The sequence below is a fragment of the Nelumbo nucifera genome, chromosome 7, assembly GCF_055504915.1.
Source record: "Nelumbo nucifera cultivar China Antique chromosome 7, China Antique-T2T, whole genome shotgun sequence".
Taxonomy (NCBI): Eukaryota; Viridiplantae; Streptophyta; class Magnoliopsida; order Proteales; family Nelumbonaceae; genus Nelumbo; species Nelumbo nucifera.
The window spans coordinates 16811590-16883482 of record NC_142655.1 but is presented as its reverse complement, the minus strand read 5'-3'; the positions used below and the strand labels follow the sequence as shown (position 1 = coordinate 16883482).

General features: G+C 37.2%; 3 protein-coding genes and 1 pseudogene across 7 annotated transcripts; 2 read left to right on the top strand and 2 right to left on the bottom strand.

The window, feature by feature from the left end:
* Window positions 1–20361: 20361 nt before the first annotated feature.
* Window positions 20362–21077, bottom strand: LOC109115462 (putative glycosyltransferase At5g25310 pseudogene; annotated as a pseudogene).
* An 8228-nt stretch (window positions 21078–29305) lies between these two features.
* Window positions 29306–32913, top strand: LOC104607830 (serine carboxypeptidase-like 45). Of its 2 annotated transcripts, XM_010273567.3 has the most exons (10): window positions 29306–29687; window positions 29816–29917; window positions 30002–30097; window positions 30450–30542; window positions 30647–30726; window positions 31226–31507; window positions 31606–31730; window positions 31934–32026; window positions 32255–32372; window positions 32603–32913. In XM_010273567.3, the coding sequence occupies exons 1-10, from the start codon at window positions 29429–29431 to the stop codon at window positions 32750–32752; spliced, it is 1398 nt and encodes a 465-aa protein (XP_010271869.1). In that variant the 5' UTR covers window positions 29306–29428; the 3' UTR covers window positions 32753–32913. The 2 variants fall into 2 exon arrangements, with proteins under 2 accessions (XP_010271869.1, XP_088747656.1); XM_088891530.1 differs by lacking the exon at window positions 30450–30542.
* A 5082-nt stretch (window positions 32914–37995) lies between these two features.
* LOC104607828 (serine carboxypeptidase-like 45) lies at window positions 37996–41683 on the top strand. Of its 4 annotated transcripts, none has more exons than XM_010273563.3 (11): window positions 37996–38466; window positions 38621–38722; window positions 38808–38903; window positions 39042–39115; window positions 39273–39339; window positions 39417–39493; window positions 39660–39941; window positions 40032–40165; window positions 40279–40371; window positions 40692–40809; window positions 41319–41683. In XM_010273563.3, exons 1-11 carry the CDS (start codon window positions 38097–38099, stop codon window positions 41466–41468), a joined length of 1563 nt encoding a protein of 520 aa, XP_010271865.1. In that variant the 5' UTR covers window positions 37996–38096; the 3' UTR covers window positions 41469–41683. The 4 variants fall into 4 exon arrangements, with proteins under 4 accessions (XP_010271865.1, XP_010271866.1, XP_010271867.1 ...); XM_010273564.3 differs by having other exon boundaries at window positions 37997–38466; window positions 40035–40165; XM_010273565.3 differs by lacking the exon at window positions 39042–39115 and having other exon boundaries at window positions 37997–38466; window positions 39247–39339.
* A 3927-nt stretch (window positions 41684–45610) lies between these two features.
* Window positions 45611–48965, bottom strand: LOC104607827 (10 kDa chaperonin, mitochondrial). The gene is made up of 3 exons (XM_010273562.3): window positions 48790–48965; window positions 47494–47633; window positions 45611–45929 (listed from the first exon to the last, which is right to left on the bottom strand). Exons 1-3 carry the CDS (start codon window positions 48892–48894, stop codon window positions 45881–45883), a joined length of 294 nt encoding a protein of 97 aa, XP_010271864.1. The 5' UTR covers window positions 48895–48965; the 3' UTR covers window positions 45611–45880.
* Between the last annotated feature and the right edge of the window lie 22928 nt (window positions 48966–71893).

The following is a 71893-nucleotide window of genomic DNA, read 5'->3' as shown; positions in this document are numbered from 1 at the left end:
TGATAAATATACGATATTTTATATGTGCCCAAATGTTTTTTCTTGTAAAATTTATGTATTTTTCATTTTTGTGTGTTTATATTTTATTAATTTTTATTATTTAATTATGACATCAAAGGTTGACACATTTGGCCCAAAAGTTGAACTATTGATCTTCATCAAACAGGAAAATAATTTCATTTTGGTTAGTTTTAGATTATGCATTTCATTTTCATTATCAATAAAAATAATTATTGTTTATTATACTATTTTTTAAATTTGATTAATAAAAATATTTGTTTATATTTAAAATTTTGATAATTAAAAATATTTGTTTATATTTAAATGTTGACAAATTTGTAGTTTTTTATATTTGTTTATATTTAAAAAATTATTATCTTGGCATAGCTTCATGGGTTGACTAATTTGATTTGGATGGTTGGATTGCTTAGTCATCACTTGGATAAATAATGATTTTGTTTTCTAGCTAGTTTTAAAATATATGTTTCTATATTTTTAAAAGTATTGGACATAGATCTAATTAGTTGAAAATAACTTAAATATAGGATTTAATAAGAGATAATATGAGTTAATACCTTAATATGAGGCTTAATGAGAGGGGATTAAATGAGGTGAAAAATAATAATTAAAATTACATTTTCAACCCTCATAATTAGAGATGGATCAAATACACAAACATGGACATTTTAGTCAAGAAAAGTTCCACACCCTCATTCATACTTTTAATAATAGTATATATATATATATATATATATATATATATATATATATATATATATATATATATATATATGTTTTATATATAATAATAAATAATTTTTTGTATGTAAAATAAAAATTTATTTCTATATGTATGATTTTTATTTTTTAATAGGAGGCTTGGCTCATAGTCGAGCTTGAGCCTAGTTGAGGTTGAAGTTGTGAAATTTTGAGCCAAGCCAAATTCATTCTCAATTCGCTAACTCGAATCATGCTCGAGCTCAAGCTTAAGCTGAACATTTTTTTACAAGTTAAGCTCAAATAGCTAGGTATTCATCTTGACTCAATTCAAAATCCACTCTTATATACAAAGTAAAGGAGATGCTCCCCATGTATGATTGGGACGTGTTGTGAGGTTGGTGTGAAGAGCAAATCCGGACTCCAATGTTTGGAGAAAAAGTTCTCCAACGACTCCACATGCCACATCTCAACCGCACATCGGAAACATCACTTGTACTTGTGCATTATTATTTGAGATGTTTCCAACGACTTAACAGGGTAGGCATTGTGGCTCCAAAGTATTATGGTAAACATATTTACTCTTGATCGTTAGAGATGGAGGTGATAGTGTTCTTCCTAGGGAGCAAATTTGTTGTTAAATTTGGCTTTAATCCAGTTATTATCGAATGTGATGCTTTACAAGTAACAAATCTTTTTTTAGTGGAGTCTTTGATTCCACCTTGGCCCATTCATATGGTAATTGCAAGCTACAAGAGTCTTATAGCAAGCTTTTTTTGCTCATCTCGATCAACCATGTTAAGCGAACAGCAAATCAAGTGGCTCCCTCTTTGGCTCTATTTGTTGTGACTTCTTCCAAAGTTTGTTCCTAGGCAAGTAGCTCAGATTTCATTGTTAATGCTTTAGTTGTTGATATTTCAACGAGATAAATAAATTTGATGCTTTGGCACCAAAAAAAAAAAAAAAGAAAAATCATGTTTGGAGCGCTCTGTGAATTGTAAATCCAGATTCAATACGAACACACCATAATTTAAACTTGAATAGCAATTGATGTGATGCTAAGTAGGCATGTCTGCATTTCATTAATGGGTCTCAAAATACACAGGACTGTATTGAGAGTCGCAACTTGGTTTAGGTTAAGTAGTGTTTGATAATTCTGAAATCTGGAAGTATAAAAAGTGAAAAAGCTTTTTTTATAGTTGAATTTGAATCTGAAAAGTTGTAGAATACTTAATTTTCTACTTTTCAAAGCCTCTAAAAATCTATAAAGTGTTTGTGTTGGGGTGATTCTCTAATGTCTCATAATTAATAATTTTACCAATTTGTTTCCATTTTTGCAAAACCTTAGGCTCCGTTTGTTTGCGATACAAACGCCGAACCAGGGTATTTATGTACCCTAGTTTGCATTTGCAAGCGTTTGTTTGAAACTTAAAAAAGTAATGATTATCAGAGCAAAAATGTATTTTCTGACACTTTTATGCTTTGAAAATAGAGCGTTACTGTACTTATTTTTTAGATACAATTTTGTGTTCTTTTGATAATTAACTTTTTGACGAAAGTTAATGGATTGGAGCATAAGATATGTGGAGCATTTAATGATGGACACACACTTTTGCTCTTATTTCGAACAAACAAGATGAATACAAAAACGGTTTAAAATATGAACCGTATTTGCATTCATGAACCGAAAAATAGATAAATATGTAGTGTACATATTTGCATTTGCATTGCAACCAAACATAGCCTTAAGAAACAAACCCTTCCTATTAGAATTTCAACCAAGAAAAAATGTAATGACAATAACACTCATGAAGATGATAGAGCGGAAATATGATAATGATTTATAATTCTTGTTTATGAAGGGGAAATTGAAAACTACTTGGACTTTGAATTGAGAAAACCTATAGAATAATTACCGTCCAGTTACTCCAAACTCCTCGGAAATTTATAATAGAGAAAAAAAGATTCTTGAGTTGTTTGATATTTTTTGCTTCACAAACTATAAAGTCGTTGTTTTTGTCACTAACTTGCTATTGTAAGTCCCTTCTTTGTGGTCTTTTGGTTGCTGACTAACTGATCACAATGAAGCTCCTCTTCTTTAACTTTTGGTCATAGGAGGCTGAAATCAATAGATTAATCACTAGCTCGTTGGTCGTTGTTGTCAAAATTCAAGCCGCTCTCCTTTAACACCTTTTCATGAATCTGTTCAAGTAACTATGCTTATTGCAAGATTAATCCTAATCTTCATTGGAAAAATTCCATGTCTAATGTTTTCTGAACATGATTATTAGAAGAAAGTGACCCCTTTTATTGTGCAGGAGGCAACAGAAATTGGATTTTTTTTCTTATTTTTGATGAAACCAACTATGGAAGCAATAGGACACTGCTTTCCTGGCCAATGTATGAAAGCAATTAGCCGAGTTGGGATGAAACCAACTCAACGCTAAATTTGAGTAATTATTAGAAATAATAGTAGTAGAGGGTGAGAAGGTAGTTTAGTCCTTTCTCTTGATTATGTCAGGATTCTCCTACTCTATTTTATTATTAAACAGGGGTAAATATATAAATGTAATTTTATTGGTAACATATAAATACACAGAAGCTTCCCAAGTGGTACTAGTGTTTTACAAGCACAAGGTGCAGAAAAAGCGCAAAAAGATTTTTGCACTCAAGGCACAACGCAAGGCATGTGCCTTTTTTGAAGTATATGGCACAAAAATTAAAAAGCAAAGTTAAAATGTAAAAAATATAAAATATGTACAGAATTTAAAATAAATCAACATAAAAATAGTATTAATTAAAAATACAAACTTCAATTTTCAATAAAATGTTTTCAAAATTTGTTAGTTCAAATTAACATGTAAAACAGATTCAAAGTGAAAATGAGGAAAAATAATAATAAGACCAAACATAACATATAAAATGCATTAAAGCACTCAACAATTCAAGCATGCCAAACATAATATATATATATATATATATATATATATATATATATATAATTATAAATTTCACAATTGCATTCTGTTTTATTGCAAAATGCATTCAAGCATGTCAAACATAACATATACACATATATACATACATACATATATATACGTTTTGACAGAAGAAACTGAAAATCTAGAAATCGGTCATACAGCAAATTAATTAATTAAATAAGAACCTAAATCATCAATTAAAAAGTAATCCCAATTTAACTTATCAAATTAATTAAATAAGAAACGTAAATAAAATTTTCCACATAAGTATTAGTGAATCTCAAACCAATAAAATGGCCTATTAGATAAAATGGTGTGGACCCCATTCTTTTAGATAAAATGGACTATTAATTACAAATAAAACCCAATTTAATCTATTAAATCAATAAAAAGCTTGACCCGTACTAAGTACGATTATCAAACAAAATAGATCAAATTAATGACCCTAAACACGACTACTTATTAAGAAAAAGCATTCGCCTCAAAATATGTAGGCCCATAATCTTATAACATTAGACTTTTGAATGCTAACAAAACAAGCTAGATTTACAAGTGCCAATAAAACTTAAACAATTGAATTCCCGATCACACCATTCTAATCTGTTTAAAACATTAAAAAACTAAAGAACACAAATCTTAACCCAAAATTCACTGTTAAACTTGTTTGATCCCAATCTGATAACCATGATCGAATCCCACCTACACCATGACCATTAAATTAGACACAACCATATAACTTAGAACCTTGAAATACTCATTCAAATCAAAATTTGTCTCCAAAGTTTGAGATTTCACCCACCATCAACTAAAGATTTTTTGTGACCCAGATTAATCGATGCCTTTAAACCTTGAAAATCCTAAGTTGCCTTCCATCAATCACATCAAACCCCATCTTTAGGTCCAAACCCCTATGTCCAACTAACATACCAAATTTCATGGCAAAATTCCCCCATTTACCCTTTTATCAAACTAAGATTTTATTTCAAATCCTCTCATTAACTGAAACACCTACAACCCAGATTCCCAAGATCTCAACATCCCTGAGCCCACACTTGAGTGAAACTCTAGATATTCTAAAATACCTACCTATAAAGTTTCAATTCAAAACTCCTTCAATTACCCCCTATAACACATAAAGGTTCCATTCTAGATCCTCTCATTGGATGAAAAAACCTATAGTCCAAATTCAATTATCTTAGCCTCCTTGAACCCTTAGCCTCTTCCAGCCTCTCTTACAAAACCCTATTTGAAGCTTTTTGATACTACAACTTTGCCATTGCCTACCCTCAATCTCTTTGTGGAAGACAAAAAGCTATCTAGGACTCTCCCTCTCTCTCTCTCATAGAAGGCAAAAGCTAGGATCGAGAAACTAACCAAATGTTTTGGACCAAAACTCTAGAGTGTTTACTGAAAGATAGAGAGTAAAAGAACGTTTTGTAACAGTCAATTGTGGTTTCTTGGACTAAGACCCAAAAACAGAGCAAAATAACAACACCACAAGAGATGACATTGATGTTTGAGAGATTGAGAGTAACATAACAGTTGTTGTAGTCACTTGTTGTTGGTCGGGTCTGAGACCCCAAACAGAGCAAAGTAAGGACTATTGGTAGACCTCAAAACAGAGCAAAATAACAACTGTATGTGATTAACTGTTACCTGTACCCAAGGAAAATGGATTGTTAAAGAAGATGGCTTAATTTGAACGGGATAAGAGGCCCCAAAACAATTGTTTGGTCAATGTGAAACAAGGGCGCGTTTATTGGGAGCAAAGGCGGATGCTTAATCTGGAATAGAAGAGAAATCTTTGTGGGAAGAAGATTGTGAAAAGGGAAGAACATTATGAATCCTGCCGACATACGTTCTCTTCTTTCCATTCATATTACACTTATTCCATCTAAAATATAAGAGTTCACATCTGCGCCCCACAACGGGGTGCCCAACAACGTCTCACAGCATATCTCTGCCGTGTATTGAGAACATCTCATGATGATGTCATCATTGGGAGATGCTCTCAATACATGACGGGGATGTGCTGGGACGTTGTGGGGCACAGATCTGAACTTAAAATATGATTACACTGACTAAACAATTTCCATATATATATTGTGTTCTTCCTTAGGTATATACTTGCTAATCTCTAACATGCCATGTGGCCTAATGAGAAGGCTGGCTAGGAAAGAGAGGGTGTTGAATTGGTTGAATGTGAGTGGTGGTAAGGCAAAAGGGTAACCGATACTCTCTACTAGCAAATTCGCTTGCTGTGAAACCCATTCTAACAATATAAGAATGTGGGAAAGTTAATCAATTAATTACCTAATTGACCAACTTACCCCCACGAGGCCACGATGTAGATTATACATTATGTTTAGCAAAAGGTGATGTAGTACGGGATTTGGATCAACTAAGTAAACATTTACAAAGTTGGTTTTCGAAGACCCAGCTTAGTACATATAGGGAGAGGATGATGCAATACAGAAGGAAACAGATAAGTTCTATGTAAGTTGAGACCAATCCAAGACACATAAGAAGCATAAATGATGTCACCTGCCCATCTTAGTAAATATTTATCCATGTAGCATCATCATAGGAATTCTATCTTATTACGTTTTTACCAAATTGACACCATCTCAAAGTTTCCATCTTACTTCGTTTTTTCCAAAATAGTATTATTTCGAATTTATATTTAATTAGGACTTTCCTTTTGAAGGATTTTAATATGATTCTATTTTGGAGTGTTTTATTAGATTAGGATTTTATTTTTTAAGGAGTTTTAGTAGGATTCTATTATGGAGTATTTTTATATTAGGATTAGGAGACATAAGGGTGTATGCTTATATAAAGAGTGGCTAGGGGAAGGCTAAGGCAGTTCTTTCTTCCTAAAATTCGACTCTTACTCTTTTCTTTGAAGCTTTTCTCACGTAAGTTTCATGGAGGTTTTTCTATTTGGCAAGCAACCAAACTGATTGTATTTACAAGTGGTGAACAAAAGCGATGGGAAACAGATCTCAAATTTGACTTCCAGGAGTTCAATGAAGGTATATCCTCAAATGAATTCATGGATTGGAGTTCCATAGAAGAGTTATTAGTTTCAGAATCAAAAGGTAAAATCAAATCTTATGACTTTGTAGATTGTTTTAATATTGTTGAGGATTGTTATGAAAATCTTGCGTGGCCATTCTCCTCAACAACATCTATTGATGAACAACATTTTGATTGGAACAAACCTCCAATCTATGGCGAAGAACCCATTGCTCAAGAAAAATATGTTATTCTTCATCATGATTTTCAAGAAGATGGAGATAATATTTATCATTCTAGAGGCTTTGATATCATTGCCTTCATACAAGTCTATTAGGATCCATATTGACAATCGTTTTGGCAAAGTTTAGAATGGTCAGTAAAGGGAGAACTAAATTATTTGAAAATCAACAATTATGTTTCAAAAGATAAGAGATGTAATGAATACATTCCAATTTGTATTGGAGGATTACACCACCAATTGTCTCTTAGAAAGTTGGAAATAGAGAAACACAAACTAAGCACAACACATAATGTTGGAGGACTCTCACATGGTAGCATGAATCCGAGGACATATTCTCTCTAACCTAGGGAGGATAATGCAATACGGGATTCGGATCAATTGAGTAAACATTTACAAAGTTGGTTTTCGAAGACCCATCTTAGTACATATAGGGAGAGGATGATGCAACACAGAAGGAAGTTGATAAGTTCTATGCAAGTTGGGACCATTCCAAGACACATAAGAAATAGAAATGATGTCACTATCTAATCTTAGTAAATATTTATCGATATAGACATGGTTTTCAAAACCTGACTGGACCAGAAAAATCGGTAACCGGTCAGCCCCCCGGGTTCGGTTTTACTAAAAATCAGAAATTTCTAAAAACTGCTAAAAAGATCAGAAAATCGATAACCTAGGCAGTCAGACCGCTAAACCGTTTGACCCGGGCAGCAGTTCGCGGGTTAGTCTTTTTATTTTCAATGTTTTAAATAAAAAAAAAACAAAAAATAAAATACCTTCTATATTCCCAACCCAGTTTGAATGTTTAGTCCCTTTAGCTTTAGGGTTAGAACCCATTTTCATTCTAATCCTTCCTGAGTTCCCTCCTCTCAGCCCTCACACCCTATCGAGTATCGACCACCTGTGGTGGCCAGCACCTCCGGTGTCCGACGGCAACACACACCGAGCTACGACGACTAGCGACGGTGAGTTTATAGTATTTAGAGTTGTGGCGGCCAATACTTGCAGGCAGTAGTAAGAGTTGCGATGGCCAACACTTATAACGGTAGACAGCGAGCTTGCAGTGGCTGTCTGGTAAGTTTGCAGCAGCACTCAGCACTCGGCACTCGGCACTCGGCAGCGGCACTCGGCACTCAGCATTGGGCATTGGCGATTCTGCAAGTTGGAGCAGCACTTGCAACGGCAACTTGCCTGCGACCAAGCTTGAGCCCACCGGCGGCAAGCCCACTATCACACCACAATTACTGGCACTCAACAGTGAAACCCTGAAGGTATAAATTTTTTTTCTGAATTTTTTTGTGAGGTGAACAAGTTAAAATTCTTTGGAAACATTTACTAATAGTTGTAAGAAATGAGGATGCTGATTTTTTCATAATTGTTTAGTGAAGAATTCTTCTTCCTAAAATTTGACTTCTTCTCTTTTCTTTGAAGCTTTTCTCACATGTTTCTTTTTTGTTTTGCATCAAAAGGTCAAAGAGCCCAAATCAATTGTCAATCAAGAATTTGAAGAGCTGCCAGCTCATAAGTTATGTTTAGCAAAAGATCAAAGAGCCCAAATCAGCTATCAATCAATCATTTGAAGAGTTATTAGCTTCAGTCTCTTTAATAACTTATATGGGGGAGCTTCAAAGCAGTTGAATCAAGTTTATTGCAATGGATAGTGTAGCATAAAGGAAAGTAAAAAAATAAGAGAAGAAAATGTAAAAAAAACATGGTTAGAAGAGTCACGCCTCTCTTCCACCGATCACAAAAAAGGAGTATGGATCTACTGTTCCGGCAGCAAAACATGGTGTTGAATTGATTGAAATATTGAATGAGAGAGCATTTGTGCTCATCATAAAGTGTCCCATGCATATTTACGCCTACTAACACCTACTAATTTTAATTATCAAAATGCCCTAAAAATGCTGCCTCAAAATCAGCAGCATTTTCCGCATATCCCTAGGGTTACCCAGCCAACGTACCAACTGGCCACCACTCGGTGTAAATTCATACTCCACAAAGTGTCCCATATTTACAAATTCCATGTAATAAATCAAAATCATAACCTAACAATAACTTTGAATTTTTTTTTGGTTTATTCTTTGAATTTACTTTACATATATTTTGCCTTAAGCAATGCTTGGGAGTGCTTAAAAGTGAGTGCTTATTTGGGTGGGACCACACTATTAAGTACTTATTGGTGTTTGGGAAATAATCTTGAAATAAGTGTTTATTTTAAAAATAAGAATTTATCTTTTAAGCCCAAATTTTCATCTTTTTTTAAGTGTTTATACAATAAGCAATTATTCAAAACTTTCTCTCAAAATTGTCCTCGGAAAATTTTTAAAATACCAATTATATCCTTTTACAAAAGCACTTTTATAAAAGTAATGCTATGAAAAGTACTTTTACGAAAGCACTTTTACATGAAAGGACTTTTATGAAAGCACTTTTATACAAGAACTTTTGTGAAAGTACTTTTATGAAAGCACTTTTGTGAAAGTACTTTTACGAAAACACTTTTATAGAAGTACTTTTACAAAAGTACTTCTATGAAAGTACTTTTATAAAAGCACTTTTTTAAAAGCACTTTTGTAAAAACATACGAAAACACTTAAAAAAGTATTTTTATCCAAGTACTTTTATCAAAGTACTTTGGATTGAATATTTTGAAATTTTGAAAGAAAATGAAGCACAAAAGAGTCACAATTGCTTGCTTAAGTGCTTATTAGAGAAAAAGACCACCAAATGCCTAATATGAAATAAGTGCTTATTTTTTAAAATAAATACTTGAAAAAGCTGGGTGCCAAATACAAATAAATGTTAATTCGAATAAGCACTTGTTTTTAACATAAACTGATGGTGCGCAATCCGGCCGGTCCTAGTTGTCGATGACCTGGCCTCTGAACGGAGCTACAGGGAACCTGAAACCAAAGGGTGAGAATGCTCCGGGGGAGACCCGGTGTGGAGGCTCCGAAGCTCAAGTTAGAATCCTTCAAAGGCAAAATGAAACCAGATAGCGCAAAGTTTGCATACCTCCTTCTTAGGGGGTCGGGACCCTTTTATAACCACCTCGCGCACTCACTTCCAAGCTCTGTTAGATCGGGCATGACTACTTCTGAGTTCCTGCCAGTTCGGATGTCATTTCTCTTACTGGTCAGAACCGCCACTGCTCCTTCTGTCGAGGTCGTCTCTGCGACTGGTGATGATGGTGGCAGGTGGTGGTGGCAAGAGGTCGTTTGAAGTGCGGCTGTCAAGCGTCAGATCCCAAGCCAATCAGGTGCGCCGCCCCGGGATATGGACACCCCCGGTGTTAGGGGCGGTACGTTCGGTCAACCTGGTATCTGGGAGGTGAGGTGCAGGAGTGGCGAGGCAAGGTGAAGTCTTGAGTTCGGATTGGGGAGTGTCCCGAACTGCCATGAGGCGGTCCAGTTCGGGTCACTGCTTTGTGAGGCTCGGGGCCTAAGGGAGAGTTCGGGCTCCTTGCAGGGAGTTCAGGTCCTGAGTAGGGAGTTCGGGTCCTGAGTAGGGAGTTTGGGTCCTGAGCTCGGATTGCTGGTCCCTCCTTTTGGTGCTTGCGCCTTGGGCGCGATGTTGTTCCGAACTGTTTACTTTTGCCACGTGTTGAGTGATTGCGATGTCAGGCCAAATTTCCCTTCATCAATTGCCCCCCACTCCCTGCGCTAAGGGTCCTGCCTTGGCGCGGGGAGTTTGCAAGGTGGCAAGTGAATTTGCCCACGCTTTGAATTTTATTTGACTAATGGCGCGAGGTGTATTGTCAAGGTTCCTGTCTTGAATGCTAGTAGACGTGACGGCGCGTGCTTTAATTCGAATTTTCAAAAAAGCGTGCGGCTTGGGAGACGTGACGGCAGTCGCTTTCTCAAATTTCGGGAGTCGTGCTGCTGCCGCCTTTATTGTGAGGAGACGTGCGCTGACACCCTGTCAGTTTTGAAAAGACGCGCACGCCGACGCCCCGTCAGTTTCGAGAAGACGTGCGCCGGCACCGTCCGTTTCAGGAAGACGTGCGCTGGTCACATCTTGGTTTCGGAGGTCGTGCAGTCAACGTGACTGTGGTCCATCGGATCGGCTTTGATCTGGGCCATTGCTTTCCAGTCGTTGTGGATATAAATAGCGGGGGGGAGACCCCAGCCGCTGTTACTACTGTATCTCTCGAGCTCGCGTCCAGGCTTCAGGTCGCGTCCAGGCTTTTTAGTTCGTGCCTGGGCCTTTTTCAGTTCGCGTCCCAGGTTCCTTCTGCTCGTTCGAGCTCCCGTGGTCTACTCCAACTTCTTTCCGAGTGAGTACCTTTCCTGGAACCCATCTTCTACTCCCCGATGTCTAGCTCGGATAGCTCAGACAGTCCAAGCGGGTCTGATGCAGGTTCTACGAACCGAGTTGCATCCCCCGATAATTCTAGTGAGCTCGATGTAGATCTTGAGGAAGAGGTTGAACCCATAGGCCGAGGCGCCTCGGGTAGTTTGGCGTCCACCTCTCGTCGGGGTCGGGCTTTAGACAAGTTTGGCCCTTCGACCATGATGCCTGAGGGACTCCAATCCCTCATAAACTACTATAACTTGCCCGAGGAGTATGCCCACTTCATCCCTACGGGTAGCTTTCCTTGGGAACACGGTCCTGATGAGATCGTGATATTCCGGGAGCAGCTCGCTGCGGGGCTGCGACTGCCTTTCCATCCTCTCCTTGTCGAGGTTCTAAACCACTTCGGTGTGACGGTCGGCCAGCTCCACCCGAACTCCATTTGGAATTTAGTGGGGACGATCTCCCCATTCTGCGAAGAGAGCTTTCCTTTAGACTTGGAGATTTTTTCTTCCATTTTGATGCTTAAAAAGCAAGCGGGTCCCCTCCCCGGGCGTAGGCAGGCATACTACTTGTCTCCTCGCCCGGGCTTCAAGCTTTTACACGAACTCCCTAACAAGGTCCCAGCGTGGAAGCGGGACTATTTCAGGGTGCGAAGTGTGTTGGGGTGGCCGTTTCAGACCGGCTGGGGGATGGCCGCTCCCAACTCCGGCGTCACACTTGACAAAGAGACGGTGAAGGGCCTCCAGCAATGGGCGTGGCTTGGGCTGAAGTGTCAACAGTATCTGACGGAGGCCAAGCTTATTGCTGTCGGCCTGAGTTCGAGTAGGTTCTTCCCCTAGCGATTCTGTCTTGCTCTTCTTTTGCTTTTTTACTAATGCCGAACTTCTTTTCGCAGGTGTGATGGACTCTCGAGGGACCCGAGGTGGGCACTTGTTCCAGGGCATGAAGAGGAGGAAACGGGTTGCTAAGCGAACTCGCGCCGAGCTACCCCAGGGTACAGAGCCCGAGGTGCCGGATTATCCGGCGGAAGATCAGCCTAGGGAGCCTGAGATGGTTCCTCCTATGCAGGAGCCGGCGGGGGCCCCTTATGCTGAAACTACTCACACAGGGGCTCCCACCTACTCTGGTGCTCCTTACTCCGGGTCTGCCCACACGCGAGCTGGGTCGTCAGGCTCGGGGGCCCCCGGGGACTTTAGGAATGTGTTGTCGCCTACTCATGCTCTTCAAAGGAGTAAGGAGGCCATTTTCCCCGAGGAAGTCGCGGCGTGGACCGATCTCCCTCTACACCAAGTGGCCTGTCGTGTCGCTACCCATGCCATGGTGGTAAGTGATCTCCCTTTTTTAGAGCTCTTCGGCTTTTATTCTTCTATTGGTTCCTTTGATCACTTGTGTTTCCTTTTGGTAGGTGAACTCTTCTATTCACGCCTTGGCGGCCCAGGTGGAGAGGAGCTCGAGGCAGGCGCGAGCTGTCGAAGAGGCTCTTCGTGCTGCCGAGGAGACTGCTTGTGCTGCCGAAGAGGCTGCTCGTTTCGCGTGGTTTAGGCAGGCGAGGTTTCAGAGCGATGCTGAGGCCATGGGAGTGGTGGTAAAACATATGGCAGACTTGAGGTTGGATCTGCAGCATCAGGTCGAGTATCTTCAGGAGGACATCAGGGAGAGGACGCAGATCTTCTCTCAAGGTATCGAAGATGCGAAGAAGAAAGCTATTGATGGCTATATTGCTTCGCTGGGCTTCGATGACCTGATGGTGGATTCCTACTGGAGGGGTTTTAAACTAAGCCGGTGGATGATCTGGAATATGTACCCCGAGCTTGATATCAGCGTTATATCCACTTCGCGCATCACTCAGGAGATGGCCAACGCTGCGGATGGTGAACCAGACTCCGAAGGGGAGGCGGGGCCTTCGAGTATCATTGAAGTGCCTTCTGATAATGAAGAAGTAGCCCCGGGCTTGTAAAAATGAAATGGCTTCCTTTTTTTTCTTTTTTTTTTTTGAATGTACACTCCATCATTTGAAATTAAATGGCTTTTCTTTTGGTTAAGTGTTGGTTGTTCTATCTCCGAACTGAGCATTTTTGCCGAACTGACCATTCGTCCGGTCTTCCCTGCTAGCTCGTTTTTGTCTCTGCTTCGCCTTTGCCTTGTTAGCTCAGCATGTTCGGGGTACTCACCTTGTTGGTCTATAGGTAGTACCGCCTTAAGTTGACAATGTTCCATGTTCAAGGTACTCGCTTACCCTCCAAGGTTTCGAGCTCGTATGCCCCCCCCCCCCGAGCGCTCCCTTTACTTTGTAGGGCCCTTCCCAATTTGGTCCAAGTTTGCCCATGCCGGGCTCAGGTATCATGATTTTACGAAGAACCAGGTCGCCAACACGGAAGCTTCGCTTCTTTACACTAGCGTTGTAGTACCGAGCTACTTTTTGCTGGTAGGCTGCAGTTCGGATGTGCGCGAGGTCTCTTGCCTCATCCTGTAGGTCAAGATTGGTGCGTAATTCGTCTCTGTTTGCCTGATCGTCATACGCCTCTAGTCGTAACATAGGTATTTCAATTTCCGTTGGGATTACTGCTTCGGTGCCATAGGTGAGGTTAAAGGGGGTCTCTCCTGTGGCGTTTTTTTCCGTAGTTTGGTGAGCCCACAGAATGCTTGGTAGCTCGTCTGCCCACAACCCCTTAGCTCGGTCCAGTCGTGCTTTCAGTCCGCGGAGGATGGCTCTGTTCATTACTTCTGTTTGACCATTTGCTTGTGGGTGTGTGACCGATGTGAAGCTCTGACGAATTCCCATGTCTTGGCACCATTCTTGGAACTTGATATCCTCGAACTGCTTGTCGTTGTCAGAGATCAGTACCCAAGGTAGCCCGAAGCGACATACTATGTTCCTCCAAAAGAAGTTCTGTATGTTTCGGGCTGTGATCGTTGTCAGAGGTTCAGCCTCTATCCATTTTGTGAAGTAGTCTACTGCCACCACTAGGAACTTTCTTTCTCCTGTTGCTGGTGGAAAAGGCCCCAGGAGGTCAATGCCCCATTGCACAAAGGGCCATGGACTGGTGTGGTACTTGAGGTCGGCAGCAGGCTGATGGTGTATATTGGCGTGCCTCTGGCACTTGTCGCATTTCCTGACGAGCTCGATCGCTTCTGCCTTCATTGTTGGCCTATAGTATCCTTGTTGGAGTGCTTTTTGGGCGAGGGCTCTGCCCCCAGGTGTTCGCCGCACAGACCTTCATGGGTGTCACGTAGTACAAGTTCGACTTCGGTAGGTCGCAAGCAACGTAGGTAGGGGAGCGTGTAGGATCGCCGGTACAATCGCTCGTCTATTATGACGTATTTGGCTGCCTGGCGCTGCACCCTCTTGGCTGCATTGCGATCTGTAGGGAGGGATCCATCTAGCAAGAAGCTCACGAGTGGGTCGATCCAGCTCGGTTCTGCTTCAAGGATGGGAGCGACCTCCTCTGCCCCCGCGAGAATGCTAGGCCGAGGTAAGTTTTCTATGTACACGGTTCTCGTGGTGTTGTGACTCGTGCTGGCTAACCGTGATAGGGCATCGGCCTCAGTATTCTCTGACCTCGGGATTTGTCTGATGAAGTGTGAATGGAAGTTGAGCAGAGCCTTCTTTACTTTTGCTGAGTATGCGATCATAGCGAGCTCGCGTGCTTCATATTCGTCTGTAACCTGGTTGACCACGAGCTGAGAATCGCTGCAGATGACTATGTGCTTTGCTCTTATTTTTGCGCTAGGTTCAGCCTAGCTATCAGTGCCTCATACTCTACCTCGTTGTTGGATGCCACGAACTCAAAGCGTAGTGCGTATTCTAGTTTCGCGCCACCTGGTCCGCGCAGGACTATTCCAGCCCCACTGCCCAGCTGGTTCGAGGAGCCATCTATGTGAAGGATCCAGGGCTTCTCATCCTAGTTCGCGTTTGGCCTAACCAGGAGAGATGCCACACTAGCTGCTACTTCACAGGGTTCAAACTCTATTGGCTTGGGAGCTCCGGGCTCGCCCGAACTGGGGATCCCAGGCTCGGCCAGCCCAAGGGCTTCGAGGCTAAAAGTGCACTCGGCGATAAAATCTGCTAAGGCTTGGGCCTTAATAGCAGTTCGTGGCTTATACTGGAGGTCGTACTCGCTGAGCTCGATGGCCCACTTCGTTAGCCGACCGGAAACCTCGGGCTTAAGTAAGACTTGCCTCAGGGGTTGGTCGGTCAAGACCACGATGCTGTGGGCATGGAAATACGGGCGGAGTTTTCGAGCTGCAATTACTAGCGCGTACGCTAGCTTTTCTATCTGCGGGTACCTTGCCTCTGCTCCTTGCAGGATTTTACTAACATAATAGACGGGTCGCTGGACCTGACCTGTTTCTTTTACAAGTACCAAACTGACCACCTCGTCGCTTGCTGAGAGGTACAGTTCTAAGACTTCGCCTTCCTCAGGCCTGGCCAGGGTTGGTATAGTAGCGAGGTAATTTTTTAGCTGGTCGAATGCCAGCTGGCAGTCTTGGGTCCATTCAAACCCTCGCCTTTGATCGCCTTAAAGAAAGGTAGACAGCGGTCTGCTAATTTGGACATGAAGCGGCTCAGGGCGGCTATGCGGCCGTTTAGCCTCTGAACTTCTTTTACTTTTCGAGGTGGTCTCATGTCTAGGATGGCCTTTACTTTGTCTGGGTTGGCCTCAATACCGCGTCAGTTGACAATATACCCTAGGAACTTACCCGAGGTGACACCGAAGACACACTTGTTGGGGTTTAGTTTCATGCTAAATCGACGCACAATTTGGAAAACATAATCTAAGTCTTGTATTAACTCCCGCGAGAATTGCGTCTTGACGACCATGTCGTCTACATAACACTCTACTTTCGTGCCAATTAAGGGTCGAAACAGTTTATTTACAAGTCTTTGGAAGGTCGCCCCAGTGTTCTTCAGTCCGAAGGGCATGACCTTGTAACAGTATAGGCCGAACTCGGTTATGAAGCTAGTTTTTTCCTCATCAGACGGGTCCATCTTGATTTGGTTATAACTCGAGTAGGCGTCCAAGAAGCTTAGCAGCTCATGTCCCGAGGTCGCATCCACTAGGCGGTCGATCCTGGGGAGGGGGAAGCAGTCTTTTGAGCAAGCTCGGTTCAGGTCGGTGTAGTCGACGCACATGCGCCACCTGCCGTTTGCCTTTTTCACCAGCACTGGGTTGGCCACCCAGCTTGGGTAATGAACTCCTCTTATGAAGTCTGCTGCAAGGAGCTTCTCGACCTCCTCGTCGACCGCCCTCTAGTGCTCCGGGGCTAAGTTGCGTTTCTTCTGTCTAACGGGTCTGACTACAGGGTCAGTGTTAAGTTTGAGAGTTATAAGGCCAGGGTCAATACCGGGCATGTCGGCTGCGGACCATGCAAAAATATCTAAATTTTGGAGTAAGAAACTTACCAATTCAGTTCGTAGAGGTTCCTTGACAGAAGCATCGATCTGTATTGTTCGAGACGGAAGCGCCGCTACCACTGCCCGCAGAATATGCGTAAATGGCCGTCCTATTATGGCATTGTATGGGGAGGGGGTCGCGACTACCAGGAAATCATGGTTGAGTCTGACCGTACAAGGCCGTGTCTCGACTTCCACAGGTACTGTTATCTTCCCGAGGGGCCTGACTTCCTCTCCGCTGAAGCCTACTAGAGGGGTATTTGAGGGCTTCAGCTCGCGTCTCTACAACTGTAGTTGCTCAAATGCTGACTTGAAGAGGATGTTTGCCAAGTTTCCTGAATCCACAAGCACGCACTTGACCTCAAAGTCGCTGATTCTTAGCTTTATGACGAGCTCGTCATCGTGAGGGTAGTGGACACCTCGCGCATCGTCTTCCATGAAGAAGATCGGTTCTTCCGTCTTCGGCCTCTTTGGAGGGTTCTGTTCTTCTCGGGCTGCCTCGCGAACTGACGTCCAGGCTGCTGCCGATGTACATCCTGCCACCACCGAACCTCCCACTATCACAAGGATGGTCCCTCAGACTGGCCTTTCTTCCGGGGGCTGTCGTAGCGGCGCTTCGGCTGGTTTGCTACTGGATTTGGGGATATCCTTTCCATGCTCCCCTTGTCGACTTGCCTTATTGTTATCATACTGTACAAAATTTCTCAAGTATCTGTGACGGATGAGTCCCTCTATCTCGTCCCGGAGATTATTACACTGTTCGGTACTATGACCGTGATCTTTGTGAAAACTACAATATAAATTTTTATTCCTCTCGTTTGGATTCCCCTTCAGGCGAGGTGGCCACTTCACGTATGGGGCGTCCTTGATCGTCATCAAGATCTCAGTCCGCCTCGTGTTTAACGGCGTGTAATCCGTCCGACCTACTAGGGGAGCTCGGGATGGCTGGCTCGGCTTCGCCTCTTGGGCTGGGTTTCTCCTGTCACTTGGGTTGGTGGGCTCACCTTCTCTTTTCCTTTTCTCGACCCCGGCTTCGGTCCTTTGGTTGATTTCTTCCTTTGTTCTCATGAACTTGTCTGCGAATTTGAGGAATTTGGCCACGGTCGTGGGATAGCTAGCTATCATGTGCCATTTGAACTCTTTGTGCGTTACTCCTCTCTTGGCCGCAACGAGCTGAACTGCGGGGTCTAATCGCGGTATCTGCAAGCATGCTTCATTGAATCGCTTGATGTAGCCCCGGATGGACTCTCCTTCTCTCTAGACTACCCCAAAGATGCTTTCCTTCGTTCTGGGGCATCGCTTGCTGGTGACGAAGTGTGCCGTGAAGACCTGCATGAACTGGGTCCAGCTTCTTATTGACCCTGGGGCTAGGTTCCTGTACCAGGTGCGGGCCACCCCTGAAGGTGGTGGTGAAGGCTACGCACATGCATGATTCACTGACCCTAGCGAGGTGCATTTGGGACTGGAAAGCATCGACGTGGTCGTTGGGGTCAAAGGATCCATCATACTTGTCCAAAGGTGGGAGCTTAAAGTCTTTGGGCATGGGGACTGCCAGGAGTTCTGATGCGAGGGGAGAAGAAACAGAGAGAATTGGGGTAGCTCTTACCTCGTCTGAGCTCGTCTCTTCCTTTCCTCTGAGCTCGGGTAGAACGCGGGTGGCAGTTCGGTGACTTCGTCGGTGCCTTCGTTGAGTGGGCCTGGTACTGGTGCTGCTGGCCTCTATGTTGCCGAGCTCGACGGGCCCGGAATGCCGGTAGTCTGCTACTAGGGCACTGAACCGGTTCTCTGTGAGCGGGAACTCGGGTCTGGAGCGCCGAGGTGCTGACCTCGCGGGCGAGGTTCCTGTTCCGCCTGCGAGCTGCGAGGCGGGGGTGATTTTCCTTTCCCTTCGGCCTGGAGATGAGGCTTGACTGTTAGGGGGGTTCTGTAGCTGGGAGGTTTCTCCCCAGTGAGGGCGTCCGCCCTGAGGGGAGGCCTTAACCTGCTTCGGGGCTGGGTGCCTAGGTGGAAGCAACGACTGGTTCAAGGGTAGTTGGGGGAACTGCTGTCGATAATGATGTTGGGAGAGGTGGTGTAGCACTTGGTGCTGTTGGAGTTGATGTTGCTGGAATTGCTGCATTTGGGCCTACATTGCCTACATAGGTCGTCCAACTGGTTCGGGCAGGTCGCCAGGGGGACCAGGGGGATGGCGGTTGGTTCAGCAAAAGCTGTTTCGATAGGGTTCATGGGCGCCACTGTTTGAGGCGCATCCAAGCTGGGGATTCCATCCACAGGAAGGGGGATGGTGAACTGTCCGATGCATACTATGGGAGCTTGGGGTCGTTCCCCGATGGTGTTTGTTTCTGTGCCACGTCTGGCGTTACTGGAGGAAGCCATGAGTGTTGGTTTTTGGAGGAAGATGGGGTTGAGGGATTGAGAATTTTAAAGGGAGGCTTTTAGAAGCGATTTCCCACAGACGGTGCCAATTGATGGTGCGCAATCCGGCCGGTCCTAGTTGTCGATGACCTGCCTCTGAACGGAGCTACGGGGAACCTGAAACCGAAGGGTGAGAATGCTCTGGGGGAGACCCGGTGTGGAGGCTCCAAAGCTCAAGTTAGAATCCTTTAAAGGAAAAATGAAACCAGATAGCGCAAAGTTTGCATACCTCCTTCTTGGGGGGTCGGGAGCCTTTTATAACCACCTCGCGCACTCACTTCCAAGCTCTGTCAGATCGGGCATGATTACTTCTATGTTCCTACCAGTTCGGATGTCATTTCTTCTGACTGGTTAGAACCGCCACTGCTCCTTCTGTCGAGGTCATCTCTGCAACTGGTGATAATGGTGGCAGGTGGCGGTGGCAGGAGGCCGTTTGAAGTGCGGCTGTCAAGCGTTAGATCCCAAGCCAGTCAGGTGCGCTGCCCCCAGATACGGACACACCCGATGTCAGGGGCGGTACGTTCGGTCAGCCTGGTATCTGGGAGGTGAGGTGCAGGAGTGGCAAGGCGAGGTGAAGTCTTGAGTTCGGATTGGGGAGTGTCCCGAACTGCCCTGAGGCGGTCCAGTTCGGGTCACTGCTTTGTGAGGCTCGGGGCCTAAGGGAGAATTCGGGCTCCTTATAGGGAGTTCAAGTCCTGAGTAGGGAGTTCGGGTCCTGAGCTTGGATTGTTGGTTCCTCCTTTTGATGCTTGTGCCTTGGGTGCGGTGTTGTTCCGAGCTGTTTGCTTTTGCCACGTGTTGAGTGATTGCGAGGTCGAGCCAAATTTCCCTTCATCATAAACACTCCCAAACATGGCCCTAGTCTTACTTATCTTAAAAGACTTTTGATTCTAAAGTACCTTCCTATCATTCTAATATTTCAATTATAATTACAATATAGTAGGGGTCATGGGGTCGGGCCAGAATTAATATTTAGGCTATAGGCTCTAGTCCGGGCCAGGGACGACGCCGAGATAGTCCTGGTTTGGGGCCAAATGAGCACTTACGCTTTATACTTTAGGGCTTAAAGGTGTCTTAGCTTCACACTATAGTGTTTTTTAAAGCAAATATTACCTAACACTCCAAACACTTGTTTTTCAAACTCTAAACAACCCCATAAATAAGATCTAATCTCTTTGGACACACAACTTCAACAGAAAAGCTACTAAGTTGTTGGTCAAATAAGCCCAAGTAGTCAATTAACGTTTCTTCCACACTTCCTGACTACATACAGATACAAACAATTAAATCAGTCAACCACCTAGCTTCACGTCAAGTCTCCTAAGCCATACAGAGTGCAATATCATATGAAGCACATCAAACCACTTAGCTGGTTGGTTCAGAACGAAATGCCTCCTCACAGTCCTCACACCCTCCTTCAACTTCCTGTACTCTTCATCTGGAATTCCCTGCAACACCTTCTTCAACCTTGGCATATCCAACACCTCGACCTTGATGGAAAACGCTTTCCACCGTAATACATCGTTGAATGGCAAAACGTAATTATCCGATATGATGACTGGCACGCACTTGGCGTAGATGGCCTCGACGATTCTTGGGCTAGCAACCTAATTCCCACTCGGGTGTCGGGTGCAAGTAGAACTTCGGTTGGAGCATGAACGTATGGTAGTCAAGCTCCTTTGGTAGGTATTCATATACTTTGATGTCTTCATCTTGGCTCTTCCAGTGTTGGAGTATAGGTCGTATGGGGCCATGGAGACCGCTGGCAAAGAATGCAAGATATGGTCTTGGGATGTCGTCTGGTTGGGGTGAGAGAGAGGAGCTTGGGCGAGATGTTACCGTCGGAGAGCTTGATCTCCGGGAGGCTGACATCCTTCTGAGGGACAAACCATTCAGAGGCGCCATTGGCATTGCATAGGACCCGAATGGATGTGTTGTAGAGAAAAGGGTTGCCTCTAGAGACATGAGGACCCTGCGCAAAACTCAGAAATGCAGATTTTAATGGCATCCAAAAAAAATGAAAGAAAGATAGAGATAAAGAGAAGTAAACAGAGAGGATACAAAAATTTATGTGGTTTATAGCCTATGTCCACCAATGAAGGAGGAGTAGAAGTCTACTATGAAAACAACAATGGAGAAGAATACAGAGTTGTGTGTTCGAGTGGTACCCTAACTGGCCGAATTTGCCATGTGATCGCTTCTGTGGCCAACGTCTTCGGGCCATGGAAGTGTTTGTCCAAGCAGCTATGCCACTGAAGACTCTATAAGGAAGCAAAGTCCTACACGGGAAGGCGGAGTCTCTCGAGAATCTTGGTAGGCGGCCTCATCTCGATAACCCTACAAAGAACCTGTCTGACTACAATACGGGCACTCACCTATTTAAAGGCATCTCCCCCTCAAGATAAAGGACTTTCAACTCCCCTAATGATCTAGCTCCCTAACTACCTTACTTCAGCTCGGTCCAGCTCACCCTCTAAAGCTTGGCCCGACCGACTTCATCCTCCTGCTACTAACTTGAACATCGGAGTGCCTTTCAAGGGATCATTTCCTCGGGCTTCTAATTCATTTTGGGATTGCAGATCTCTTCGGTGCACGACTTATTCTTCCACCTCAGTCTCATCTAATTGGCAGGATTTTATCTACTACATATTCGGTTAATTCCACCTTGGATCATACAACATTAATGTGCATAAATGATAACCCAAATATATAAGAGAAAAACCCTCAAAATACATAACTTTTCGTATTCGATTCGAACCCTCTCTGTGTATACAAATAATTCATATTTATCTCAATAATTAGTAATACAACATTAAAAGGCAAAACCTGTCCTTCGTGTTAGAAACTTGAACCAATGATAAATCAATGCATCATATAAATGAATCTAAAGCCATTAATGTTAAGTAAACCTTCTGAAATGAAAAGTAAGTAAACTATGCAATGTCTTAATTGGTTAAATTTTTTATTTAATGTACCACAGATATCAAAATACACCATAGTTGGATTCATATTAGAGATGTATCCAAATCTTTTTATAAACGATTTTTTTTTTTTGTTTTATAATGTTTCCATTAGTTGATTGGTGCACTAATGGTGGATACATGATATATCTATCACGTGAAGTGCATCAATGCCAATGCAAATGTCTCAAAAGGAGGCAATAACTTTGATTTGCGTTGATCCACTTCTGTGATTGATGAGTCCATCTTCATATTTTCTTGCTGCATTATCCTACTCTCTCTTTCATGGAATCAGTTGTCTTAAAAAATGGTAGAATCAAATAAAATGAAAAATTGTTTAAATAGAAAGGGTATTATAGGTATACAAAAGTTAAACCAAAGGGAATGGGCGTGAAAACTGTATCTTTTATAAACACTCTTTTACTTCTTTTATATACTTGTGGCGTGGCATTGCATTGCAGGTGAAAAAAGAGAGAATAGTGGCATGTGCATTTGTACGAGTAAGAGGAGATACTGTAGAAAGAAAATAAATGGATCAAAGTATTGGGTGTAGTTTAATCATTGACTAAGAGGCTATTTGGCATCGTTGCCGTTTCTTGGAGCAACAGCGCCACATCGAAAAAAATGGTGTTCTGGGAAACGGGCATTTGTTTGGAACCATTTTTCCATAAAAAACGGTGTTTTAAGCCACACCTCGAAAATCGGGAAGCCATGACTTGGAGCAATGCCAAATTTGGCGTTTCCTGGAGCTGTAGCTCGTTGCTGCCAACTGGGTAGTGATGTGGCACTGGATAATGGGTACCAATGCTGAAAACGCTTTCTGGAGCAATGGTACTAAACAAAAAAAGTTGTTGCTCCAGGAAACGTCCTATCTGGAAGCAACGATTCCAAACAAAAATAAAGACACCATTTTCTGAAAAAAAAAACAGTGCTCCAAGCAACACATCAGAAAACGGTGCTGCAACTGCAGCATCGATGCCAAACATATACTAATGTTGTGAAGTGAACAAGAATTGAGGATAGAATCAGAAATTGTACAAATAACAAGGGTATTTTAGATATATAAAACTTTAAATCATTGGTTAAAATTGGGACATAAATAAGAAATTATATAAACAACAGAGATATTTTAAAAATAAAAATAAAAGTTTGAAGATACACCTATTAATGAACTAAACCAATGGCTAAAATTGAGACAAACAAAGAACAGAATAAAAGTTAGATAGGGAAAAAGGGTAGTTTATTTGAGATATATAAATATGGGAGATGTTCCCAATGCATGGTGGGATGTATATGTGAGGTTGGTGTGAGGCACGATGTGTGAGGAGCAGATCTGGTCTTGCCAAGAAGCATGGCTATGGTGCACACTGTGGACCTCAGACAAAGAGGGAGACGTGGCAAACATCAGGATTGACTTAACCTCCCCATGTGGGGAGCATAGAACCATCCCTATAACCTCGGTTGGGGATGACCCTAGACCGCACCATGTGTCCCACAAAGTGAGGACACAACGAAACTCCCCTACCAGTTCTCAGATTTCCTATTCACTTTTCCTATCCACTCTCTACGTATACCCGTTGTATAGAAGCCACACATCTCTCAATTCATAATAGAGATGTGTGGCTGGGTAGAGAGTGGGTAGGAAAAATGAGTAGGAAACCCCATTTGGTATATGAAGGCACGCCACAAGGTATTGTTTTTTTTTCTTTGGGATTCTCGCTTTCTAACTCTTTTTTTATAGGAAAAGTTGAAGGGGTACACAAGGGGTAGCCCTTTTGTAGGTGTAGGTACATAGTGCTCGCTAAGTCCCTCAAAGCACAGTAGACATTAGATTGATACCACATGGATGCTTGCGATTACCTAGTAGCTCAACTTTTATATGTGATGAACCCGCGGTTCACTACACACCTGCGATGAACCTATGCTTAGCGTAGGACCAAAACGAACTCATGATGAACCTGTGGTGAGGTTCACATGCACTCAATCCTGCAACAAACCCTCAATTGCTAGGACATCCCGATTCACTAAGAACCGAGCCTGGATGTTACCTACACGTGTGACTTTGAAGGGACGAACGTGACAAGGTGCCATGCAGGTCTAATAAGACGTTGTCCGCCAGACAGTGACGTCACTAATGCCATGCTAGTTAAGTAAGTCGCACAAAGGGCAGTAACACACATGGGTTATGAGGATCTCCGAGTGAAAGGAAAATCAATCTTTGAAAAGATCCCCATACGGACACGTGGCAAAACCCTAGTAGTATTCTTAATGATCAACAGCAAATCCAATATTCCCTTTCCTAGTAGAAAATGAACACCTCTAACTCCTTCCTTTTAGGATCTTGGGATCTCCCCCATAAATATATATCCTTCTCATAATGAAATTCATTCACTCAATCCTTGATTACCCTTATCATTGATCTTCCAGCTAAAAGCCATCTCATCACTCTCTCTTTCCCTAGCCTCCTGGTTAATTCCCAATTTCCGAGCTTCCTCTGTCCTTCAAAGAGAAAACCTCCCTAGCCACCACCTCACCCACACCAGGAATAAAAAAAAAAATCTGACTGAGATCATTTGGGACTGAACCTAAACTAGCTGGACGATAGGAAGGGGCATTGTGCGCTAGCCAATCAACCGCCTAGTTTGCTTCGCGATATGAATGTTGGAAGGAAATGCTTGAACTAAACTCAGACTTAAGGAAGAGACACTCATTGATGATGCTTTCCAATCTCCATGGGGGCTTTACTCTATCCTTGAGGCAGTCAACCATGAGCTTCAACTCTCCTTCAATAATGATAGGGGAATCCTTAAAATTCAAAGCAATGTTGATGGCCTCCCAAGCAACCCAAGCCTCAGCTTGATTAATTGAAGAGACCCCAATACAATAGGCTTTGAGGTTCAAAATAAAACCCATATAGTTCCCAGCAATGCATTCTATGGAGCACCAACTATCCGACTTGCAAGATGCATCAAAGTTAACTTTGATAGTTCTAGGATTGGGATTGTACCATCTTATAAAATTCCATTCTTTAAAAATCCCATTGTGACTAGAAGAAAAACAAGATTTGATATTTCCACAATAAGCAAATTCTCTTTCTACAATAATTTGGGGATGAGAAGATTTATTGTTAAAGTACTTGTCATTTCTATTCTTCCAAATAAACCAAACCAACACTGCCAATTTTTATTTAATAAATTGTTCACTAATAGAATCTTGGTTTCTCAAATTAATTAATTATAATAATGAATGAAGGTTAGAAATGGATGTACTTGATTTCATTTGTGAGATCAAATGAAGAACTTAGAAAAAAGGAAATTTTAATTGAATTGCCTAAGCCTAGACGGAAAGTTGCATAAATTGAAGTAAATCAACAAGCACAACAATTATTTATTATTTATTTCTAGTTAAGGTGATGTTTGGCATCAATCTTACCGATTTTTGAAAAATCGGTAAATTTTGTTATTTGGTATCATTTTTGCTATATAAGCCGATTTTTGAGAAATCAACTTTAAGTCTATTTGGTATTGATTCTCGAGGACCGATTATTTTTTGTATTAGAGTTATTACTTAATGCCATGTCATCCTTAAAAAATTATAATCAATTAGAAATTAAGAAATCATCGAAAATGATAATCCTGAAAAAGTGTTGATTTTTTGTCAATTTCCCGAAAATCACCAAAATCAGCCAACCAAATAGAAACTTCAGTATTGATTCCTCTAATGCTGATGTGGCTTCGACATGGTAGTGATTATTGGGAAATTGGCATCGATGCCAAATATCCCCTAAGCCAGTGAGTACTAGTAAGCTAATCACTCTTTCCCCACATATGTGGAATATTGTGTGGGACCCACCTTCATTAACGGTTAGAGAGTCACTCGAAATGGCACAACGATCGAATGTGTAGTACAAGAAGACAAATTTGTATACAAGCTTTTTTTTGGTAAAGAAATATTGATTGATCAAACACAGGCAGAAAAACAATAGACAAATCAAAGAGACAGAGAAAAGCAAAACATAAGAAAAACATGCAGAAGAGAACGACTACAGAAAAGACCTAAAACCATATGGGAGGCAATCCAAAATCAAAAGTGCTACTAGGTTAACATCACGAGGAACACAGGAGAACCTCACCGAACGACCTTCTTCACAAGGCTTTAGAATATCCTTGATTACCAACTTTTATAACATCTGATCTAGAATAATTTCCCCATCCCTAAGGCAATGTCTAGAATGTCTCCACTATCAACTTGTTGAAATCATTAATAATCAATCACAAAGGGATTAGAGTCAATGCTCTCAAAATAAAAAAGTGTCTTTCTATATCAACCATAAACAAATAGCCATCCTAGATGCAATATCAGGATCAAGCTTTCCATTTAAAGAGATGGAATCCAAGAACCATCTACCAAAATCATTACACAAACTCGCCATATGAGCCTTCAACCTTAGCCCAAATCCAAACCAAATGGATCTAGGCTTGATGCAATGAACAAGAAAATGGAGGGAGGATTCCTGATGGGATCAACTCCACATCTTAGGCACTCAGTTGATTGGATAACTTTCCTTTTTTGCTAAGTTTTCTCTCACAGGCAAACCATTAATGGGGATCCTCCAGATCAGGTTTCAAGCCTCCTTTAGAAGGCCTTGAAAGCTAAATTGTAGGCTCTCCTAGAGAGGAAGGCACTTTGATATCGGGAAATGACTTTTTTCATCATTAGCTTCAGCCTATTAGTTCAAATTTTTCCAATGATTTTATAGACAGAGTTACAAATTAAGACTAATGGACCGAGATTGAGAAGGAGATTCCGAGTGCTCAACTTTGGAAATTAAGGGTTTGATTTAATCTCCAATTCAGTTCAGGATACCTTTAGAAAACAAAGCTATCACATCCTCCTCTATTATTCGGTTAAGAATTAGGTAGCTATTCGAAGTCGGGGCTTTTTTGGGGCCATTTGGAAGAAAGCGGCTTCAATTTCTTCAATCTTCTTCACCAATATTTTTTTTAACATTACCCAAGGTAGTGTGTGTATATAGGTTGGGCAAGAGGAGGAATAAATATTCTCAAAATGATTAGTAAAGACTTTTTTTTTTTAAATGCTCCTGTCCTTTAACCCATTCTTCAAATTCTTTCTTAATTTTGAAAATACTACTTTTTTGTTTTACTTCTGATAGTTACATTGTGGAAGAATCTTATATTTCTATCTCCTAATCTTAGCTAGTTAATTCTAGATTTTTGAGTCCACAAAATTTCTTCAATTTTCAAATAAACATCCAACTCCTCTTCAAGATTTTTAACTTTAATAGCATCGAAGTCAAAGCCCTTTTTTGCTTTTTTTCCTCCACTAGCTCAGCCTTGACTTTTTTAATATAATATTGAACTTTGCCAAATTCTTCCTTATTCCGTTTTAATAGGGCTTGTTTCATATTTCCACATTTGGCACTAATATCCCTTCTAGAGCCATTACTTGGGACATTTCCCCATGACCTTTTAATAACTTCTTCACACCTTTTGTGGATCATCCACATTTCCTCAAATTGAAAGGGTTTTTTTTCTTTTTATTACTAATGGGGAATAGGTTAAAGCAAATGGCAAGATGTGGACAAGAAAAACACTTTGGCATTTGGAAAAGCCTCCTGCCAATCTATGCTGCTTAAACCCTTGTCCTGTTTAACTCTAACATTATCATTCCCATTTATGTTATTTGACCAGGTATATTCGGTTCCTCCTAATATAGCTCCACCAAGAGGGATTTCATCAAAATGGAAAATCATATTAAAATCCTAATCTAACTATTTTTATTTTTTTATTTTTGCATAAAATCTTAATTTGCAAATTTTGGCTCTCCATAAATAAACGAACATCACCAAACCAGCCCCTTGTCACCATAGATTTTAGTGTGAATAATATTTTTATCAATAATCAATATCTGAATTCCAAAATAAAGTCGAATCTTTTGTTGCTTGAACTGTCTTGAAGGACTCCAACCCTTTTGTATACAAGCATTGATCTCTATAAGAAAAGAAACCTAGTTAGCACTGTTTCAAAGGAGGTCTAATAGCAATTACTTCCTAATCCCTTCCTTGATGAGAAGATAGTATTTAAGATAAGGATTTATTCAGATTATTGTTCTATAAAGAATATTTGACTGAAGTGGAGGCTCTATCTGCCTATCTACTAAAACAAGGAGTGATACATTCAGCTTTCCTAATAAAAAAGAAACCGAGTTGCTTGTGGGTGAGTTTCAATAGTCACAGTTTTTATTTTTAATTCAGGGGGCATTCATTTTTTGGATTTTGAGAGGGGGAAAAGTTGGTGAATGGGGTGTTGGTTCGGACTCAAAATAAATCGAGCATATGTTTGAATAACTGCATGGTTAGACAAGGGGGCTGGACCCACCATTGAATGGTCTTTCGATAGGAGGGTCATTTTCACTTTTTTAGCATGATCCACTTTGTTTTGGGGGAAATTCCCGATCAGTACCATGTACTTTGGGCCTAGTGCCACTTTGGTCCTCAAACTTAAAACGTGACAATTCAGTACCTGTCGTTAACTAATCCGTTAACCAACAGTTAAGTGACATTTGAAAAGATACATATGCCCTTTGAGTGTTATCTAATTTTCTTTATCAACCATCCACATGTTGATAAAAATGAATGATCTTAAATCCTTGTTTCTTCTATTCAAAAAAGTTGGGGTTACATCTAAATGGGCATTTTGGTGATCCCAACTTTCTTGAAAAGAATTAAGAATTTAGGACTATTTTGTTTTATCAATGTTTAGATGGTTGATAAAGAGAATTAGATGACACTAAAAGGTTATTTGCATCTTTTCAAATGATTCTTAATGACTAATTAACAGGCTGATTAATGATAAGTACTAGATTGACATATTTTAAAAGTTCAGATACTGAATTGTCACCTTTTAAAGTTGGAAAACCAAAGTAACAATAGATCCACTAATCTGGAATTTTCCCTTTTTTTATAGAAAGCATGGTCCACTCATTTTCAGGCCTTCGCGGGACCGGGACGCATAGATAAGATGATTAGCTAGAAGTCTCATTTCTGATCTGATCATGCTTATTCTGAATATAAACAATCTCGATGTGGGACCAGTCTATATGGTTGGGTACATTATGATCCTTGATTATGCCATCCGTGGTGAGATATGGGGCCAGACCATGGATGAATCATGTGATCAAAGAAAGGAGAGGTGGGTGGAGAGCCGCTCCGGCGCTCCCTGATTTAAAAATGAAGAATATAGAGTTAGAAGTACACCACACTATACTACTACAAGGTTTACAAGCAAGCCAACAACCCCACCTTTGAAGTCTACGCTCAGTTCAACACAACCACCATTGAGACTCTTTCTCTCTCTCTCTCTCTCTCTCTCCTGAAAATATGCATTCTGTGTCATGGATGAATATGGCAGCAATTGCTGCTACCTTCCTTCAACTATGCTTATTAGTGGTAATGGCACAGAATACCTCTTCGGAGGCTGATAGAATCAACAAGTTGCCTGGTCAACCAGATGTTAATTTTCAGCAGTTCTCTGGATACATCACAGTCGATGAAAGCCAACAGAGAGCTCTTTTCTACTACTTTGTTGAAGCAGAGACAGACCCAGCTTCAAAGCCTCTTGTTCTCTGGTTAAATGGAGGTATTCTGAAATTCGGTTCTTGATTTAATCGTCTAAATAGAACTGAAAATTCATGGGTGAATTGAAATTAAAATATGAGAAGAAAAAAGAAATTATCTACTGATTTTGGGTTTGATATTCTTTCATAGGGCCTGGTTGTTCTTCCGTTGGAGTTGGAGCCTTTTCTGAGCATGGGCCTTTCAAACCAAGCGGAGACATTTTGGTCAGAAATGATTATAGCTGGAACAGAGGTACCGAAATCAGCTGTTTGGAGTAGAGTTTTTTTCAGACCCTGTTGCCTAAGCATCAGACAAATCTCACTCTCTAATTTGCAGAAGCAAACATGTTATACTTAGAGACACCAGCAGGAGTTGGGTTCTCTTATTCCACTAATTCCTCCTACTATTCAAACGTTAATGATGAAATGACTGGTAAGCATTAGTATTCATTTTTCTCTCAATTCAACTTGGGTTCTCTGTATTTTCTTCCTTGATGATAGATGTAGCTTCAGAATTTATAGATTGTGACTCTATGGTTTTCAATATTCCAAACAATTGTACTGATCAAGAATTGATTGAGAAAATAAATATAATTTTTCCAGACTAAATGTAAAATATCATCACTATGTTGAGATTTTTAAAAGAATGATTCATCTACTCACTGAATTTTATAGCACAGATCAGTGGGTTCCTTTTTTTATTTTCTTCAGGTAGTATCCAGGGTCATGGTGTCTCTATAAATTTCTTTTAGTTTTAAATCCTTGTTTGTCTTTGTTTTCTTAAGCCATGGACAATCTCATATTCCTTCAGCGGTGGTTCATTAAGTTCCCGCAGTACAGGGATAGGGATCTGTTCATCACAGGTGAAAGCTATGCAGGTATTGTTAAACAACTAGAATTCTTGATATCTCATCATAGGTAGAGAAAGAAAGGGAGGAGAGAGAGAGAGAGAAAGCATGATGAAAGTTGTTTTAATTTCCAGGTCATTATGTTCCACAGCTGGCACTACTCATGATTCAGTTCAACGAAAAAGAGAAACTGTTCAATCTCAAAGGAATAGCTGTGAGTACAAAATGAATACTTTCACAGTTATCAAATGATTTTCCAGAGGTGAATTTGTTCAAACCCAGTTTAACTGCGGTAATGAAATAATCAACTAATCGAAATTTTATGATAACTTGGTCATCCCATCAAAATGGTGTTGTTCACTTTTTTATTTTCCTGTGTTAGAGAATAAAAACCTATTTAGAGACCTCATCTCACAGCTTAAGCTTTTAGGTTGATTAGTTCCTGGAAATGGTATTGGAGCCTGTTTGACCAAATGGTTTGGCATTTGTTCCTCATCACCCCATCATAATTAAATTTCAGCACGAGATATGGGTGGGCCTGTGCCTGTCCATGCTTCAAGCCCAATTGGCTTTCGCGTGAGAGGCCTGTTAGAGAATAAAAAACTATTCAGGGACTTCACCTAACAGCTTAAGCTTTTATGTTGAATGGTTCCTTGGGACTCCATAATTCCAATTACCATTGATCTGTGTAAAACTTCTCTTTGTCACTACAGCTTGGAAATCCTCTTCTAGAGTTCGCAACTGACTTCAATGCAAGGGCAGAGTTTATGTGGTCACATGGGTTGATATCTGATCCAACATATGGAATCTTCACTTCATCTTGTAACTATTCTCAGTACAAGAGTGAATCCTATAGAGGTTCTGTTTCTCCTATCTGTTTGGGAGTGATCAGCCAGGTTGAAAAAGAAATTAGTAAATATGTTGATCAATATGATGTAACACTCGATATATGTTTATCATCCATTGTTCAACAGACGAAGTCTCTCACTCGACCAGTAGGTTTTACAATCGTTTTCTTTTGCCATCATATCCTTGATTCATCCCTGTCTTTTCTTTTAACTCTTTTTCTTTTATTATTTTGTTGAACCCACAGCAAATTGTAGAGAACATAGATGTATGTGTGGGTGATGAAACATTTGCCTATTTAAACCGGGCTGATGTACAGAAGGCTTTACATGCCCGTCTTCTGGGTGTCAAGGGTTGGGAAGTTTGCAGTGAGTAAGTATCTAATGACACTCTTATGGAAACTTATCAAGCTTTTAACTTATCCTTTATTTAGCAGAAAACATCTTCAGTGAAGTCCAATGTGTCTATCCCTTTTCCGAGTTTTCTTTATTGCTTTCGGATTTCTGGAGTTTAGTGCTTTCTTCAGTGTGGATCTTTCATTTTATACATTTAAAACATTCTACATTGGTGATCAGAGTCCTTAACTATGACATGCTTAACTTGGAGGTGCCTACAATTCATGTAGTAGGTTCAGTCATCAGGTCTGGTGTTAGAGTCTTAGTTTACAGGTAAATCATTAAGCTAAACCCTTACTTCTATTTTACGATTTGGGTGGTGTTTGGTTTCAGAATTCAATCTACTTACCTTCTTTCAAGAGACATAGATTGTCATTTTCTGTGCTCACTTGAGAGAAATAATGAAATAGATGTTGTTTCTTGATTTCTATCATGATTTCATTTGGAAAAGTAATTCAAACGCCCACTTCTAGCTAATTATTCATATATTGTCTACTGAAGTGGAGATCAAGATTCTGTTATTCCATTAACTGGGTCACGGATGCTGGTCCATAGATTGGCAAATGAGTTGGGGTTGAACACAACTATTGCCTACAGAGTTTGGTTTCAGGATAAACAGGTTAGTCACTTGGTGAAATTTGTAATAAATTCCATGGGTCTTATCATTTGTATACTTGGGTTGTCTTATGATTTATTCTCTTGAGGATTGTTCAGTAACTTAGCATCAGAAATGCTTTGGAGGTAGGTGCCATTGTAGATTTGTGGGGGATGTGGTTTTGAATGAAGTTCTGATTTAAGTCTTTGATTTTGTTCCATTGGTTAAAAAATTATGATGGGTGTTTTTTCCAGGTAGGGGGATGGACACAAGTGTACAGTGATATCCTCTCCTTTGCTACCATCAGAGGAGCTTCACATGAAGCTCCTTTCTCACAGCCAGAGAGGTCACTCCTGTTGTTCAAGGCATTTCTAGAAGACAAGCCACTACCAGAAGCATTCTGATAATTTGATTAAACAAGCATAAGAAGAAATTGACTGAATAAAATATTTTACCCTAATTTGATAAACAGAGCAGAAACCGGTATTACTTTTGTATGCTGTGAAATTCATCATCATGAAACTAAAAACTAGATGATAATAGAAAATATTATACTTGAATAGCCTATATCAGTTTTCTAAGATATAAATTTGATGATCAAAATAAAAAAAAAAAAAAAAAACATTAAGAAATTTAAATGCAAATAATGAGCATAAGAAAAGAAACAGAATCTTATTCATCCACTGTGTGACTATGTTTTTCTATATAGTCATTCACACGAGTCTGGATCTTCTATCACATAATCTATATCCTCACATCTCAGACATGATTGTTGTCTCAAAAGCAAGTATCAAAATATCTATGCATGATACCCAAAACTGGATGTTGGTGTGTATTGATATTTTTTATTTTATAAATTTAGAAGGTTGGAGCACACATCTCTATAAAATCAGATCTTATGAAAGGCCTATAGGTGTATCCATGCATATTTGGGTGCACTGATATGGATATACCCCATTATAGGTATGCCCCAATACGGATATCTAGATGTACCATATTGATATTTTAATCCTTTCTCAAAAGTATGACTCCATCAATGAATTCAAAACATGTTTGATATGTGTGGTTATAAATCCCGTTGGAATCTCTGTTGGTAGCAAATCTAGACTCCGTTTACGTAGCCTGGATTTAATTAGAAAGGAATGGCAAAACAGGATTAAGATTAAGATAGTTGATGATGATGAATTGAATACTCAGCCTGACATCAATCGAAATATCGATACATGTTCAGATGGCCATGGTTAATTCATCACTTTCAAAGAGACCCCTTTGATAGCATAGATTCTTGGGTTGATTTATTGTATTATTTAGATGGCCCAGATCAATTAAGATCTTGGTGCATCACTTGGATGCTTGAGATTAATCCACAGATGTTAAGCAACCACTTGATGCCCAAGATCTTTGGGTTCAATTTGGAATATCAATTACATGACCTTGATCTGGTACAACACTTTGAAGGACAAAATCATTTGACTAACGGCATTAGGACACCACACCACATTGGTGGGTCATATCTTTGGCTTCATCAGCCATTCCACTCCCGTGGTCTGGATTCGTTGAAACATTTATAAATCAAGAAAACGGCATTTTAGGGCTTTAGAGATATCTGAATGAAATATAGGCACATTCCACTCGTTTGTTCTAACAAAATGGTGATAGAGTGATGTGATTATTAGAGCTTTAGAAATATCTGACAAGGGATGTAGGCATGTTCTTTTCTTTTCTTTTTTCTAATGGTGACAGATTGGTTTATGTGATCTTTCTGTGAAAGTTTGGGAGAGGGAATCTCTCAAAAAAGAATTAGAGTAAAGTGACAGACTCCCCAAACTGGGGGTGTTTGGACTTTATCCTTAAGAAGTCATCACCTAATTTAGATTTATAAATAACGTTATTTACATTCATGCACAATAGATACATACATGAAATGTATAAGCATATACCTTATGTATGTATGTATCTATACTATATAAAGCAAATGCATGTCTTGGTCTCGGTACGTGCATGTCATAAAAGTTAAATTCAAATACTATAGTTCAATTTGAAAGGAGCACAAATATGTAGATCGTAGAGTGCAAAATCTTGTATTTAGTATAAGGGAAAATTCCCGATTAGTACTCTGTACTTTGGGCCTAGTGTCACTTTGGTCCCCGAACTTTAAAATGTGACAATTTAAAATCTAAGTTTTCAAAACATGACAATCTAATACCTACTGTTAACTAGTTGTTAAGTGTCATTTGAAAAAGATACAAATGCCCTTTGACTGTCATCTAATTTTCTTTATCAACCATCCAAATATTGACAAAAAATTAACAGTTTCAGATCCTTGCCTCTTTTATTCAAGAAAGTTGGGGTCACCAGAATACCCACACAAACGTGACCCTAACTTTCTTGAATGGAAAAGTCAAGGATTTGGGACTGTTATTTTTTTGTCAACATTTAGATGGTTGATAAAGAAAATTAAATAACAATTTAAGGGCATTTGTGTCTTTTTCAAATGCCATTTAATGACTGGTTAATAGCTAGTTAACGGTAGGTACTGGATTGTCACGTTTTAAAAGTTTGGGTACTGAATTATCGCATTTTAAAGTTCAAGGACCAAAGTGACACTAAACCCAAAGTGCAAGGTACTAATCGGGAATTTTCCCTTTATATAATTTTGTATCTATTTATATTGTACATATTTGTATTTGTACTCTTTCCAAATTGAGCCTATATAACATATATGGTTAGTTGGACCGAATTTGGTCCAATCTGATCCAGTCCAATACAAGTCCATTATAGATGGACCAGGTCCAATCCAATATGACGAATACTATGGACCATTTTGGACCAGTTCAATTCAATGTAATGTTTTAAAAAATGACCCAGAAACAGAACTGTTTTGGTCGTCGGTTTCCAGGTCAACGGTCTGACCGTTCGATTCGAATGGACGGCTCGTTCTGACGAGAATTTAAAAAAATAAAAAATAAAAAAAACGGTCAAAAACCATCGAACGGGTCGACAATTCAACGGTTCAACCACCCGGGTCAACATTTTGTTGACTTTTTCAATGGTTTTTTACTAGATTCCAGGTTTGGGTGAAGATTCTCTCCAAGAGAAAACTCTACACAAACTTGAAAGTATGGGAATCCAGTCGCACATAGGAAACATCTTCCATGAATTTAACATACATGTACATAAAATATTCACAATGTGTGGCGAGATGCTATATGAGCAGAGTTTTTGCTTGCAGGAAATTGGGCTCCATTTTTGGATTTCAACCCTAACCAAAATGTGAGATTGCATAAAGGAATAAAAAAAAAATGGTAAAGTCATTCCTCTCGTTTGCAGTTCCACAGGCAAGTTGTGAAAACCACCCCTACATGATAGGACATATGGCTGAAATGGACCCCTGAACATGGAAACCAATCCAGTGGTTCTCCAATCTCATGGATGGTTTAGATCAGCCTTATGATCCCTCAACCTGGCAGAAATAGATGGGCTTGTTTAGGGAAGTTCCCCACTAGTTCGGTCTTGTATTTGCATCGAGAACCAGAAAACAAGTCCCACCTTGCATGGGTTTGTCAAGACTCCTATTATGATATGTTTATCCTGGATTTAGGTTGCATTTGGCATTCCTTATTTTAAGGATTTATCTTGTTTTTATTGTTAAAAACTCAATGTTCATAGAAGCATTTTAATTTTAAAAAGGAGATAAATCCTTAAAATAAGAAATGTCAAATGCAGCCTTAGTCCGGTCCGGCCCAATAAATTGCCACCCCTATTCTTCTATCTCTACGTATGCATGTGCCAAGGTTCAAAATATCGATACATCCTAATATGCCAGACGATGTGTATCATGCTTTGACCACATGTGTGTTTATTTTTTTAAGTTTTTTTTTTCAAAAATTAGTCTGGGTAGGGGGTTGCTCTTAGGGGGCATTCTTTTTCTGGATTTTGAGAGGGGGAAAGTTGGTTAATGGGACTTTGATTCCCATTGACCAAGAATCTCATGTTCTTTTTTCAGATTTATGTGGAGACCAAAGAAAGTTTATTTTCCTAAGTAAGTGATACCCATCTCCTAGGTGGGTAAATAACTTTCCCACCTTGGGGGAAAGTTACCAACACTTGAATGGGACAAAAATGCCCATTGTAATAATGAATTTTTATGACTAAAATAGTTATTGTCTTGTTTGCATGGAAAATAAAAGAACATAGGTAAATGTACTTACCCGAATAAATAATTTACCAAAAAGCGAGCGAGGCCTTAATCATCTGATACAGACTGATAGATCGCGAAATTTTGATCCTTATGCCACATGGCTGATTCTTGCTACCTTTTCTAATATGAGATTTCGTTATCTATGAATTTGAGATGTAGAAGTTCGAAAACAAATTTAATATAAAAAGAAAAACAAATGTCATTACGCAATATTGATCCCAGGCTCCCAGCTATTTGGGGTCTTTGCGTCAAGTGTGCTCAGTACGATCTTAACCATTGGCATCTTTTGCACAGCTCCGCTTGACAGCCCGAGATTTTAGTATGCGTAAACCCCATGTGACAGAATTAAAATTTTCAGGTACCATACTTTTCGGCACCATAGAAATCGCCCAAACAAAAGAAGAATCAAGATCAAGATCATCCGAATCTGACCCATGGGCTTTATTTCCTTTCCAAAGCCTGAAGTTTCCCTGTACCTCATGGGCATGCTTCTTGTGTGGCCCACAGGGGTAGCCCATCCCCCAAAGGCCCAAAACCATAACACCCCCAATCCTGGTGAAGGAGGAATTCGATCTCAAGTCTCCATTACAATTTACAATCAACCAGAGACCTTACCCACTGAGCTATACGGCACCTTCTATCATGTAACAGCGGGATAGCGATCCGATTTAGTAGGCACAACAAAGTAAGCATGTTAAATGAGAATTTAATAAGTATTTTGACAACTGTCAAAAGTAAGTATTAATTTTTTCAAAGGTGGGGTGAGGGCATTTTAAGGAACAGGTGTCAAAAAAATTTCAAATGCTCATTCAACGTACTTACAACTTACTACAGCTGATATAACAAACTTAACCCATGTACCGGATATAGTGCCCATTTCATTTTTGCATGCTTGTCTTGAATTTCCAAATAGATGTTGAGTTGAGGCTGTCAAACTCTATGTTTGTCAATTGCCACTAGCCGAGCTATTAGGAGTTTAGGACTAATTTTAAATTTTCCTGTGGAAAGAAGAGACAAGAACATGTGAGTGCAGTTTGGCTGTTTGTAAACACAGGGCCCAAAACCTGTTTGGTCATAATCAACTCTGCCCCAGAAATACTTTTCTATCCAAACACATCTAGAAACAGTCAATCAGAGAAGGTATTAACTGCTACGTTTTGATTTACCCCGGAAAGGCCAAATGGATTGAACATTATAACTTTAGAAGTGATGAGCAAATCAACCTGAATTGAAATGCTTGAACGCCAGAACAAAGGTCATTAATATAGAATAAGGACTCTCTTGGTTGTATCTAGGGCTACCAGATCACTAACAGTGATTTGATCCAGGTCTCATGACTGCATTTTCAGAGGATCAGGACCCATTATTCGGTGGGTCCCACTTTGGAATATACCTAAACCAAAAATAAGAAAAACACAATTAACCTCCAATCTTGTTCTATGCTGATCTTCCTCCCACCTAATTCAGTGGTTGGTCTTCTATAGACATAGAGCAATTATAATAAACATTTTCACAGGTGACAAGGAATATTGGATCAGATATGACACATGAGAAGAGGTTTATCCAGGGAAGGAAATTTACAGAACAAGCATTTTACTCTCTTTCTCTGTTCCAGTAGTTTATCACTGAACTCCATCCTACCTCTTCCTTCTGAAGCCATGAATTCTCTATCCTGGATTACTGTTGCAGCACTTGCTACAACCTTCCTTCAACTATGCTCATCAGTAAAGATAACAAATACAGCAACCCAGGAGGCTGACAGAATCATCAAGTTGCCTGGACAACCAGAGGTCAATTTCCAGCAGTATAGTGGATACATAACTGTGGATGAAGAGCAACAAAGAGCTCTTTTCTACTACTTTGTTGAAGCAGAAACAAATCCAGCTTCAAAACCTCTTGTTCTCTGGGTAAATGGAGGTACAGTTAAAAAATTTTCACCTTATTTAATCAAGTACAGGTAGTTAACTCCAAAGAAGCTATTGATAAAGGCTATCAAGATTTGTTTCTTTTATGGGGTTTGAATTTTGAGTTTATGATGTACTATCCTGTTTCACTTGATTTTCCTTTGCAGGTCCCGGTTGTTCCTCCATTGGAACAGGAGCATTCTCTGAGCATGGGCCTTTTAGACCAAGTGGAAAAAATCTGGTCAGAAATGAGTATAGCTGGAATAAAGGTAATTCAATTGTGGTTTGCAGGTAGCAGTCATTAAAAGGATCAACCAAACAGTTTAAATATTATCTTGTTGAATTGATTTACAGAGGCCAACATGCTATACTTGGAGACTCCAGCAGGTGTTGGGTTCTCTTATTCCACCAATACCTCCTACTATTATGGTGTGAATGACGAGATGACTGGTATGTTCCATAACTCAAGTCCTAAATTTGTATTAATGAAATTCAACCCTGGTTTACCCTGAGCAATTAGCCAGGCAAATCTGATCAAATGTGGGATTTTGGAAGAACTAAATGGCAATAATTTCCAATTATGCTCAGGTCCTGGGAAGAATTATAGCATTGAAGCACAGAAGAGTTATAGTTACACATCATGGTTTCTAAGAACCTCTTCTGTAAAGTGTCTATATAGCAATATGCCTTCCTTTATACTTCCCATTTTGAGAACTGTGGAACTATGCCCTCTCTATGATTCGAATCAAATTGTTCTTTTGTTCTAAAATATTGTTCATTTTCTTCTTTTAAGCTAGAGATAATCTCGTCTTCATGCAGCGATGGCTTGACAAATTCCCAGAGCACAAGAACAAAGATCTTTTCATCACAGGAGAAAGCTATGCTGGTATGTAACTAAACTACTACCTACTACAGGGAGGGAGAGAGAGAGAGTATTCTGAAATTTTCCCTTTTCATTACCAGGTCATTATGTTCCACAACTTGCACAGCTCATGATTCAGTTCAACGACCAGAAATTGTTCAATCTAAAGGGAATAGCTGTAAGTTTTATATATTTTATCTTAGCCTCAATATAACACCTGGGCCTTGGCATATCTATCAAAATGGACTGGTCTCTATTATTGTTTCCCTATCATGATAAAAATTACTTAAGTTTTCTGTAGTTTACCCGCTTGATCTGAAAGTGGAGAGTTTTTTCTATTTCAGCTGGGGAACCCTCTTTTAGAATTCACCACCGACTTCAATTCAAGAGCTGAATTTTTGTGGTCACATGGACTGATATCAGATTCAACCTATGGTTTCTTCACTTCTGATTGCAACTACTCTCGGTTCTTAAGTAAGTATTATAGAGGCTCTGTCTCTTCTGTTTGTTTAAGAGTTGTAAGCCTGGTCAACAGAGAAATTAGTAGATTCATAGATGAATACGATGTCACACTCAGCGTCTGTGTATCGTCCATTCTTTCACAATCCAAGGCTCTGACTCCCCAGGTATGTTTTACACCTGATCATTTGTTCTTTTTCCACTGCTTCTGTTGCAGAATTGAGTTTGAACTTGGTGGTTTGATGGGTTTGAATCAGCAGAAAGTTGTAGAAAGTACAGACGTCTGTGTTGAAGATGAAACATATAATTATTTGAACCGGGATGATGTACAGAAGTCTCTCCATGCCCATCTTGTAGGAGTCAGCGGCTGGATTGCTTGCACTAACTATAGGTATCTCTTCAATATGATAGGTGTCCTATTTTTCTGTCAGAGTTTGGATTTAATTGGCCTTAACTTCTTTATTATTGCAGCTCATTCTGAGTCTTCTATTTTGTTGTTCTTAGAGTCATCAAATATGATATGCTTAATTTAGAGGTGTCAACAATTCCTGTCTTGAGCTCACTTAGCAGGTCTGGCATTAAGATCTTGGTTTACAGGTAAATTGACAAACCAGGAAATGATGGATTCTTTTAAGCATTGTTGCAGAAGCTTTTTTGTTTCCATTGAGTTATACTGATCACCATCTTTTTCTTTTGCACCATGGTGATGCATAACCAAATTTTTGGATGCAATAAAATTTTGAAAAGAAAATTAATTAATAGATATATTCTGGGAACACTGAGAAAGAAAAACAGAACATTATAGTAGCTGAAAAAAGACAACTTAGTAAGGAAATTCTGGACAAGCATGAATTGATTTCATTATGAGACCATTGATTCTTGTTTGCATATAACCATGTCTGGATTGGCTATTGCAGTGGAGACCAAGATTCTATCATCCCACTGACTGGGACTCGGACACTAGTCCACAGGTTGGCAAATGAGTTGGGATTGAACACAACTGTGCCTTACAGAGTTTGGTTCGAGGGAAAACAGGTTTGCATCTAGATTGAATCTGTAATTAAAGTATTTTATGGGTCTTCTGCTCCATTCCACTTTCATTAGATTTGCTTCTTTGAGTAAATTAATTCATTGCAAGAGATTACTTAAATAATGACATTAGAAGCTAGGCATCATGGTTATCAGAACCATACAAGATGTTGGGTTGCCAATTAGTGAACCAAGGTAATTCAAAGGCATCTTTATATAGGAAATTTGGTCCAAGCTTGCCAAAAAAACTAGGCCAACAAAATGGTTCTTGTACAAAATTTCCAAATCAGCCAATTCATTTCAGTTTTCACTAAGATAAAGTGACCAAGGTAACCTGAACTTCTCCCCCTGGTTGTTATCTTGAAGCGAAATTTTCGACCAACAAAAATAGTCTAGATTTCACAGACCAGACTACCATTAGGAGGTGGATGAACTTCTCCCCCTGGTTGTTATTTTGAAAACATGGGTTTTCTTTTTTCATTCCATTTATTAAAGGATTTTAATGGATTTTCCAGGTTGGTGGATGGACACAAGTGTATGGTGATATCCTGACTTTTGCTACCATAAGAGGAGGTTCTCATGAAGCTCCATTTTCTCAACCACAGAGATCACTTGTATTGTTCAATTCATTTCTGAAAGGAAAGCCATTGCCAGAGGCATTCTGATCAACTGATTAATCGATCGGGAGTAGAAATTATTTAACTGAACGATGCATCCATATGTAATAAACAAAAGAAGAAAATAATCTATGTAGTTTTATCTTCAATTGTTAGCAATGTCATGAAACTTGAAGCTAGACAGTCTTCAACAAGATACTGAGTCCAATAAAGAGAACACTCTCAATTCTCTTATGAATCAGAGAGAGAGAGGAATTCATCCATCTGTAACCATCCATTGCATGATTACAAATCATGAAGCAGGATCAATGCATTACACAATTGAATCCATTAATGGGCTTTCACCATACGAGAAGTGGAATCTATCAAAATTCATTTTCTTTCTCTGAGCCCACCATAATCTTGAGAGCAAGCACACCATGATAACCACCTGACGATTATGTTCGGACGATAAACAAATAGCTAGGTTCCAAATATTACTAATTTAAAGAGTATCTTAAAGGCAATTTTAAGTTTTGTATGGGACATGGTTGGCAAACATATAGATATAATGGAATGATTATAAATCCTACAACACATCAAATCGAGTACCCAATACAACCCCTGTAGGGGCATATCGGGAAGCCATCGGCACGATACATATCGGTCGATACTTTGAACCTTGTATAGGATGAATAATTCTTCAAATCGAGTACCCAATTTGCACCCCTTAACCCTTGGACGAGCTTTTTTTTGGGGGGCTTCCAGCATTAGCCTGATACCCATACCCCGCCCCCCCCCCCCCAAAAAAAAAAAAAAAAAAAAAAACAGTAAAACTGATGACAACAGTGGGAATTTACCCCAAATTTTAAGTCTTGACAACAACCAACGAGAGACCTTACCAACTGAGTTGGTTGGAAGAAGATACTGTGGTTTCTCTACTTAATTGTATTCAAAAGAAGATTTTTAGGCTGCTTTTGGGAACGATACAAATGGAGTGTAAATCCCAGTTTAGGGTAAATTTGCACTCTGGTTTACTTTTGCCTATGTTTTGGCAGCATTACATTTATGCATTGACAAATGACAGACCAATGCATATTTACATTTATAATAAGATGTAAGGTTCAAAGTATCGACCCGTATCGGCCGATACGTATTGTTCCGGGACCCCTCCAATACGCCCCTACAGTGGGTGTATAGGAGGTTTGACCGGTTCAGGGGGTAGAGGAGACCTAAACCAGCCCCCCTGAACCAGTTGCGAAAAATTAAAAAAAAAAAAAGGGACCAAAATGTGTATCGATTCGCCCGATACGCCCTTATTGACGTATCGGGCGTATCGATATTTTGAACCTTGATAAGATGTAAAAATACATCAATAAAGAAGAAGTAAATTTGCATTCAAGTGGGCCTTTGGTAAAAGTATGTTTACCAAAAAGCATATTCTTTATTGGAATTCATGTTTGTATCCATTATAGCTAAAAGTATGTTTGGTAAAAAGGTAAATTTGTTAGTGCAAAAGTAACCCGATTTTACATTTTATATGAACCATTTTACACTCTACATATTTGCATTGGCACTTATTTGCATCGTTTCCAAATACAGCCTTAAGGGATGGTTGGGATGGTGACGAGTTAAGCCAATATAACTTTGGGAGGTGGGAATGGTGAAACTTTTCCATGGAGTTGTATGGTCAGCCCACATTCATACAATGAATGTTTTTTTTTGTGTGTGTATAGTTAAACAAGACTAATCATTTTTTTGGTGATAGTCGAAGAAAAGACTTAATATATATATATATATATATATATATATATATATATGTATGTATGCATATCTTTGTTAATTATTTACTTTACAAAAAAAAAAAAAAAAAAAATCTTCAGGTGCTAATTAAATGTTTAGTTGATGTAAGAATATTTATCAAAAAATGTGTAAATCGAAGAAAAAGTATTGAGAAATGAAAGCATTTCATCAAATTATTGGAGGCGTTAACTTCCGGGTGCACATTAGCGCTACACTAATGCTCAATTCATTGCTTGTTGCAAGATCTCTTGCCACAAAAACTCTGTTCTGTTCATGTCTACCTACATAACATAGTAGCCACATATAAAAAACATCTCATTCTCCTATATAGTATCATGTACGGGGAGATATTTTCAATGCACAGGAAAGTATATTATAGGTAGACATGGATAAAATCGTTGTGGGCAAAAAATCCGAAGTCACTAAACTGCCCCTATTAATAGGATGATAATGCTTAATCGGTTGTTTGTTGCCAAGAGTTCATGAGTTATGGCCCTGGTTGGTTTGTTTGGTTGCAAGTTGCTAGGCGGGTGCAAGGCTTTAGTGAAAAAGGCGAAATCCAAATGAAGCCTTATTTCATTAATTATATTTGAAAATAACGAAACAACAGTATATTTTACTTTAAGCTCCCATTTATTTGTCAATCTCTAATGGATAATTGACCAAAACGGATTTCATCTACAACGAATATTTTAGAGTATCAATTACCTAAATAATTAATACTCTCCTAGTGAAAGTTGCTTACCGACCACCAAAAACATTAATCCTCTCCCACCTCCATTTTTTCCCAAATGAAAGCACGATCAAACATTGACACCAAAAGTTACTTAGTGAACAACTTTTGCCTAGTTATATATGCATTACCCAAGCACCAATAAACAAACCAAGCTTAAAAGGAAATGGCACCAAGCTCCAGCCCGTGGTAATAGAGGTAGGAATATGATTTATGGTCTCAATTCGAATTGCTTGTGTTATTTATATTTTGGGCTCAGCTTAGGAGTATACATATTGTACAAATACAAACAAAATAATATATAATAGAAGGTTTTGCACTCGATATATTTACATTTGTACTCCTTTCAAATGGAGCCTTAGGTGATTAGCCTAATGGGCAGTAATTCCAATGTTAACCGTTTTTGTATATATTTTGCACACTCAACATATATACAAATTTTCGAAGACTATAACTTAGGACTCCAATATCCAATTGAGATTATCTTTTTTCTAATTTTAGATAATTTTTCAAAATCTATACATCCCAAGGTGCCATAGCATATAATTATAATGACTTTTTTGTTGATGCATCAAACAATGGGCAAATATCGAAATCTCTTTAAATTTAATTTCACATAATAAAACCCATGCATTGCACAGATCCACTAGCATATTATATATAAAACATAATTATACACTATTTGTTGATAATATATATATATATATATATATATATAATGCTTATGGGGATTTTTAAACATTCATCCAAACCAAATCAAACCCTGCAATAAAAAAAGAAAAGCCAAAAATGTGTTCTTGAACTTTTAATTTGAAAAGAATATTTCTAAATGAAGTTTAGTTTTCATGTAGTCATGTTCCATATAAATTATATACTATAAAATTCGTTTTTATTTTAAATACTATCATTTTAATTCAAAAACACAAATGGTTTTCTGAAATAAAACCACCATCACCTACCACTAAAGAAAGACAATCGGTGCTTACTGTGTAAATCCCAAACTATAGTGAAAATGAGCAACCAGCAAATCAGGACCAGGAATGGTCCAACATTTAGGTAAAACCCAAAATAGAACTTTACTCAAACTTCAGTGCTTTCAAAAATAAGGATGGAAATAAAAAACTATAAAACATCTCTTATATTGCATACATCATAAGTGAAGAATCAAAAACAGTGAAAATAACCCTACTTCTAGAGGATAGAGGTTTGTTGGTCTGATTTTTTTCAAGGAATTGGTTTCAGTTCCATTGGAATTGGAGCATTACATAAGCATTGACTTATCAGACCGAGTGGATAAGTGTTGCATGACTCAATTTCCCCCTCAGTAAAGAATAGATAGACCTAGGATGAAACCAACCCTAACCTAAATAAAGAAAGGCCAATCTGCACAAGCCCACACCAATTCTAAAGTTTAACCTGATCGGCTTTAGCCAACTCAGTTGGGAACTCTTGGAGTGGCTAATAAGCTTAGAGTTTCTGAAATTGCAGTTCATAATTGTTTTGAACTTTATCTGACAATTCTTAAATGAATATGATGCAAATACAGTAAATGGGTAAGCAGTGCTTGCAGAGAAAAGCGCTGAATAAGAATTTATCCAGTTTGTAAAATTTAAAGATGATGCCAAAAGAAAAACAAATAAAAGAAAGAACATGAAAAGGGTAACAAGTTACCAAGTGAAAATAACTAACCCGTATAAGATAGATATTATATAAGCATAATAAGCAGAAGCAAGACAAGGAAATGACTAAATTCCATAAGATCTTTGTGTTGTGTCCAATAAAGACAACCTATGAGTTCCCAATCTAATTCAAGGCACCAAATAGAAGCAGAATGTTTAGCTGCAGTCTCACAGCCTAACTCTTCAATTACACATTAAAAGCTGCCTCAATCCTACAGGATCGTTATAAAAATTTTTTTATAACCTCACAATAGGAGTGAACTTCATCAATCATGCAGTGTTCCCAGTATATCGTCATCTCTATATAGATGATACCTGAAAAAGTTACAACAAAGTTAAAAAAATATTCATTTTCTATATAAAATGGAAAAAAAAAGAGAATAAAATCAAAAACAATGATCATGGCAACTTAAGAATCAGAGTAACTGATAAATGTGAAAAATCCCCCTCCCCAAAAATAAAAAGAACATAAGAGGAAGAGGGAATTCTAGATCCCAAAGAAATGCATACAAATATATATAAACAATAACATATTAGGCAAGAAATTTAGATATCATATATATAATCGCAAAATGGTTCCAAGAGAAATAGCTCAGATCTTATTCTTATTCACACAGGAAGTTTCTAGATAAGTCACCTACAATCAGAAAGTTGGGTAAAAATTAAATGGCAAAAAATGATAGACCTTGCTGAGATGGGCCAAAGTACAGCACCAGTTCATGAGAGCTCCTTCTGATTGTTTCCAGAACCAGTGGAGCTCCATCAGTTTTTGAACATGCTGTATATGTCATGTGGATATTATAGTCATACTTTTTTGTAAATTCTGAGGATTCCTCACCCTCTTTACAGTACTACAATAATTTTTTTCTGTTTACTAAAAAAATGTCATCTAGTAATGCAGCAAAAGCTCTAGTCTGTTCTTAAAATCAAGATAATAAAAGATGTAATCTTCCCATACTAATACCACTCGATCCCTCTATAAGTGCAATAGTAACCCTAAATTAGGAAGTCAAAAAACTACTCTGTAGACCATCCACAAGTGCAATGGTGAGTTGGTAACCCCAAGACTGGGAAATCAGGAACCAGCCCACAACAAGACTCTTTATCATGATGATTAAGGCCATTTAAACAGTGTATAGTTTGATTTATGACCAATGAAAGAGAATTAAAAAGGCTAAGTAATAGAAGAATACCCTAAATTACAGCATGGTTAAAGCACTTTTAGTCACCACAATAAAATGATTCTTTATCATCGTTCTGATTATTCAGCAAATGCTCTTTGTTAGACAAATATAATTCATTTTCAGGTTATGAATTTTCTTAAAGTAAAGTTTAAATGGAGACAATATTTTGATAATCTGTCAATCAATGCACAATATCTTAGAGGTTCAAGCCAGAAACCAAACCTGGACCACTGACCTAGGAAAGGCCCTCATGACAGTAATAAATAAATAACCACCTGTAAGAGAATTCTATTTACATTGGCGCACCAACTTCACCAACCAAAAGAAAAGGGGAGTGGTAAAGAGAGCAGTGCAAATTTCTAAAATCTATGAAAAACAGACAAAACAGAAAGCATCACTTATTGGCATTCAATCCAATTACTATCAATCAAGCACCTCACACATCAGTGAAGTTTATCTTCATGTCTGACAATTCTCCAACTCACAAGTGTTCAGTGCTCACAGGCAGCTCCTTTCTAAAGAAGTTATAGTTTAAATCCTAAAGCCAGTTGAATCTATTTTCTACCATAACAACTTAACATGCATTCAGAAGTGACCACTAAACCTAAACCCAACATTGAATGTCTAAACAGATACTTAGAATGAAAAGATAGACAAACCAAATACAGAAAGTGGAGAAGGAATCCAATACTTACTCTTTGTCACCAAGTTTTACTTCAGTTCCTCCATATTCAGGTAAAAGCACAGTGTCTCCTTCTTTTACACTAACAGGAACAAGTTGTCCATCTCTGTTACGAGCTCCAGGACCCACAGCAACAACTTTACCGGAGTTTAGCTAAATAAAAGACAGAAAAGTTCAAATAAGCAAACTAAGGGTAAAAAAGATCTATATCTTCCATTTACATGCCTGCAGCAAATGAGTGAATTATCCTATTCACAATAAAGGATATTATAAGAAATTGACCTTATATTTGCCCACTCCACCCCCCCAAACCCAAACACACACAGTAAGAATTTGAGATATTCACAACGGACTATCGTAAAAAATTGATCTAATGCTGCCTACTCCTCTAGCAGAGTAGTACCCCCGACCTAGAACTATTAGGTATTGTCAGGTCCTAAAGATGAAGGCAACTCCATTAGAGTGGAGAAAGCATCTCTTCCATAGTTCTACATAGACCGAAATGTGCATCATCTTTAAATACTTTGAGACTATTAAGTGGAAGGAGACTCATAGGTAGTCCATGGGTGAATGAGGCGTGGCGCAGACCACCCTTAGGTCTCCAGACATCAATTCAGATAAGCTAGCTCTGTGGCCTGTGTCTTGAACACCTCATTCATATGGATCAGAAGATCAGCTAATGTCATTGCTGATTCCCAAGAAATGAAGTGGATCAGTAAGACCTGCCCAAGCAGAGCAGGGTATGGGAAAAGGGATAGTGTAAGGGGAAAGGGAAGCTGCAGGTCCATTTATGGATGTGTATTCCAATGTGGAGCATTGTGATGTGTAGTTTCTCATTTATTCTGATTAATAAAAGATTTATTGAATCTGATAATGATAAAAAAGAGAATTATCTTAGACAAAAATATTAAAAACTTAAAGCGTCAACCAAGAAAAGGGGAAAACATAAAACTTTCACAAGGGAAACTACAAAATTACTAAATCAACTTTCACAGGAGACGGCAAGTGAAGAACAAGAACAAACAATAGCAAAGATTAAAGTTACTGAATTAGAAGAAAACCCAAAATAAGAATCATTGTTCATAGCTATCAAGCATAGAAACTAATTGCAGAGAGTAAAGAACCGAAGCTATACTGGCGTGCTTTCCTCTCAACCAGTCCACCAAATCAATGAACAAAAGGTGAAATGTTAGAGACCCACATAAAATTTCCCCAAAAAAACCATATCCCTCGAGAAAAAACATCAAAACCTAAGGGAATACGAGGGGAACGAGTAGTTGCAGAGTTCAAAAGAGAGCTAGCATTGCACCTGTGCGGTCTTCTCGGGAAGTAAGATTCCTGCACTGGTTTTGGACGGAGGAACAATTTTCTCGACCAAGACACGATTCAACAATGGAGCTAATCGCTTCGCCATGATGAAGAAAGCACAGACGGCAACCAATCGACTAGAACCTTCCACTCGCTATGTTTTGGCGAGTAGGGTAAATGCCTAATGGGGTTTAAGAGAGGGTTTTGGCTTTTCTGGCCTTCTGGGTGTGTCAAATTACATGAAATGCCCCTTTTAATTAGGGTATTTACTCTTGTTGTGTGCAACTCGGGTCATTCTCGGTTTAAAGTCTAAGCACGTCAAAGGTTGATCCCGACCAGATGGATATAGTTGTCACATAAGTGGCATTCGATAAATCTAAAATATAAACTCTCAAAAGAGAAAAAAAAAAACAAAAAACAAAAAAACTTAGATGACAAAACTTTGAAAGCTTTCAATGAAAAATTTACTTTTACATGTTTGCAAACATCTTAATGAAGTTGTTCAGTAATATGAATGTTATGATAAATCTAAAATGTAAATTTTATAAATTTACCTTTTAAATTGTTATTTAAATAATAATGAATGAAAATTATTATATAAAATATTAAAAATTATTAAAAAAGAAAAATAATAAAAAGACTAATAAATAATAACAAAATATTAATATTATAAAATAATAAAACATTATAATATTAATAAAAAGATTAATCAATAATATTGTAAATTTTCTTTATGTAAGAACTCAATTACATCCATGTCAATCAATTGACTGGTTCCACTAAGTTTAGTATATAAACTACCAACCTTTATTGAAGAAATTAAAAAGGAAAAACATTTGAGAATACCCTTATTAAGAATAAGAATTTTCAATAAGAAATTCTTAAATACAAATAGCATAATAAGCAACCTATTGTTTTATCCATGGAAAATCAGTTGTAGTGAAACAAATAGATAAAATCCTCACCCATCATGAAATATTTAGATCAAAATGTGAGATCCAAGTGGTTGCAAAATAGTAACAAAGCCAAATTATGGATTTAAAAAATAGTAACATAGTAATGGACTTTCTCTTTTGTGAGATCAAAATAGTAACATAGTAGGTGGATTTAAAAAAATATATATAATAATAAAGAGGATAAAAAAGCCTAAGTTCTACTTTCTCTGAGGCATACAAATTTCAAGCATGAAGTACCTTTAGATTATCAAACTAAATGGAAAAGATAACTCCAAATGTAAAACGGGCTTTCTCTTTACAACTTGGATTATCAAACTATAAGTTAGCTTTGCACCACTAACTTATAGTCCTACTAAATAGAAGTATGGAAGCTCAGGCCGAATACAAAAGGACAATATTCAACAAATATCCAAAAAATGAAAATAATTACAGAGTAGAGGGGAAAGCAAACAAATGCAAACACAAGTAAAGAGGGGAAAGTAAGACCTAAAAACTCAAAAAAATAAGAAGGAAATCATATTTTAAAGGTTCTCCCTAAAATAAAAAATGCATCATTGTTCTCAAATCATGAGAAAATACGCAAAAAATCTTAGGAAGGCATGAAAAAAAAATAAATTGAAACAAAGAAATGCAAATATAGTTACATAAAGGAAAAGAGAACATGAAAAGTGCAAAAAGATAGAGGTGTAAAGTGGGTCGTGTCGGGCCAGCACTGTGGACCATGCTGTACTGGCCCGTGGGCCGTTACGGGCAATGCATCGGAACAAAGCTATTTATTTAAAAAAAAGGACAACAAACTTAAAATTTTAATTTTATATGAATTTTTGTGTACACAATTGCTTATATATACAATAATTAAATAAATTAGTGTAATAAAATTAAAAAAATATATTTATTTTATTAATATATATACTATATGTTTTTATATAATTATAATATATAATATTATATAAATATATATAATATAACATATATGGGTCGTGCCGACCCGTGGACCTAAAACCCCAGCCCCAGCACGGCCCACATGATCGTGCTAGGCCTGGCATGGCCCACGGACCGTTGTGCCGGGCCGATCTAAGTTCGTGTCGGGCCGTGGGCGACACGACATGATTTACACCTCTACAAAAAGATTATGAAACAAGAATTAGTAGAAGGTAGTTCAAGTAAAAGAAAAAACATTTTGCAGCATGTAATACAGGTTAGAAAAGACAATAAACACTTAGAACTCAAAAGAAAAAAAAAAGAGTTTTGCATCATTGCTCCCAGGTAATAAAAATAAAATAAAATAACACAACCAAAAGTGAAATGAAATAAAAGAAAACAAAAAAACAAGAACAAATACCTGTAGTAAATAGGCCAAAAAGAAGAAAAGGGAATGTTGTCCATTTTCTTGAATGGTGTAAACTCCAAATTATCATGGTTTTGGTAGTCAGAATACGAAACTTAAATATCTTTGTTACTTTTCTATTTCTTTTTATGAATACCTAGAATTTATTAGAAAAAAGAAGAAAAAAATAATCTATAAAAAAAATCTAGAAAAAAAGAACATGTTAGAGGTTAAAACCAAAGATGCCTCAAAGACACAAAAGGAATCAATAAGCCTAATGCAAAATGAGGTGATCAAACATCAGCGTATATCTGTATGAAACCAAGTCACCAACCTCACATAGCTGAGATTCAAGTGCCCAAATGTTTTTGTCACGATCACCCACTTCCAGGTAAAATCTCTTTTGAAGTTATTCATTAATATCATATGTCATTGATTTCAGAATTCCTGAGGTTTGATAGCTTTAAGAGAGAAACCTAACCTGATAGGTTTACCATTTTGTTTTTTTTTTCTTAATTCTAGACTTCTCTTAAGATTTCTATTCTCTATTTTTACAAGATAAATAATCATTTAGAATACATAGTTCATATCAAGTTTAGACATGCTTTTAAATCTTAAATAGTTGGAAGAATACACAATTCAACCAATGTCTGAATTTACAGAGGTCCAATGAAACTGAAATAGCAAGTGGGTTTAAAAAAATAGAGAGGATAAAAAAATCCTAAGTTCTACTTTCTCCAGTGCATACAAATCTCAAGCAAGAAGTACCTTTAGATTATCAAACTAAATGGGAAAGATAACTCCAAATGTAAAACTAACTTTCTTTGTACAACTTGGACTATCAAACTATAAGTTAACTTTGCATTACTAACTTATAGTCCTAGTAAATAAAAGTATGGGAGCTTAGGTTGAATACAAAAGGATAATATTCAACAAGTATCCAAAAAATGAAAATAATTACAAAGTAGAGAGGAAAAAAACAAATGCAAACACAAATAAAGAGGGGAAAGTAAGACCCAAAAAACTCATAAAAAAATAAGAAGGAAATCATATTTTAAATGTTCTCCCTAAAATAAAAAATGCATCATTGTTCCCAAATTATGAGAAAATATGCAAAAAAAAAAAAACTTAAGAAGAAGTGAAAAAAAAAAGTAAACTGAAACAAAAAGAATGCAAATATAGTTACATGAAGGAAAAGAGAACATGAAAAGTGCAAAAAGATTATGAAACAAGAATTAATAGAAGGTAGTTCAAGTAAAAGAAAAAAAACATTTTGTAGCATGTAATACAAGTTAAAAAAGACAATACACACTTAGAACTCAAAAGAAAAAGAGTTTTGCATCATTGCTCCCATGTAATAAAAAATAAAATAAAATAAAACACAACCAAAAATAAAATAAAAGACAACAAAAAAAGTAACAAATACAAGAAATAAATGCATTAACAATTACCAATATTAAAGAAAAAACATTAAACATATGGAAGTAAAGGCTATTGTAAGTGTAATAACAACACCAAGAGAAAACCTATGTATACCAAAAACCAATAATTCTACAAAGTGTTAACACTACAAATGAAATAAATGCATTAACAACTACCATCATTAAAGAAAAGACATTAAACACATGAAAGTAATGGTTATTGTAAGAGTAATAACAACACCAAGAGAAAACCTGTGTATACCAAAAACCAATAATTCTACAAAATGTTAGCACTACAAATAGCATAAGGAAATCAGGATATACCTTTACAAAGTGTTTATGACATAGCAACAGAGAGGAGAGTTGAAGAAGTGGAAGCAGAAGGAAAGAAGAAATTAGAGCATGCATTCAAAATAACTGAAGAGGATGACTAGGAGTGGGAAAAAAACCTCTAAGGCCAACGAAAGCTAGAGGTGGCAGAAAAAGGTTCAGTGGAGATGGTTGTGGTTTTGGATAAAGAGGTTTAGGTGGATTAGGTTTTTTAAAATCAATAAGGCTTTGCTTATGGAGCATGTAGTTTAACATGAAGCTCAAATCGAAAAAAAAAATCTGTTAGACTTCTCTTGGGATGAAGAGTTTGCCAACTCTATTTTCAGAGTAGTGGAGATAGAGAGGAAGAAAATCCTAGTAGGTGGAAGTATCAACAGTTAGAGATTATTAAATAGTGAAAATTAGAAATGATTAAAACAACACTTAAAACTACCGGCTCTCACTGGTAGATGTTATAAATGGAGAAAAGAAAATGAAGCTATCATTGGCAACCCATGAAGCAAAAATCCTATAAATGGGCTATGCAAATTAGTGGTTATAGATTAGAAATTTACTAATTTCATTACTATCTAAGCTAAAAACCAAGAAAATAAAGGAAGCCATTGGAAAACTTGTAAGCTCAAGCCAGAAATAGCTATAATCCAACCACACCCAGTAAGCACAAGTCCTGCAAAAGAGGGAAAAATCCTAGCTAAAAAGTAAGAAAAAATCCTACAAAAAATGAAAAGAAATCAGTAAAAGTATAAACTCGAGCTTAAAGAAGAAAGAAGCTCAAAAAATAGCATGGAGAATGGTTCTTAATAGCCATGAAAAATGGCCAAGAAACCAAGCACTAACTGAAAGTTACACAACTATGAGAAATGCAAAGTCCTCTAAAAAAAACCCTCTCTATGTTGGAGGAGGGAGAGAGTGGGAGATGCTTAACCAAAATCCTAAAGTCAACTGCCACAAAAAATAAATAAAAGAACATTAGTAATAGGAAGGCACTCTAAAAACCAATCGAAAACCTATATGACTACAATACATCTATAAAATAAATAGCAATAAATCAATAGCGTCTCCAGTACATCAGAAAAGGAAATTGAAGAAACCCGATGTTCGGAGATACTTCTTATGTCTTGTTCCACATTAAAAATAATGAATATTTAGCATTCATAAGAGAAACATTTGCATCTGCTTTGTTTCACATCCAAAATACTTAAGGCTCTAAATGGAACATTACTAGGAACCCAAAGCTAAACCAAGAGGACTTGCAATAAATGGAACGTAACTTGAAATTGAGAACCTAGACGAACCCTACAAGACAAAACTTAGTAAGAACAAAGCTAAAAACCAAGAGGGCAAATAATAAATGGAATATTATTTGGAATTCAGATCAAACAACAAGAAAAAAATTCATGAATATAACAAATTCTCTTCAGAATTGGGTTTCACCATCATTGTCACTATCGCTAGAAGGGGGGTTTCACCATCACTATCACTCCTGTCGAAAGGAGAAAACCAAAATTGTGAGAAAGGGGAGAAGGAGAGAGAGAATTCGAGAGAGGCGAAATCGGGGCTCACGTCTTTGTGTTTGTTAGAGACTATGTCTGTCAGACACAATGCTAAATCGGGGCTTGCGGGGGGAGGAAGGAAGCCATTCTAAAAGGGGCGATTGCTGTGATTCAATGCTGTGTCCGTCGTAACTTGTGAAAAAATGTTGGGGTTTTTACACATCTCGAGGCCCTGCTTGTTTCATTTGAATTGTGAACGGAAACAAGTTGAAGGCTTATTTCTTTTGAATTAAGATTTGTTGTGTGCTACGAAGGGGAAGGTAGCCAAATGCTACATGTGTTGAGCACAAGGGGTTACCATATACCCACCAAATGCTTTAAATATAAAAGTTAGATATTTTTCTCAATGAATATTATAACATTTAGTTAGGGTTTTTAAGGTTTAATTAGCTTGTGCTTAGTATGAACCCCTTTGCTAATATTTTCATTATTCTAAATGTAATGAACCCTTTAAAGATTTCTTAGTATTAACCCATTAGTTTGTGTAATATACTATGTAACATCACATCATATCATTCTCTAGAATTATTTTGTATTATATACAAAATAAATCTATTAATAGTATTTTATGATTTAGGGATTGTTTTATAATGTGGTTAAGAAATTAATGGGTATGGATTACTCCACACCACACCCTATGGTAATGACCAATCTATACCACACAACTATTTATAATTGTTTTAAACAACGAACAAAAATGTATAGACTGGAACTGTCCACACCCCCAAGGGGCGTTTTGTAGGTGTGGTGTAGAAGAAAACTTGTTAAATTAAATATTTTTTTTCATATAAGACACTAATGAAAAACATAAAAAAAATAAATATAAAGGTAAATATACATTTGAAATAAAAGAGCATGTATTATGAATAGAAATAAAAGGTGTTAAATGGAACAAATATTGAAGACAAAAACACATCTTTTGGTTGAAAACGATGAAGTGAAGATGAAATAAAAAAATGATAATAGAAGAAATAGAGGAAGAGAATGATATTTGTTGTAATCAATTTTATTGCCAAAATGGATCATAGAGACAAAGCTATGCATGGTAGTTGATTTGTGTAACGATGAAAATAAATAGTAATTGGGGATTTTAGGGTTTCAAATGGTACAAACGTGATTGAGGTAGTGTATGCGTTATACCGAATCGTAACTATGGGTTGTTCACACCATAAAATGGTTCAATTACAATATTTTGTTGTATAGACCATTCCCACTCACGATATTTTGTAGATGAGGGCCATGTATAGTAAAATGAATATATGATTATAACATTCATAAGATAATTACAGAATCAAACATCTTACTGTGAATTGATTTATAATATAAAGCGGATCAATCCATGTTAAGGTACAATCAAACGCTTGAAACATATGTGGCGTAGATCAAAGTAATCCATTTACAAGATATTTGTAATTTCAAACATTACCTTAATTAAATATTTTTAATTACATTTATGTATTTTTCAATAGTAAAATTTCTAATAATATTTATTCAACATATAAAACTTTGCATTATTTAAAAAAAACTAAGGGGAAAAATAAATATATGGTCATCAAACTAGACATGGGAAAACATATTATATGATGGAATGAGTTGTTTTGAATAAGGTGCTTGAAAATATTAGTTTTAACAATACTTAGGTCTAATTTATTTATTAGTAAGTAGGGGTGGCAACGAACCGAGCTTTTCACGAGCTGCTCGAGCTCGGCTCAGCTTGGTTTCTACTGAGCATGAGCCTACTAGAGCTCGGCTCGTGAGGCTCGCAAACCGGCTCGAATATATATATATATATATATATATATAATAAAAATATTATAATTATTAATTATTATAATTCTTAATTTTTTAAATATCAAATAAAAAATATTTTTATATGTAACTTTTTATTTTTATAACATTCTTTCTCAAAATCGAGCTCGAGCTCGAGCTCAAGGTTTTGGCTTAAATCGAGCTCGAGCTCAAGCTCAAGGTTTTGGCTTAAATCGAGCTCGAGCCTCGCATTATTTGGTTCGGCTCAGCTCGGCTCGAATCCACCCCTATCAGTGAGTTAAAGAAAAAGTTGGTTAATAGGAATCTTGCATTTATTTGAAAATTCATGTGGGTTCTACTTTTGTTTAAATTAACTTTGTAGTCAAATTTTTAGAAAAAACTTATCATCTTTCCTAAATGAATAAATTATTTTCCTAGTATGAAAATTTTCATAATTAATTAATTAAAATGTCCTAATAAAAATACATGTAAATTATTGAGACAACCGTAAAAATGTAATAGAGAAAAAATATACTAACAAAAGAATATGGGTAAGTGCATTTATCTAAAGAAATGATCATATTCCTAGATAAGTGTATTTATTAGTATTCTTTTATTTCCTAAGTAAAACTAAATAATATATATTTACTTATAAAGTGTTATTATTAGAAAGATAATATTATTTCATCATGTATTAATAATTTAAATATAGGCAGAAAAGTAATGAGTATCGTGTAACATGGATAAAAATTGGAAGGTGTGGTTCACATCACACCTTTTGATTACTTATATCTTACATACAATTTGTTAGATAATCTACATATTTGATTATGAATGATTTTTTTTTATATTTTATAGATAAAATAAGTTAAAAAAATAATATAAAATAACAATAGATAAAATAAATATTAATTTGATTTTATACATCTCACACACATATTAGTTATAAAAAGGTGTCTTATTTTTTTATTATGGTTAAAATTCTGGAATTAGGATACGTATATGATGTATTAAATATAAAAGTTGTTTGGCCAATTATGTATAGACAATGTTAAGTAAATGAAATATTGTGGATGGAGACACTCCACATTAAGTCAAATACATCGTTCTCTCGTAGGATGTAATAAAATAGTTTTCTTTCATAAGATATATATGAAAATAAACTACACCTTATTACTCAAGTGGCTAAAGGGTAATATTTACTTAAATAATAGATACACTCGAGAATTTTTGTTTTCTTTGGAACCTACTAATACTAAAAAATGAACATAGGTTAGTTGGTCAACTCTCATGCCAATAAATTTATCTACCTTTTTTATTAAAAACGTGAATAGGGCATAAATAAATGTGGCCTTATATGAATTGATTTTTTCAATGTATTAACAATATCTTATAAAATATTGGCAAATGACTTGTATAACGTAATAATGTATTCTTTATAAAGATTAAGATAGTACAACCCATTCTCTCAATTTCTTTTTTCTTTTCTGTTAAAAAGCCATTTAATCTCAAATATATAATTATTAAAAAGAAAAGAGAATTTTAAGAATAAAAATCAATCATTAAAATGCAATTATTTTTTATATGTTTTTTGTATATGATATTTATATTTGTTTTCACTAATGAGTGTAAAATGATCATGAATTCCTTATGGATTTATGGAAAAGTTCTTGGTTAAAAGATTGAATTACAATATTCTAAAGTTAAATTTACCAAGGACATTTCTAACAATATATATGTTTAGTATTGTAGTTGTTTTACACATAAATGTTGTCACATTAATGCCATTTAGATGTTTTGGTTTTTATTAAAATAATTTTTTTGACTAATTTAAATAAAGTGATTATAATTCCTTTACCTCAGGTTATGTGAAAGTAATCTTTAATGAAATACATTTCTTAGCATTTTTTGCTCTTAAAAAATATTTTTACATTTTTTTTATCTCATTTGGCATCTAATGACACCTAAGTGTCTTAAATAATAATAAATAATTATGCATTAGCTTTTATATAACATTAATTGCTTTAGTGATTTTCAAAATCAAATTCACTACAACTATTTTATTAAGAAATGACCATAAAACCAAATATAATCAAATTTACAAATAGAAAGTAAAATTCTTAAGAGTTAATAGGTTAAATAATTATTTAGATTGCTTCTTAAACTTTCAAAGAGAATTCTTTTAAGAGTGCACATATTGTATAAAAATTGTATAATAAAGTAAAAAAATAAATCATATTAAAGATGTAATATGTTTTCATTTTCTCCTATTAAACTCTTTTATCCTTATTATCAAATTATTATCTTCCATTCACACTTTCAAACTTTATTTTACAAGGCACGACCAAGACCCCTTACCTTTTAAGTAAGACAAAAATAAAGAAAACAAAATAAAGTGTAAAATAGTAACATATAGAAGAATGTAGTCATGATTGTCTCAATGTTAGACTCACGATAGATCGACAACTTTTAACATTAACTAATTAAGAGAACTTATGTGTTATACATGTAGTACAACAAATCAACATATGGTTCAGTAAATTAATTAAGCATTGTAGAAACAAAGTGTATATTACTAAGATATGAGTATTTTAGAAAGAAAATAAATGTATATTTTAAATGGTTAAACAATAAACATTCTAGAATAAGTGCCAAACTTAGAATTGATGACTAATAAAAAAATTTGGATTTTAATTCACCCAAAATCTATAAATAGGGGTTTTCGTTTCCATTTTAACAAACTTTTAAGTCCTTACACACCTATAGACCTGGAATCCATTTTAAACTTATATGAGAAGGAGAAACTCGTTTTTTCTCTCCTTATTTCAGATTTATCTACTTTGAAATAATAAATGATATACATGGAAAAAACAATTTACTATGGGATCCATAATTATTAAAAAACAATTATTGAATTATTGGCTAATGGGAATAATTTTTCTAATAACCAAGTTCCCCGTTTTATTTATTGAAAAACGAATGAGGCATTGGTGCTAAAAAGTTATTTGTGAGTTAGCAATAGGTCTTTAATTAAACCATAAAAGGACTTATAAATACCTTTGACAAACAATTTTAGCATAAATCTAATATATAACAAATGTTTGATCATAAAATTGGAAATATGGATAAAATATTATGTGGTGCATTTGAAATCATACCATAGTAATCATTGAGCCACATTATAGTGTGGTTACTCTGTGATGTGCTTTGTACTATAATATAGATGCATTGTCAACAAAGTTTATTTTTATCATTTATTACAAAACTTTGTGAAAAAGAATAATTGAACATATCGTGGTATGAACAAATGCACGAGATTTTATTGTGAATATAGAAATTGCAAGATAGTGTGGATCGATCCACACCATAGTGTCAACAAGTGCATAACATGGAGTGAGATGATCCATTCACAATTTCTTCTACAACACTAAACAATTTCTTAAGTGGCTATAATACCAAGAAGTGTGACCTTAATGTGATTCAATACTTTTTTTTTCTGATTTAGCAAAGAAATTTCTAAAATTTATATTCATGTTTGTTTGGATTAAGATTACTTTGATCCATACTATAGTGTGAAATGAATGCCAATAAAGACTTGGCGTAGATTAAAATAAGTCATCACAATCATCTTCCACAATACCAAATACTCCTCTAAGTGGCCATTTCTACTTGTTGGAGTTAGGATTAATTCTTTGTCTTATGAAAAATTGAAGATTTTTTTTTAATGAAATATTGCTATCACTTACATAAACAATTTGACTTAGAGCTCGGCTTAAAAGGAATTCAAAATCAATTCTAAAAACTTATGTGAAAATTATAAACTTTTTCTAAAAATAAAACCATTCATTTAGCAAGCATTCCTTATTGGGTTGGTTGCCCATGAACTTGTAATATTGGCTCTAGTTCTATTCATATTTCCAAATGTGTAATAAAGAAGTTGAATGTATTTATCTAGTCCAGATTAGTTGGAGACAAAATCATGCATACCAGGTTGGGCTACCTATTACGAATAAACATGCCAGTGTTCACTATGGGTTCCATTTGGGTGAACATTAGCATGTGCACTCGTGATAGGTAGCTCAATCCGGTGTGTAGGATTTGTCTCCAACTCATTTAGACTGATATTTATCATGCTTTGATTCAATGTGAGATAGTGATACAGTTCAATTCTCTAATAGGTATTATAGTTGGTACAAATGGGTAAGGTTGTCAATGTATTAGATATTGGTCTAATCCAATATGAGTCCATTATAGATTGACTAAGTCTAAACCAATTTGATGAATACTTTGTACCATTATGGACTAGTCCAATTCAATGTCTAGACACATCCAAACTATTCAAATTGGTCTTAATTTAGATTGGGTCTAACCCAAATTTGGTTCATTAACACTCGTATTCTTACCTTATGACAGTGTACTAAATATTGGTTTAATCCAACCCAATCCAATATAAATTTATTTCAAATGGACAAAGTCCAATCCAATCCAATAAATATTTTGGACTAGTAAGTCCGAACTAGTTCAATTCAGTATGCCTTATTGGTCTGTCTAATCCATTTAGATTGATTTTGATTTCTATGGGGTTCAACCCAAACATGGTCTATTGACACCCTTACAAATGGACATTACACTTAACTAGGGATGTCAATGGGTCGGGTTCGGAATAGATTTACCTCAACCTTAACCCAACCCTCCACTACTTCCACCCGAACCCACCTCGCCCTTAGTGGGCAATGCCAATTTTTCGAGCCTGCCCCAACCCTATAGGGTTGAACTCGATACCAACCCGAGTTGACCCGACCAATGACATGAGGTGGAGGATGGCATTCTGAAATGCTTTGGTGTTGAAAATGATAACATCTCGGCCAACATTAAATTAAATTATTGACATTGTGTGATCAAACTTCAACCTGGTTAATAATTTAAGAATAGAAAGAAAAGGAAATTGGCTAAAAGAACTATATTTTGAGATAGAAATAGAATAATATAAGTAACTAGAGTAAGGCAAATGGTGTTGGATATTATCTATCCAAAAAAAGAAAAACAAGTGGTGTTCAAATTGATGAAGAACAAATTAAGAAATAACAAGTATCAATCGTTCCACCTATTGTAAACCTGTTGAAAGAACAAGAATAAAAAAATAAAATAGTACAATCATACAATACAAGATGACAAGAACAAAAAGAAAGAAAAGACAAAGAAAAGCTAAAGATAAGAAGAGAACTAAAAAGGGAAAAAGATTAATGTATATACCTTGAGCTTGCCTTGAGAAAATGGTATGTGCGACTGTATCTCTGATCTAAAGACTACAATGTCAGTTTGGTCTGTGCATCTTTCTTCGAAAAGTTCCTTTTGATTTCAAAAAAGGTAAAGGAGAAAAATGTTTTAGGGTTTTTGCCTAATTAGGTTAGTAGAGGTGTAAAGTGGGCCATGCTGAGTTAGCACGGTACAGCCCGTGGGCGGCCCGCGCTAAAGGCGGGTCGTACCGTGTTGGCCTGTGGGCTGTCATGGGCCTTGCTGCCCTCCCCGGTGGAAATTTTGAGGTTTGGCTTGGCACGGCCCACAACCTAGGCCTAGCCTGGCCTATGCTGTGCCATGCCGTGCTATGCTGCGGGCCTTGGGCCTGGGCCGAACCGGGCTAGACTCACTGAATGGATTATTGTCATATCATGATCACTGGATCAGGATTCAGGACAGGATACAGATAATAAATTAATAATGAATTTACGATTACCCAAAGAATAAATAAATAAAAGTATAAAACAATTCAAATAGGAATTTAAGAATTTTATTTCATTTAAATTTGAATGAATAATGATACAAATTACAAAGCATACAATTATACAAATATTGAAGTTATGAAATACACAATGGTTGGATACTTCATAAACTTCATACTTGGATAGTTGGATGAATGAAATATGAAAATGGAATAAATTAATAAAATATAAAAAATACAATATAGAATTATAGACTATATAGTTACATATTGAAAATACAAAATTATATTAAACAAATAAATTAAAACAAAATTTATAATAATTTGACAAAATAAAAAATTGTGGGTTATTTGTTAAAATTTGCAATTTAAACAAAATTTGCATATACATTATGATGAAAGCATTCACACACACTTTCATCATCTGCTTCAGGTGAAAAATCAAATATCCGGTGTATGTAGTACTGTAGTAGTCTGTAGTATCATACCCTCCTTTGTCTTGTAATTGTAAAATTGTAATCTATATTCTGCATCATGATTCATGAGTCATGATTGCGTCTACCCAACCCTGGTAGGTTGGTATAGTGGTAGTGCCGTAGTGTGGTACCTGTAAGTCTTGCACTAAAACAACTAAACAAGACTCCAATGAAACTATAGCCTGTAGACACCGGAGGGGTTAGTAGATCACGGATCACATGCCATGGTAGGATTGGTGGCAAGAAATGTTCTTCGAGACTCCGACTTCTCCCAATATTTTTAAATTTTATTTTCCATTAATATTATTTCAAAAATTCATTTAAATTGTGGGTTATTTCTTCTTCCTTCTCATGTGTGAGAAAATGTCTAGTCAAATGGCCAGTACCACCCTTGCTACAATAGCTAAAGTCTTTTCTACATTTTTGGCAAACTGTTCTTTTCCCCTTCCCCTCAACATCTTCTATTTTAAATATTCTCTAAATCGGGCTACTAAACTTAGGGTTTTAGGAAGAGCTAGCCATTTTTTTTTCAAATTATAAAAAATAAAATTAATTTAATTGGACTTATCCCGGAATCCTGGATTGCCGGTTCAGAATCCCAACTTGATTTCAACGGTTAAAGCCCTTCAACGTGACAATGTCCAAGGCTTCAAGCCTCCCAAATTGCTAACTTGGAGAATCAGACAATCAGCCAATCAGAGTTCACTCAGATTGTAGAGAATGTATGAGAGACTGAAAGAGATTGAGAGAGGAAAGACTAAAGAGATTAAGAGAATAAGTAATAACTTAAAAGGAGAATTGTTGAATGTTGATTGTTGAATTGGTGTGATGAGAATGGTGGAGGATAGTTCATAGCTGGATAGGGCTAATGGGCTATTTATAGGAATTGAACATAATTCAATTGCCCAAAATACCCAAAAAACTATCCATTATTTAGTTGTTGGGAGAGGTATTCTGGTCATTGTAAAGTTACTTATAACTTTACCCAAAATACCCCCTAAACTAGTTATATAGCTGTTAGGGGGGCATTTATGTCATTTTCTCAACCCCCATAAGCAAAACACACAAATACCCCCTAATATAGCTATTTATAGCTGTTGGGGGGTATTTCTGTAAACCCCCCCATTGGGCCCCTTTGGGGGGGGGGGGGGGGGGCAACGGCTATATTCCCGGGCGGGCTGTGCTTCGTGCCATGCCATGCTGGCCCATGGGCCTCGAACCCCTGGCCCAGCATGGCATGGACCTTCGTGCCGGGCCTGGCATGGCCCGTGGGCCTTCATGCCGGGCCACAGGTGGCGCAGCCCGATTTATACCTCTACGGTTAGTCTTAGTCTCTTAAGAGTTGTAGATAATTACAACCATACCCCTGATGATGCGGTGGTCCCTTTCATATTATAAGAGAGGCATTATGACCCAACGGGTCAGATTACTATAAACCCGACACCGACCCTACTCCAACTTGGGTTAGAGTTCCAAAACCCTAACCCGACCCTAAGCCTTAATCAGTTGCCCCGAACCCAAACCATTAGGGTCGGGTCAAGCCAGGTTTACCATTTGCCTCGGTCCATTGACACCCCTAAACTTAATAGTGGATAACAAATTTAATATGTAACGATAATATTAGATCTCACAATACTTTTGAGCATGTAGCTATATTTGTTTGAGATATTTGGTTATGTAGAAATTCCTTGCTTTTGATAATGACTTGTACTCACCCATTGATATTATCTTTCATGCCAATAGATATCTCAAGGAATTAAATGCCAATAGATATCTCAAGGAATTAAAGGATGTAATGATGATACTCTCAATTAGTTTCTAGTTCGAAGGCAATTTAGACCCCATTCTAGGATCGAACCATGTTGTGAGCCATGCAAGCTTTATAAGGTGGCAATTAATAAAACTTAAGTCTAATATCTAAAAAGTAGAAAAACTATTTTTGCATATCTAATATCTGAAAACAATAAATTTCTACTATTCTACTTTTTAAAGCCTCCATAATATTAAAAAAATGAGAGCATTTTAATCATTATGATCCATTTGAAACACGTCTATGTATTCTGAGCATGAGTCACTTATTACTAAATCAAACCTATTATCACTTTTTAGAGGTATGGTTTAAATGTTATGTAAAGGAGATCAAACTTTTGAAAAACAAATTTTTTAGATATCAAACCCCATTTGTAGTTTAATCAAATTCTTTTTTTTTTGTCAAAAGAAACCCTTTATTCATTAAGAAAATCCCTTGGATCTACCCTACATGTTCGAGGATAGAACATGGGTCAACTAAGAAGCATTATGAGAGGATTAAATACAAAATGAATGGTTATAACTTATAATCTCTTTTAGCAATAGCGTGGGCAACGGAATTTCCCAAATGTTAATAAGTTTGAACCTTATAGATTGGAATTCTAAAGCTATAGGTCTTATATCTGTCGCACAATGTGCTCCGATTGCAAAACAAGGATGTGATTGGCTGCAAGAATCTCCCTAATGATCACCAAAGCATCATACTCAGTAAGAAGGTGGATAGTCTCTAAATGTAGAGCAAGGTTTAAGCCTAATGTGATTGAAAGACTTTTGATTGCTTGAATGTGAAAAGAAGCAAATGCTACCTATGATAATTGTGACATTTCTTTCACAATTGATGTTCCATCTTTATATGGGGGATACTTAGAGCAAAATGGTGTTGTTTTGGTAGTTGCAACAATAAAAAAGATAGATCCTAATCAGCCTTTCTTTGAATATTTCACAATGCTCATAGAATTTTAATTAGCAAAGAAATTGAGATGTTCATCTATTAGGGTAGTCTCTAATAATTTACAATAACTGATTTTATGAATGATAAGCATATGAGCATTCCATTTGAAGTTGCATCTTTTATCTTTTATTGAAGACAATAGATGGGAGGTTTAATTTTTTGAGTTAATGAGGTGGGTGCATATTGATAAATCTACAAATTGGAAAAACCATTTCCTTGCTAGCTTTACCTGCAGGTTTGAATGTAAATGGGAAAATGAAATCCAAGATGGCTAATGGCAAAATGGCTTAAGTTGTAAATGTTCCTTTTGATGTTGGTGATGTATACCTACTTTTGTTTCATTTGGTTTAATGAAAATTCCTTTCTACCAAAGAAAAAAGAATTTAAATTTGGTAAGAGACTTTTTTTATTGATATTACATGATAAATATTGCAAGGGGAGTGGTGGGGATAGAACAAGGTGCATGTGAAATCCACTAACCTTATTGTGGAGAGCTTGTAATTACATGGGTTTGATAATTTTTCTCCATTTTTGGAGGGATGTTGAGTGACCATCTTAGCTATTGTATCATCAAAGGTAAGAGAGACTGAAAATAAAAGATTTTATGTACATGTTGATCAATAAAAGAGTGTTTGAGGATTCTAGAAGATTTTAACATAAGAAATTAAAATATCATTGAATGATTATTTCATAATGTTTAGGTAATTGTGACATGTAAGAATAAAATAAGTAATGATATGTAATGAGGGATGACCAATTCTAGCTTAAACTATAGACTTTCAAGCTTAGGCCCTAGGGTTTGTGTTCAAGCTTGGATGGAGAAATTTGTAGTCTAAGCATGGGCTCAATATTTTAGGCCCTTGCTACATAGATGTATATGTATGTATGTATGTACGTATGTAAGTATGTATGTGTTGTATTATATTATATTATATAAATACTATAGTATAACACCTATAATATATATTAAATATTATACAACATATCTATAGGTCCAAACCCAATTCAATCCTAAATTATAGTTGGATTAAGCTCAATGTAGCCAACTTGGGCTTTGAACTTGGGTTGGGTAGGGCTAGGGGGCAAGGTGCAGGTCTTTGGGTTGGACTAAGAGTGGTCCTAAATCTTGTTCTAATTGTCCAAGTGGCACTAGAGAGTTACTTTTTTAAACTTATAGAATATCATTAGCATTTAGTTTGGAGTCATTTTGGAGTAAAGGTAACTAATGATAAAGTAGATGTACATTCAACTCACGAAACTTTATAAGGATTGTTTCACCTATCAAGTAGCATAGGATATACGTATATATATGAAACATTCTTGTTAGCCAAGTCATTTGTGTGCTTCCTTAACTTACCTATGAATCTTTTATATCCCCAAAAACTTCATATTGTAAAGGGAGCCATAATTTTATTAAATTATGTTGGTCTCTATATTGTTCTAAAGAAAGGGCCCCTGATTTCTTTCTTAAATTCAACCATGACCTCTAAAGGGTTCAACTTTTTGCATTTGTAATATATATTTTAGTGATATTGTATAGTTTTCCTTATTGATTTTAAGTTTCAATAATGTTTTATAGATGCATAACATTCATTGTCACTTTAAGTTATGAAGTACAATTCACTATGACAATTTGGTTGCCTTGGATCTAGTGGTTGGATGATGGATCAATTGGCGGATCCCCAATAGGAACTTGTCAACTATCCTTTAAGCAAGTAAAGATGGATCACATGTGAAGTGTCATGTATTCCTCCCCCATTCTCTCATAACTAGAAAATATAGGTGATGGCCACTATAGACCTTGCACACTTCCTTTTTTGTTACTCTTAAAAAGCTATCGAGAAGAAATAGAAGATGACTTCAACTAAACTCTCGCTATCATAGTACCTACTGTGATGTATTTCTCTGTATTTGTAGAAAATATATGATAGGTTTATTTTCTTGGTACATGATGCTCAATATACTCATTTCTTCAAAAGAACTTGTCTAAATATTATTACAAAAATCTATATCATCTTTGCTTTCTCTTCATCTTCTCCAATTTCTATGGTTAAGATTATTCTTTTCTAATTTGATTAATGTATAGATTCATTATCACTATATATATATATATATATATATTGAATTCTGTCCTGGGTTACCTTTTCTTTTCAATTGGAAAAATTGGAAAGGTTTTAAAAGTGAAATAAGAGCTCCTCAAAAGCAATATAACAGAAGTTTTTTTTTTTTGTTTGTTTGCATTTTTCATTAAAGAAACACTTCTTATCATTGTTGTTAATGCTTCACATATGATCATCTATCTTTACACATTTAAAAGATATTAACGAGTTTTTATTGCAGAATAAAACCAACCAATAGGTAACTATTGGCTTCAATGCAATGGGTTATTAGGAAAGTATAGGGGATTGTAGCTAATTTAGATAAAATTCAGGAAATCTTACAGATTAGGAGTGAACCCATTATTCATTCCCAGGATGATGCTCTCAAAGGGAAAGATAATGCCATGATCCAATAACTAAGATGGTCACTTGGCGTCCCTCTGAATATGCAGGTATAGGATCAAACCTGTGTGACTGCAATCTCTCTAGTGGACCTCACAAGCACCCTACTTTGTCCCTACACCTTAACCGGTTAACCTAATATACAATGTTGATAAAAGGGAAGATAATATATTAGTTTATTATGGTATTGCATATTATAATTCTAACAATAAGCTTTGATTGCTGCAAGTGGTAATATCAAGGCATGGAACAACGTAGTGGAAGCAAAGCTCAAGGCCACTTTGAAAGTTATTTCTTTTCCAAAGCAAAAGGAATGGAAATCAATTACAATGTTTTCTGATTCACTTGTAGCTATTAGAGCTTTGAATGGGCAAAATTCCTTGGACCTGCTTTTTTCTTATTAATTAACTCAGAGAAGGGCACTACACAAACTGGGGTAGCACCTCCCAAACATCCATACAATCAATATAATTAAGGTTAAACAGATTAAAACATGAATAACACTGAAATACTATCACCTATCTTAGTAAGCCAGTCAACTACTTGATTGGCTTCTCTAAAAACATATGGATATGAAACATGTAGCCCTACTTTACTAACTATGTTGTGATAGTCTAATATGCGATTGTAGATTCGCCATAGAGGAGTGATCTTTCCTTGTAAGTTCACAATAACTATCTTCGAATCACCTTCAATGCACACTTCAATTAATCCTTCCTTTCTAACTAGTAGATGTGCTCCACAAGCAGCCCAAGTTACAACAATGTTGATGGAGGTGGTAACTATATATTTTTTTGTTGCTACACATCACTAATAATCCCACCTTTTCCCCAAATCAGTGGTTATGGGAATCGATTCCACATGTCAATGTTGGAGCGAACCATCTAACATATCAATGAGCCACCCCTCGATTGGTGCCAATATATTTGGATATAAAGTAAAAAATTCTCCCAAAATGATCCCTAATTATGCAACCTATATCTGCTTTCCAATTAGTTAAATTTGATGCAGCAAAATTAATCTTGATGAACTTGGGTTCAAAGCTTTCCATCATCAAGTCTCTCAGATCTAGTAGCAAGAATTCTTTCATCATGGACTATGCCTTCTCAGTGGTTCTAGGTAGGGAGGGTTTCTCATTTTTTTAAATCTTATTATTTCTACTCTTCCAAATGCACTATAGCATATGCTAATTTTTCCCAGTGAAACTCCATGCCTCCTTGTGTATTTTCCTCATTTTTTCCCTCCAAACATTAAGGCTGTGCTTGGTTTCCTTACCTTTTCCTTCAAACCAAACACAGCCTCAACAGGCCTTCATCTAGATTTGGGCCTGGGCAACGATTCTAAACCGCCATCCGAATTTGCATTTCATTTAGGCATTCTTGAAAACATGATCAATGTCTAGGTTCATTTCTTTGCAAATAACTTCCTATAGGTATCCTATTATTTAATGGAAGATAGAAAAGAAAAAAACCCTATTTTTTGGTTGGCCTATGGTCACTTACAGGGCGTTTGGTTCTTTGGGCATTTATTCAATAAACACTGCCACATAGGCACCACTTCAGCAGTTCCCCTCTCTTGCTCTTCCATACACATCGAGAATGGTAAAAATGGACTTTGGTTTTTGTGCATGTCTACTGTTTGGGGAAGTTAATTTTTAAAGATTGCACAAGCGGTTAGGCGTTTTTTTCACTGTTACGCTGATGTGGTGCCTAGTGGCGCTTAATTGTCATAAACAGTTGTAATTATTACCTTTCTCAGTTTTGCAAGCAAATAAAGTACAAACATTGATTGAAAAAACGTAAACAGAATCAAACACATACTTAGTCTTTAAACTTGTTTGAATTTGTTATTTTACCCATGAGGGCACATGGGCCAACCTAGCTACATTGTTGATTGGAGGTCCAATTCACTCCATATCAGCTCTTTGTCTGGATTTCTTCCCCTTCTAAAAGCAAAGTTGATATCGTTAATGGCCACTCTTATGTCCATTCTCTACAGGACCTATTCTTCTTACTCCATGACAAGTTCCTGTCTCCATTTATTTGAACTTTATACAGCTACAAAAGCTTATATGTTCTATTTTTTTTGAAAAGCTCATAAAATGGTATGTATTTGGCCACGTGGCAAGAGATCCAGAACTATTACTTGCTTTAAAACTAGACGTTTTGAAATGGAACTTGCCAACCATTTTTGGTGCCTCGACAATGCATCCTCGTTTAGGCTTCCTAGATATCTCCTTAAAGTACCCTATTTAGAGTTCAAATCTGTGCCCCATGAGGGGTTGCCCCACAATGCCCCACAGCACATTCCGACCTTGTATTGGAAATATCTCTTAATGATAAGTATGGGAAATGATAAGATATCATCGAGACATATTCTCAATATAAGGTCGGGATGTTCTGTAGGGCATTGTGGGGTGCAGATGTGAACTCCCCTATTTAGCCTAACGGCATGTTTATGATAAAGAAAGGAGAAATATAGTTTATTTAAAAATTATCAACCAAACAGAACCATATTTCAACCAACTTTGGGACTTCTACTTCAGTTCAGAGTCTCGGGTGCGCACTTTGTACCTCGCTTGGGCCTTTCAATCATGGGCTGGGCTGATGTTATCAAATAGCTGGACTTGGGCCTAGGCATTTTATGGGCGTTCAGATTCGGGGGCACGGAGGCTAGCTAGAGCCTAGAGGTCTTATCTCGTTGGGGTGAGTGCGCGCTTTGGACCTACCTTTGGCCATCCGATCCTGGGCTGGGCTCATGCTTATCAAAAGGCTGGAATGCCCCCGTCCAGGAGACCAGGACTAGGTATGATCTGAGTTTATGTTATTCGAGACTGGGTTGTGTGGACCATGTTGGACCTAACTTGGGCCATTCGAGGATGCACTACAATGATGTTATAAAAGGATGGGGCTAATGATGCCCAGGCCCATAATCTCTTTGAATGAATACTAACTATGAGTTGGGCCAAGCTCCCCCAACAGCTCCATACCCAATGATTAAAAAATAAATAAAAAGAAGGAACAAATAATTCACTAATTAACTAATATTCAGAAGATTATGTCCTCAACCTAATATGGCTCTTACATAGCCGTCGATTGTATGCAACAGCTATCATCGTGATCCCTTGAGAACATGGGATATGTTACAGGTCTTCAAAATACTTTATGAGCCTAGCAGGTTTGTGCATTTAGGGGTGTTAATGGACTGGTGTTGGGTTGGACCCTGTCTAAATCAAAATCAATTTGGATGGATTGGACAGATCAATATGACATATTGAATTGGATCAGTCCATACTTAATTGTCCAAAGTATTTATTGGATTGGATTGGACCTTGTTCATCTGTAATGGATTTGTATTGGATTGGGTCGGATTGGACCAATATCTAGTCCATTGATAGAAGATAGGAATTCAGGTGTCAATGGACTAGGTGGTTGGAACCAATATGAATTAAACCCAATTTGAACAGATTGGACGGTCCAGAGTTATTCATTGGATTGGATTGGACCTGCATATTGAACCGGATAGGATTGGACCAAATCCAGTCCAATTGATACCCCTACGGTGCATTGGAACCATATAATCCAGGTTAGAGCCCATTTCACCTTGCAAGCTAGGAATTCAATATCCCTTGAAGTGATAAAATTCCATCTCCCACCAAGAGCCCAAGACTCTGTAGTTTTGTGCGCATACTAGGAATTTTGGGTCCCTTGAATGGGACTCCATGTGTTCAGACTTCAGAGGAAGCACAACTCACCGGCCAATTAATCCCGTTTGTGTTTGTGGGCCTCTAGGAATGCAGAGTATATTCCCTTCGGGTCTCATGCTCTTCCAAACAAGCCTTGATCTTTGTTCCATTACTGGTTTAGTTTTTAGGCCTATTTCATTCTTATTATGATACCAAAATGATCACGGGAGCACTTGGAGGAATTTTGGGCATATTTGAGGTTAGTCTTCTGGAATAACCCACAATGGGAAGGTAGTTCTCTACTAATATCAATGAAAAGAAGGGAGAAATTAACCCAGAGAGAGAGAGAGAGAGAGAGAGAGAGAGTTCTGTGTGCTTTTCTGTGTTCTTTTTTCATTTTAGTTACAACTCTCTAGTCTCTATATGATGCCAAGTTTATTGCCTTGGAATTATCTTACAGTGGGCTCAGGATGTGGTTGGCATACAAATTTTGTTCTTATAAAGTCTTTTTATTTAATAAGAAGGTCCTAAATATTTTCTTTTTGGCATTTATAGGGCTAATGAAGCTGATTAGAGAACATATCCAATATGAAACCAGACAAATGGGCTCTCTAAATATGATTACCC

What these genes read in the sequence shown, in the direction of transcription:
- LOC104607830 (XM_010273567.3), top strand. Translation starts at nt 29,429, where the DNA reads ATGCATTCTGTGTCATGGATGAATATGGCAGCAATTGCTGCTACCTTC. An exon ending in TGATTATAGCTGGAACAGAG is followed by an intron (nt 29,918 to 30,001) that starts GTACCGAAATCA and finishes TCTAATTTGCAG; the next exon opens with AAGCAAACATGTTATACTTA. An exon ending in CGAAGTCTCTCACTCGACCA is followed by an intron (nt 31,508 to 31,605) that starts GTAGGTTTTACA and finishes TTGAACCCACAG; the next exon opens with CAAATTGTAGAGAACATAGA.
- LOC104607828 (XM_010273563.3), top strand. Translation starts at nt 38,097, where the DNA reads ATGAGAAGAGGTTTATCCAGGGAAGGAAATTTACAGAACAAGCATTTT. An exon ending in CACAGGAGAAAGCTATGCTG is followed by an intron (nt 39,340 to 39,416) that starts GTATGTAACTAA and finishes TTTCATTACCAG; the next exon opens with GTCATTATGTTCCACAACTT. An exon ending in ATTAAGATCTTGGTTTACAG is followed by an intron (nt 40,372 to 40,691) that starts GTAAATTGACAA and finishes TGGCTATTGCAG; the next exon opens with TGGAGACCAAGATTCTATCA.
- LOC104607827 (XM_010273562.3), bottom strand. Translation starts at nt 48,894, where the DNA reads ATGGCGAAGCGATTAGCTCCATTGTTGAATCGTGTCTTGGTCGAGAAA. An exon ending in TTCCCGAGAAGACCGCACAG is followed by an intron (nt 47,634 to 48,789) that starts GTGCAATGCTAG and finishes TCTTTTATTTAG; the next exon opens with CTAAACTCCGGTAAAGTTGT. An exon ending in GTAAAACTTGGTGACAAAGA is followed by an intron (nt 45,930 to 47,493) that starts GTAAGTATTGGA and finishes TAACTTTTTCAG; the next exon opens with GTATCATCTATATAGAGATG.